Below are 72,089 nucleotides of genomic sequence, written 5' to 3' on the forward strand. Positions count from 1 at the left end.
GTCTCAGTTGCAATTTGTCAGGTTCAGCCATCAAAGCAACTTTTGGTACCACAGCCAGATTCAGAATGGTGTAAGAAAATATGTTGCTCTGTGTGTGGAGTCGTGCCAAATGCCTAGAATAAACAGGTTCTGACTTGCTGCTGCCATAGAAGGATTTAACTGCTGGTGACTTCTTGCATGACACAGCTATGAGATCTCATGTTTAAATGAACCATCAAGAGAACAGAGCTGGTGAAGGGAGTATGATAGGGATAAGAAGCTACTTTTTACATTGTATTGGCACCTGGCACCCCTAGTGTAAGCTATGTAGGCAAACACTGCACTGCACTTTGTTCCAAGACAGTCAGTCCATATCCTGATTGACAGAAATGAACAAATAAGGGGAAAAAAAAATATTTGGCTATAAAGAAATGAGCTGTAATCTTGCCTAACAGAAGTTGACTTGTATTGTATAGTGGCATTCTGTAGCCCACACAGCAAAAGTGGATCATGACAATTTTGCAGGAATTTTTTTGGTATGATGTTGTCTGCATGGACATGAAAATAGTAATCGGAGAGAAGGACAAATAGGCACCTAAAGGCAGGATACCTATGAAGGCATGATGTCTATAAAAGCTGACAGAGTAAGGCTAAGTCACAGTGGGCCTTTTAGAAGCGACTGCAGACTTGCACCCAGCAGTGAAAAATGGAGCGGCGGGAAGGGTATGGCTTGTGACAGTGAGGTAAGGGAGAGGGGGGACGACACAAAGGGAGGGTGATGTCTTGTGGTATATTCGGCATTGAGGTCCCACATGACAACCTGGCTCACACGTTTGGTGCTGCAGACAGAAGAATGGCCAGCTAGTATAGCATCAAAAAGTATAAAGTGGAGTTGATGTCTACAAGCTTTAATGAAGGGCAAAAGGGGAATCAGAAGTTTAAGAAGAGTTGAGAACTGGTGGTTTGGTGTTTGTGAGGAATATTTTCTATTTAAACTGACTGTCTTTGGAAAATGTGGAATTTGGAAATTCCATTTTAGGAAAGCAGAACTGAGTTCTTGCCGTGACAGTTTTAGTTAAAAATCTGCTTTTAACTGTCTATAAACATCAAGTCTAACAGATGTCTGTGAGCATCATATAAGCATCTATAAACATCATGCCTATATATGTCTATAAGCATCAAGTCAGGAGTTGAGAGCAATATAGGGCGAGCCCCAGAAACTCAAAGGACATTTGGATCAAGAGACATTTAAGCTGTCCAGAGCGTGAGTTAAATCCTGACGAGCTGCCTTGTGGGGCCTTCCTTACAAGGTCTGAGATGTGGCTGGGCATCAAATATGGAAAATATTCGTACTAAAGGATATAGAGCCCAGATCCACTACTGCCTTGCTTTTGAAGAGAAGATGTAAAAAAAAAAATAGCACAACTTGGACTGTTTCACTTCCTATTGCTAATGAACCTCTCTGCCGCAAAAATTCATCAGTTTGAGTCTCCAACACCCTGTTTAGGCTCTACTTCTGCCTGTTGCTGTTGGGTTTTCTTTTTTATTTTGTTTTAAAGCCAATAAATCGTTCGCAGTGGGGCGTGTTCGGCGGAAGGGTTGTTACACCGCCCAGCAACAGGACTTGTGTGCGGGGGGGGGGGGGGGGGGGGGGGCAGGCTCTGCCCGGTGCCGGTGTTTGGGCGCCACCCAGCGGCGCGGCGCGGCGCTGCAGCGGCTGCCGGGAGCCGCAGGGGAGCGGCCTCTGCCGCCGCTTCCCCTTCACGCTCGCTTTTGGGATGAAGTTAAGCAGCGCTGACGTTCACCGTGCCCACCTTTAAAGCCAACTGTAATTCTTCAAAGTAATTTTAATATTTTTTGCAGATTTCTTTTATCCGCGGTTGTGGATGTAGATAAAGTTTTTAATCTCCAATTTTGTGCTGATTCTTTATCACTTCCAAGTATAGTCAACTCTTGACTTCATTGGTTTAATAATTGTTAAGCAGTGGGTTGCATAGATAATGTGACAGGTACTCAGTGAAGGTTCTATAGTCTATAGTAGAGAAAAAGGTAGTAGTGATAATATTGAATAGAGAGCAAAAGTTGCTTCCTGATAGTAAGTTGACACATTCTGAAACATTTCAGACACAAGCTGACTTATGTGGAGCTCCCTTGAGCAGGACTGGGGAGAGATGCCCATAATCTATATCTAAATCCTCCCTTAGAAAGTTGAGAGCTAAGATGTCACCAAAAAAAAGACCCCTCTTGAAATAAAATTAATATAGACTTACCCATGATTAAATTAAACATGCCTTCTGGTTCATGAAGAACTATATCTTCACTAAATGAAGACAGAATGAAATACTACAGTGTTGAGCATGCAAAAGTAAAGGAGTCCAGATTTTACAAAATGGCCAAGAATACTAGGTGCTATTTTGTTTTTCAGTTTAGTCTGAAGTGTGAAACACACAGTTCTTAAAAAAAAAAATAGACTCCTGTCTTCATGCATGAGTCATTAACTGTAATAAGTACTTATTCCAATAGCTGCCTCACTCAAACTCTTACACTTTACTGTTAATTTTCACTTTAAGCTTTCTTAACGGCGTGCAAAAAATAAATTGCCTTCTGAAGCTGGTAATCCACAAAATGGTTCAAAAGACATGTGACTAGTTATGTGTCTAAAAAATAATGCATATTATAGGAAAACTGATGCTGGAAGAATTAAATAAGAATACTTTTTCAAATCTGAGTGGCCAGAAGAAAGACAGGGAAGAAAGGTAGCTACACATCCTGAAAGAACAAGAACGCCTTCCTGTGTCCTCCTTTCTTCCCCTTTCAGACCCGTTTTTGGGGGAGAAAGGGGAAGAAATCCCATTGCACAATTCAGAACTGTGGAATATGCACAGTTCCAGCAGGGGTGAAGAAGGGTGGTTTTGTTCCCATCTCCCTTTCTTTGCTTACTGTAGCATTCTGGGTTATTTTGGGGTTGGTTTTTTTTTGGTTGGTTGGTTGGTATCCCCCCCTAAAAAAAACCCAAACCAGCAAGTAGTCTGGAGTAAGAGTCTTCTGCTTAAATTGCTGATTTGACCTAAAAACTCAGGACCCTATTGGAAAGGATTTTGTTCTGGGGGTAGATCTGGCCAGTGCAAAGCAGATGGGCTGTAACAGAGAGAAGTGACTGGTCAGGTGGCAGGGACAAGGCTAGGTAGCCCTATTTTAAAGGCGGGGGGAGAGGGGGAATGTGTGTGGCAGGAATAAAGATCTGAGGTGCAGAGAAAGCAGATGACTTGTCCAGAGTTGCACAAGAAGTCTGTGGTAAAGGAGGGCTCGAGTCAAAGATAGGTACCTGGTCTAGCAAACAAGCTTCTCTTTTTTTTTTCTTTCCCTCTCTTCTCTAGAAAGGCTATTTTTAGCTCTGGCAACTCACTGAGACCTTAGCGAAGATTATTATTTATTTTGCATATGCAATTTCTTGAGATCATTGAGAAGTTGTGCACTTTTATTTCTTGGATGCACAATGGATTATTTTGCTTTTGTTTACATTTACTTTTGCTTGTCTTCAAGGTATAGCACTTCAGCACTTTTGTTTTTGCAAAAACACAAGACTGCAGCTTCTTCCTTTGTTCTCCCCACTGCAAGGAACATTTAATTTCAGTTTTTAGTGGCCGGGCTTCATTGCCGGAAATGACCGTAGTGATTGAAGTTCCTCATAGCCTGAACACAAAATTGACTTGTAGCTTGGTCCTCTAAGGAAACACTTCATAATCTATGGTGACTTTCTGCACTGGGAAACATGCAAAACCCTGGTGCACATGAAAACACAGGCTTGCAGTCTGAGCTGCCTCTTGAGGAGCAGAATTATGGAGCTACTGCAGCTCATGTGAGACAAGATCTATTCATGCCTGTGTCAAGCAGTGGTCCAGCAAAGAGAGATTACCTGATAGCTGCTGTGCTGTGCTATGCGAATTTAATAAATTTCATGGATTGGTTCATTGTACCAGGTGAGAGCCTATTTTCTCCTTCTAAGGAAACAGAAATTTAAGTTCTCAATAGCTCTACTTACTCTGTAGTTACAAATGTTTTCTAAAGTAAGGATGTGCTTTATGACTTTTTAATCTGTCTCACTTACCTGCTTTAGCCTGTTAGTCACACTCTTAGTAAAACTTCCAATTCCAAATCCTGAAAGACCAATAAATAATGTATTAGTTATTAATGGTTAGTAGAATGCTCATAAAAATCACATCTGTTAAATACTTAAGATTAATATTTTTAAATCTAAGTCTTTTGTAAACAGACTTTAGCATACAGAGCATCTAGTCTATTTTTATGTCTGGATTCTACAGAGATTTGACTAAGAAGCTTCCCTTTATTGTACACAGCAGTTTACCAGGCCTTCTTTGGATCTAGTAGATTAGATATGGCATTCCTTTATCTGAAGAATAGTGATGCCATTCCCCCCATTAAAAGTACAAAAATTATGTTATCTTTGTGCAAGTTTGTTTAGGGGAGGCTTAACTTCCTTGTGATCTGCTGGAAATTGTGTGATTTCTGCAATGAAGAGTGTAACATGATTGTGTAAAGAGAACGGAGACCCACTTCCTCAAGCATCACCTACTGAATTTATAACTTGTTTTTTGATAAAAAATATCCTTCTTCCAAAATGTGAATTTTTAAATTTAATTTTTTTATTTTTTTTTTTTTTTTTACCTAGCCATGAACAGCAAAGCCTTGCTTCTGGTAAACTGGTGGGAAATCTGTTTTTTCCTCCCATGTAAACTGTGGTTTGTGTAAATTCTTCTGTTTAGCATCACTCCTAAGCATCTACCATGCTTCCAGGGATCTGATTTCTAAATTAGGAGGAAACACTTGTTGTGAGCTTGCTATATTTTACTTCTGAGTGGCCTGGAAATTGTAAATGTTTTAAAACCTTGAAAAAACCCAAAGGATGGAATATTAAATTTGGAATTAACATCTAGTGACAGCACACAAACTAATTTTTTGTACTACTTACACCATTCAGAAATATAAGGCATTCAGTCAGTATCTTTAAAAATTGAGAGGCTAGTGGGTTTAGGAGTTGAAGCTTTTTTCTTTTGAATACTTCTTAACCACACATATAAGAGGGAAGGAAACAAGTAGGAGTGCATGCTGAATGATACTGCAAGACTGTTAGTGAAAAACTTCAATGTATGTGTTCTATTGTCAAGTAACTTTCCCTGGAGAAGGGCAGGGGACAGGAGAGGATGAAAATATCTTCAAGCAAGAACTGGGGTGCTAGGAGGGTATGCACTTGGAAGTATTAAGTGCAAGTAGTCATTTGGCTCATTCCAGGCTTTGAACTATTCTTTGGCTCCTGTACATGCTAAGAGCTTAAAATTTTCAAGAAGGCCTGTGAAGTAAATCTTGCCAACTCGTTAACGTGCTCAGTTTCTTGTGAGTGAGGTGCCTTCAGGGACATGTAGGAATTCAAGAGCAGAGGTGGGGATAGTGTCCAGGCCTTTGAAATATCAAACATCTACTTTAATTACAATATATAACTAAAACACTTTTCAGTTAACTCTGTGACCTCTTGGGCCATGGGGGAAATCTGTAAACTGCAGTTTATACCACAGCAATATACTGTTAATCTGCGAGAATTCAGCTGCATTGCGGAATTCTTGCCTCAGTACTTTTCAGTTTGGCTGTCCATATGTATGAAAATATTGTTAGAAATAAGTTAACAGGACAGTGAAGAAGGAGAGGCTTGAATACTTGTTTGAAAGTAAGTGGTGGCAGTTACAAATTTGTGGTTTCCGGGCAGTTTTGCTCACAGGCTTTGATGGAGTTTGCATCAGTCTTCATGCAGAAAACAAGCTCTTCCACTTAGTTGTCTGCTGGAATTGAGTCTTCAGTTTGTTAAAAATGGTGATCACGCAGACTTTTTCACTTCCAATCTGTTATCCTGTCCCAAGCTGTTCAGATCAATGCTTTGTAATCTGCCAATAAGTGGTCAGGCCAGTTATTTCAGTTATGTAGGGGATAACATTTTAATGGTGCTCAGTGTGAAAGTTAGTTTGAGATGAACTTGTGGTTCAGTTCAAGTCTTGTGTTAGCTGTGATTTGTTCTAAATGCTCTATTAATCCAAAACTGAAATTCCTGTAATACAGTACTTCTGTGTGTTGATAATTGGCTTCCAGAAAGAATAGATACAATTGATTGTCCTGTTCTAATGATGGAAAATGTTTGAATGAAGTCACTGGCTTAAACTTCTGAGACCATTAGGAAAACCGTAAATGCGAAGTATGTTCAAGAATCATTGAGAAACAGCTATAATGCCTCCGGTGCTGCTGTTCAGCTAGACCTTGATCTACACTGACCAAGTCATGTCAGTAAATAGTGAGGAGACCGATCATGCTGCAGCCACAGGGACTGCGGGAGAGCATGGATTTAGCTTTAAACTAGCTGGCTCAAGAATGCTTTTAAGTGGCTGCAGCAGCATGGTATATGGCATAACATGTAAAATACACGGTAGGAGCAGAATAGATGCCTCTTGCTAACCTCACCCTGAGCTCCATTCTGTAGCAGATCAGCTTCTGTGAACATAGGAGACAATTTACACAGAAATTGTTTTCTTAAGTGGTGGCTTCATCCTCTTAATAATATTTTGATTTTGACTATTTTGGCAAAACTAAAGCTGCATGAGAAGAAATTTCTTTTTTAATTGATATCTTTCAATGTCGGGGTAAAGGTATGCTTATTCAAAGCAGTATGTTCTGCTATTTTAAATCTTTTTTTTCAGCAATATAATGCAGAAATGCAAGATAGGTGAGATCTGCAGCCTTGGCATGATGTAGAAATGAAAATGACATTTGGTCTCGACAGTATTCATGCATCCATGAGGTGCCAGATCCATGGATCTTCCCTCAGTTTGTTGCTTGTGTGACTTTCTTCCACACTTTCTGACAACTCTTCCAACCTTTTTCCACAGCTCTTGAATGGTTAGAAATTGAGATGGATTTTCTATCAGCTGTTTATCACAAATAGAAATGATCACTTCCGGTGAAGTTTGTCTACCGTTGTCACCACTAAAAATGTTAATTTCTAAATCCAGAGTTATCTGTATCTCATCTGATCTCTGCAAAATTGTCATGGAAATATGAACAGAATTACACAATCAGAACCATGATCTGAATTACAGTAGTCTTTCCCTGGCTATGGGCTGATTTAGCCGCCATTGGCTAATGAAGACTGTAGTCATTTGCATCCTGAAAAATCCAACATGCACTAATGTGAATACTGTATATACTGAAAATATTAACAGTTATTCTTAACAGAAGGAATTTCAACTCATCTTAACATTTTAAGGTCTTTAAGAAAATTTTAGGATTAGCTGTATGAAAATAGCAATCTCCTGGCTGCAAAACTTTGCCACTGTTTTGTTCCACATTGTGTCCATTAAACTTTGAACTGTAAACTGTTTATATGCTTACATACTAACGGTGCAAAAGAAACAGAACACTTGTGGTTGAAATACCAGGTAAACTGACTCTCATAAGACCTGTGTAGTGGAAGATCATGAATTTTATCTAGTGATAAGAATTTTTAATTCTCTGTGTATCTGTGCTTGCAGCAGAGTAATGGTTTACATGTAAACTAGGAAGCTAAATGTGCTGCAGTTCTTGCAAGCCCTGTTCTTGAAATAAATCTTTGAGTTGGCAAATGAATAGAATTACAAGGAATGAGCAGGGTACTTTGCTGTCATTCAGTGTTTGACTCTCTTGCAGGGATCCTGTTAGATATACAGAAATACTTCAAGCTTAGCGATGGGGATTCAGGTCTACTGCAAACAGGTAATAAAATCTCTTAAGTTCACGTAGCTTACTTGGCCTTGCATGTATGTGGTCTGTTCCTAAAACACAGTCTAGTTACTTATTTCTTCTACTTCCTACTCATGTGTGGTATTGCTCACTTCCACTTGTGGGCAGGCCGACTATAATGCAAAACTGAAAGTCTTTGGTTCAGGGGAGACTGGAGTCCTTCAAAAATGCCACAGTATGTGAATCACAAAAGATGAAGGATTTTCCTGAGAAATGCAGAACTTGAGCAATTCGCACGTTTTATTTTTGTATAGGTTTTTTTGAATCTGCTTTTATCTTTTTGTAAATATCAGTCTACTTACTAGTTCTATGAACTCAGCCTGCCTGTAACCTCTGCCCTAAAAAATAACCTGAGTTTGTCTGAAGGGTGAGGAGTATGTACGATAAAAATAATTTGGCCAATATTGTCTTTGCTCCATCTTGAATTTCTAGTCTTCATCTTGTGTTACATGCTGGCTGCCCCCATCTTTGGATACCTCGGTGACCGGTACAATAGGAAAATCATCCTTGGAGCTGGTATTTTCTTCTGGTCTGGTGTAACATTAGGCAGTTCATTCATCAGTGACTTGGTATGTTGCTTTTTTAGAGGGTACTATGAAAATAATCTGTATACATCTTGCAGGAGTTGATAGAGTCCTTCTCTTATCACATTTGGAAAAGATATCAGTGAGCACTCACTCCCCAAGCCTGGTTTAAATGGACTTTGTGCAGGAATGCTTTATGGGATGGTGGTGTCTAGGCAATGGAGAAACCACATATTACTGTTGCAATTGATAGGATCATATTTTTGTCCCAAGTGCTTGTTGATTATGACCTTACAGTGTAGGAGCTTGTTTGGCAAGCTTGTGGTCTATCGACCCTATCCTGTAATTCCCCCTCGGTGTCACTCTAAGAAGTCACTACTGTGCAGAAAGTAAAAAGAACAGCAGTGGGATGCGAGGGAAGCAGGTGTGAGTGGAGGGAATACAGACATATGCAAAAGGCAGTTGAATTCTTATTTCCTCTGGTACTTTTGATCCACTGAAATGCACCTCTTTAATAGTAAGCTTGCTTTCTTGCATGGGCTTTTTTGGACTATAATATGTTTTTTGCCTGCAGTATTGCTGGATATTCTTTCTTTCACGAGGACTAGTTGGCATTGGCACGGCCAGTTATTCCACAATAGCACCCACCATCATTGCAGACCTGTTTGAGGAAGGAAAAAGGACCACAATGTTATCTATCTTCTATATCTTCATTCCAGTGGGAAGGTTGGTTTTCTTGCTAGTAATTGACCCGCCTTTTGAAATTGTCTGACCACGCCTGCAGTTCAATATACCCTGAGCCTTGATTAGACATATTTTGATGTATATCTGCATTGGCCTTTGCAAAACCATTTGTCACTTGCTTAGCAGGTTTAAGTAGAGCTGGTTAGGCTTATTTCTGTATTTACCTTGAAGAAAAATTGCTTTTCCCCCCAACATTTTTAAGGAGAATCTAAACTCTGAAAACTGGTAGGCTTTGAATAAGATATTTAACCAATTCTAAAAGAAATATGTGCATGGGGGGTAGGTAATTTATTTCTGGGTTTTGGAAGACAAAAGCTTTCAGATATTTGTTTACTTGACAAATTTTTCAAGAACCCTCCATTAAATGTCTCCCAAGGAAGAATTGGCACTTCCCTCTCCTCTTTCAGTTAAATTGACATTTTGTCTGAAGAAGAGGTGGAGAAGGGCTTCTTAAGTGGTTCAGAGGCATACTCTTTATTAGAGCAATCAGCCAAGGCTGAATCCAGAAGGCAGATTAAAAAAACTGAAGGAATTGCTGGAGGGCTTAATTTACATGGCTAGCGCAGAAAAGAATAAATAATAAACTGCTTTATGGGCTGTCTGATCTGGGTTTGCAGTGTCATTCTACAGAATATGTATTCCCAGGGGAATCTGGGACATTATTGCCACCATCTCAAGTCTGCTCTGAGGAGGTTAGACTCTCTGTTTAATACTGGCTGGCAAGTAGACTAGCATAGACCATGAGGGTTGTTGCTGTTTATCCATTTTGAAAACTATGACAGAATACTTCTCTGTGCTCTCCTTAGCTGGCAAGACATGTCATTTCAGCCAGCAAGAATTCATTGGTGCCTACTGATTATTTCTTTCTGTTGCTCACAGTGGTCTTGGTTATGTCCTAGCAGCCAGCATGACACGTGTCACAGGTGACTGGCACTGGGCATTCAGGGTGAGTTACTCACTTTCAGTCATGGGGCCGAGCCATTTGCTGTAAAATCAGAACCATCACTGGGGTTTGGATTACTTGTGTTCATTGTGTTAAAAGAGGTGAGCAGCGGAAGGACTTTCTACTGTTTGACTGGTCATGAACTTGGTGTTTAAGAGAACTCTTCAGGCAGGACAAGTGGAAGATTTATGCCTAGCTCTTGCAGAATGAAAGCAGGCATAGGTGAAATTGTACAGTGGCCAGGGCAGGTGCTGATGTTCCTCCTACCTGCAGAACTTTGAACAGTTGTCAGTGCACCAAGACCTCAAACAGAGGAAACTGAAGATAAAATGATTGTTATACTGATAGCACCAGTATAATTCTTCAGGAAAATACAGAGAGATTGTTTTCTGAAATGCTGTTGGGAACAACTTCTATTATTTGAGGGTTTCAAGAAAAAAAACCTCTTCTGTTCTGGTCACAACATCATGATGTCTCTCCATACTGAACACCTAGTGCTTTGGAAGACAGAGACAGAGCAAATGGGGGAAGGGGCCTGATGCGGCGGGAAGAGCACAATGAAGCCTTATATGATGGGGAGGGAGGATCTATTATCTTTCCTCCAAAGTCACCATAAATCACCAAAGTCAGTCATCTTCTTTACAAATATGACCTACAAACAGCAAGTCACATCTATTTCTGAACATATCTGCAATTCTCTGATATGTAATTCTAACACTGAATTTGAATTGCTGTGCAGTTTTCACTGTAAGACAAAAGGTATCCTTGATCTAACCAGCCTTCTGTCTACAGGTAACTCCTTGCATGGGAGGCCTAGCACTGGTTCTTCTGATTCTACTGGTCCCTCACAGGACCCAGAGAAGGACAGCAGCACACAGAGCACTGAGCATCTTCGGCACAATACGAGTAGCAGCTGAGAAACCAGGTGTACAGAGAACTGCCAGGACTACTTGGTGTCGAGATGTCATATCACTTGCCAAGAAGTAAGTGATTTTAGCAACAGAAGTTCCCTGAATTGAGGAACGACTATTCCATGATTAGAAATATGGCCATCAAATCCCACTCAGCTCCTTTGTATTGCATGCTGTATGCAAGATGATAGAAACAGCATTAATAAAAATCTTTCTTCCACTCTTTTACAGGAATGCTACACAAGAGATCAAAAATTTCTTTGTTTCTGCTATCCTCCCATTTTGAGGAGGGGGAAGGAGGCAAAGTTATGATGGCAGTGTGCTCCTATTTAAATGCAACTCTGCTTTCTAAGTTTCCCCTTCCCTCTTGCTTTAACATGTAGGGTAAGCTGAATTGGTAAAAGTGCATATTTTGCAGGTGTCACTTTATCTGTAATGCTTAGTGCCTGAGGAAGGTTGGATCAGCAAGTCTCAGGCAGTCTTTATATGGTATTTGTAAGCCCACTGTGCCTCTGATACAAGAGGTCAGAGTCTGTAGGACCCCAATATGGTGTATAAAGTTGTTGTACGTGTGTTTTGACCAGCTAACCTGTGGCTGGCAGATGACTTTTTCCTTTTAGCCACACAAAAATTAAAGTCAAGACCAGCTGACCTGCAGGACGAAGCAGAGTCCTGATTGCAGCCGGTTCCTCGCTCCCGTCCGCCTGCAGCCCGTGACAGCCCTTGCCGGGGCGGGGAGGAAGAGCCGGGCGCGGGCTGCCGACAGCAGGTGCCGCTGTGCACCTGCGCCAGAGCCGGCTCCGCGCTGCCGGCGCCTGCCGGCTGCTTCCCCGGGCCCCGCCAAGTGCTTTGAGTTTAGACTTGCTTTCCTGGGACCTCGTCTGTCTTCAGAGTGTGCTGCTTCTAGAGGATCCAGCGTTTTCTAATCGACAGTTAGATTTGCATCCTGTTTGCATCCAGAACAGCAAGTACCTTAGAGATCCAGTTTGTTGGATCACAATTTGTAGGAAGTACAGGCTGAAGTGAATAAAAAAATGAACTTTCCTGAATCAGAAATGAACCTTTTTGACATTTCAACAACTAGACTTTTGTCAAAGTTGCTTTCCTCCAAAGATGTTCCTTACAACCTCCAGCAATGTTGTAAAAATAGATTTTAATTTTCTTTTCCTTCAGCAATTGATTTCCAAAGCGTAAGGACTTACTGCCAAAAAACAGGTGGTTCCACTTTTAATCAAGTCCAAGAGCACTTTATCTTTAGAAGATGAAGAATTAGGTTCATACCTTAACAAATCCTCTAGTCTGGTGGTCACCAGCTCATTTGCAGCAATTTTATTTAGTCTTAAGATTTCATACCTCCCTATTGACCTCAAAGGGGGCTTTCTCCTAAACTATTAACTAGAAAGAGACCAGTAAAAAGTTAATTTTCTCCTAGAACAGGGCATGAAGAAGACAAGATTTGGACAGTTTTTAAAAAGTGCTTCTCCTTTTGTCTGAAAACTCACTGTGCAGACTGAAAGCCTATTTTTACTTACTCAGGTAGAGTTGAGGAGTACTTCAGCTGCTGCATCTTAACAGTTTGGAAGATCCAGATGTTACTCTCATTTATACTGGTTACACAAATGACTTAAAACCATCCTGAGGCTTTTATACTTGCACATAGAACACTTTCATTTAGCTACTAAGCCATCAAATTCTTGCCCACTCTCTGTTGTTGTAGTTCTGCTATCAAAAATTTCACAGCAACTGTTTTAGCAAAAGTTGGCAATGAAATCTGCAAGAGACCAGGACTGGGATTTAACATGAAATCAGTAGGTCATACTCTTCACTCTAATTAGTACTTTACTGTTGAAGTTCATAGATAATGCCTCATCAAAGTTCATATCTTTAAGGGAGTGCATTTTGATTATGACTGAATGGTTTTGTTATTGCTTGAAATCCTGGGTATTGCAGGTAGGCTTTCCCTTTTTCCTCACACCCCATTCTTTCTAATATCTCTCATTTCTTTCTTTTGACTTTCAGTGGGAGTTTTGTCTGGTCCTCGCTGGGTCTGACTGCCATGGCCTTCGTTACTGGAGCCCTGGGAATGTGGGTACCTCTGTTTCTTTACAGGGCTCAGGTTATCCAGGGCATTGTATCACCATGCCTCCAAGAACCATGCAATTCATCTAACAGGTGAGGTGTGCATGACTGTGGAAACATACTTAGAAACACTGCACAGTGCTAAATCACAGGTTGTTTCCAAAGGCAGAAGGTAGGGTGTGACTGTGAACACTTCTTGTGAAGACAATTGGGTGTGAATGTTAGACTTAATTGCTTCCAGGTATGCTGAGACACTCCCATTTGTTTGTTTGTTTATAATCACTCCGTTAACTGGAAAGATGCTGCCAGCCCTATTTAAGTAAGGCAGAAAGAAGCAGTAACAGGAACACTTGCAGGAAAAAAGGAGCAGTTTTAGCAAGGATACTTCAGTTGACAATCGACTGTGCACCCCAAGCTACTTAAATACCCATTTAAGCATGTTTAGATCCTGTGTTTTGGTAACTTTCCTGTTATCTTCTCATTAGTCTGGTTTTAAAACTCCTGCCATGTTGGCCAGGTCATTGATGAATTTGATCTAGTGTCATATCATTACCTCCAAACAGGATAATTCAGTCTTGTGAGTAACTGCCAGGAGAGCTCTGCTTACAGACGCTGTCCAGACCAATAAAGATTCGTGAATAAGTATTGAATGTTGGATAGGCAAGGGGAATTTACAACAGGAGAGGACTTTGAAGTAATCGTAATACAATTTTTTGGAGATCACTTTTCACCAGCCTGGAAGAGAATTTTTTTCCTTACAATGTGTTATCCAGAATAGAAAAATGTATTCGGTGTTCCTCTTGAGTCTTCTTGGCTGCCCTTGATAACAGTGAGCACTGGGACACTTCTCTTCTGTGTACTGACTCCCTACCAGTGGCCTCCGTACAAGTGTACCTTTCTTCTGGAGGTATCCCAGATCTGTTTTCAGTCTCTGCCTTCATGATGGATTCCTAAGAACTAACTGCTTACTACATTGTCTTTCCAGATAAAAACAATTAAAGGGAAAAGCAGGAATCATGCCTTGAGTGTGTCCTCTGGTAATGGGGCTCTTTTGCTTTTCTGCAATGGCATAATTGAGTCAACTCAAAAGTCGTTTCCAAGTTGTAGTGTAACCTGGTGGATTGAACAGTCATCCACAAGTACTTCAATGCAATTGTCCCTCCATGGATACCACCATTACTTAATGGCAAATAATGCTGAGGAAGGGAGTGAACTCAGGAGTCTGGCTCAGGGTAGGCGCAGAAGGGAAGCCGAACAGCTTAAACTGTTCAGCTGTATCTGTTAACAGATACAGTTTAAATACTTCTTTTATTAAGCTGAAGGTGTTAGCCTATGTTTTGTTTTCTAATCCACCTTCTGAATTATTATTCCACAGTAGTGTTGCTAGAGCAGACACGGTCTTCAGGGAAGTAAAATGGAGCACCTGATAGTTTAGCCTCATGTACTGCTTCTTACAGAATGCTTTAAAAATAACCTTGGCATAAGCTAGTGCCAGAAGCAGCATAAGGCTGGTTTTAGACTGTTATTCCAGGGGGATGTAAAGAAACATAATATAAACAACTATGTCAGACCTGTAGCTGATAGTGCTGGAAGAACTGAGCTGCACATTCCCAGACCTGCCCAGGGATACCTTAAGGACGTTTTCCCTTCTGGCTGTTCAGCAGTTGCAGGCTTTGTTTAAGGATCAGGGCTGTGTCACTTAGAGTCCCTGGAAACACAAATTCAAATGGCACAACAGCTGACTCAGGTCTCAGTCCTTTCAAGGTGGATAAATAGGCAGTATGAAGTTTTTATTTAGGTCTTTGTGCCGACACTTTCGAACAGATCAGACAGATAAGTGAGCATTCTCAGACTCTAAAAGATCCCATAGGAGTCTTTCCCAGGACTAGGCTTCCGTACTTTCCTACTCCCTGTCAATTGAACTGTGCTTGGATTTAGTTTTGGCTGTTCCCTTTTCTTCCAGCTGCAGGTTTATTTCAGCTGCTCTTTACAACACATGAATCTTCTAAACACAATTCCATGAATGCTTCCAACTAACATCACCTTGAAATTGCCTCTCCCGGACAAGTCTCTGAGACAGTTATTCTGCCTATATACATACAATATAGATTGTCACTATCAAGCTATAGTGAGTGATGGATCAGAATTCTGAAGAACTTACAGGGACAGTACAAATATGCTTGAAGTTTGTTCTCTTGTATAGCAATACTTTCTTTTTTTTTTTCCTTGTAGAATTATTGAGTTCTTGCTAATCAGCCAGAAAGAAATTAAAAAGTAGATGCACAGTAGTTTAAAGGAATAGATCATATCCTAGCTGGTTACTTTGCTTTGCAGTCAGAGAAAACTTGGGAAAATGTACAGAATTTACCATGTAGCACTCTGAAATATTTAGAAGCACTTGTGCTCAGAACACAGTGTTCCTGTCCCCATTTGCCTCAGGAGAATTATGATGCATTAAACAATCAGTGGCACCACTGGTCTTGTTGCAAGAGACTTGCTTTGTCATTAGGTCTCATTTGGGACAGAGAGAAAAGCATAAATGGAAGTCCCTTTGGAAGATGAATCTTCTAAGCTATTCAAATACATACTTTTAAAACATGAACTTGTCATTCCTGGAGAACGCATTTGCATTTGCAGACACACAAAGCTGAGTGGCATTTGAAATTCTGCATTCAGAAAATACTATATGGACCTCCCACTAGTTAGCTATTCAGTATTCTTTGAACTCTTTTGGGAAGTGGTAGATGTTTCATATAGTCAGAGAAGTGACTCATCTCAGCTGTGCTAACTAGAAGGTTATAATTTAAATGTATATAATTCCACGTGATAGGATCTCTTCCAAGACAGCAGATTGTGATACAGAGTTATTCCATCTGTGTTTTAGGGATGACTGAGCAGATTGGTTCACAGGGTAACCAAGATGACTGTGTCTCCTCTAAATCACTGCATGTCCAAGCCAGGTCATACTGAGAAGAGTCCTCCTTGAGCCTGGGTGCATAACACCTGCTCTGTAAATGGGAAAATATCTGCTCCACAGGATAGAGCCTCAGTTGCAGAGGCATAGCTTCAGTTGAGGCTTGGGATTAAATCCATTTAGAAGGAGTGGGACGGTTAGATCAAGCAGAATAAAATTCAAGTTCCCCATTAAAGATTCCTCTGAAACTAAAGGTATAAGCTAACACCAGGTTTTTTTCCACAGTATGGTCTTACTATGCTCAACTGAATCCTTTGCTTTGTCACCAGCCTAATATTTGGAGGCATCACCATTGGGACAGGAATCTTGGGTGTCATTGCTGGGGCAGAAGCTGCAAGAAGATTAAGGAAAATAAACAATAAAGCTGATCCTCTGATCTGTGCCACAAGCATGTTCATTTCTGCTCCGTGCCTCTACATAGCTCTGATGGTGGCCCAGACGAACATCCTTTCCACTTTTGTAAGTGCCAATCTGTCTATCATTAGCAAAATGTCTTCTGGGGTCCTGGGGAGAAAGGGAAGGAGGAGAAGGAGGCAAGGGGTGGCTTTTGCAGAATTCTCTGCAATCTGCTAGACCATTTAGAAGTTTCAATGACTTGTGACAAGGTGGCCTGCCAGCTAAGCACTGTGTATGTTGCTCTAATCCTGCCCGCAGCTGCAGTCTGTCCTGTGAAAGCTGCGTTGTGCCTTGGTGCAGTAAAAAGGGCAGGCAGTCAGAGCATTATAAATTGGGTCTCAGGACCCACAGACTCTGCCCACACTAAAGAAGAGAATAGTAAGCCTATGTAGTTAGCTGCATGAAGCTAGTGTTCCTTATCCAAAAATGTAGTTAAAGGAAGTCTCAATCTTGCGTTAATTTATAATGCTATGTGACTAATTTAGTATTCTTACTTATTTTTACTCTCCGAATACTTAAAGATTGGTGTACCTGTGACTGTACAGTACCCAAAATTCTTGCTAAGAATAATTTAGCCATCACCTTCAAAGCCCCAAATCACTAGCTGATCTTCAAAGTCAAGCTTTTGGCAATGCAAACTGAAGTATAAATCACTTAAATTCTGTTCTCAGTAAAGGGAAAAACAGAAGCTTACTGGGAATGATGAATAGTTCAAAAAAATCCCTGTGAGAAGGAATTGAATGTAAACCTTATTTTAACTATAATCTGGTAACAGCTAGGGAAAGACTCCAAGCTTTTTTCCTGTGACTCCATAGCCACAATTACCATGATTAACATAAATAAGAGGATCCAAGTAAAGTTAATTACAGTAATCCACAGTTCTCTGCAAAAGGGTACTTTTGCAGTTTTTTGCTTCTAAGAATAACACTTATTCAAAGAGGTTTTCCTTTTGACTCCTCAGGAATGTGTATTCCTGTGGAAAAACGCCTTTACACTAAAGGAAAAATATCGATTTGCATTTCTGAATGTGTGTACACAAAGCAAAATGTGAAATTGAAGATTATTTTTAGATTCAAGAGTGGAGATCCGAGCACCAAAAGAAGTAGACATTTTCTTTTTCTGCTTCTCAGGTTCCCACATAGTCCCGCTCTGAGTATGTTCTTCAGTTCTTTTTTTGTCATTAAAGGTGGAGAGCAACAGTTTCATTTGCCAGTCTGTGTTAGATGAGTGAATCAATATACCGGTTTTGAATTACCAAAATACACCTTTTATTAGGACTGACAAAACCAAATTTGTTTAAAATGTTTCGCTCCCTGCAAACAGCATACTGTTTTCAAGCAGTGTGTTATCTGGGAGGAAATTTTGAATCGGGATATGGATAACCGTGTTCCTTAAGTTTCTTCCCATGGCCAGACCTGTTGGTCTTTTAACCAGAGACTTTGCCATTTTGTCTTTTGTTTGATGTGCTTGACTCCAGTGTTCCAACATGTAATGTCAACAATGTTCAGTGCTAATAAATTGTATGTAATCTAAGCACCTGATTCTTCCAGTACTTTTACCACTGCAGCTGCTTAACTATTGCCTTCTCTGGCACCAGCGGTGCCTCTCCTTGCTTTCTAAACAAGATCTGACACTAGTCATACTGGTGTGAGAATTGGAGTGGCGTGCCAGCTGGTGCATTCTAATTTGAAGATCCCACTGAAACAAATCTTCCATTTGCATAGGACACTAGCAGGAAACTGGCTTTCTAGTCACTGTCTACTCAGGCACACTGACGTTAGCAAACCTGTCTCCATCGCTTCACAGTGCAGAAGCCACCGAAGCTAAAAAGCATATGTGCATCAGCGTGCAATTACAGTAGTTTCTGTATGGTGCTTTCCACTGTCTTGAGTGGATAATGAAAGGGAACAAGACAGGTTTAATCAGCTATGGCCAAAGCTGGAAGAAATGTTCAAAGCACAAGAATTCTCAAGTTAACATGGAAGTATGGCAAGACTTCCAGGGTGCTGTTGAGGTAGATGGACTGAAATGCCATGAGATTTCTCTCCTCTTTCTGGACACCCAGTTCTTGATTTCAAAGACTACCTTTGAAAAGGCAGAGAAAAATTACCTGTCCTTGTTATCTCAGAGAAAGCTCTGTCTAAATCTCTTCCTGTCTCCAAAACAAGAAAAAGACATGTGCTTTCTGCAGTGCAGCAGGTGCTTTGGAAACTCATGACTGAACACTGTGACTGGGAACCTTGGACAATATTTGGTGTTGTGGTAACTTAGATTTAAACAGACTTATCTTTGATGGTAATGCTGTATCAGGATGCAGTCTTGACCTGCAGCTTGCCTTTGAAGGAGGCATTCTGCAGCTCTTGTCTCTGATACACCTGCCTGGTGTGGTTCTTTCTGAAAAGACAGAAATTGTTGATCACATATGGTCCAGCCACACTGATTCTCTACTTTTTTGTTGAGGCATGTGACTGTTTAAAAGCAGAATGTGTGTTTGGCACTGACATTGATGACAATCCATTTCTCTTCATATTAGCTCTAGGTATGAATGTAAACAGTCATCTACAAAGCAAAATCCCCTTAAAATTTGGAACATTATTCTGGTAGTATCCTTTGGACACCAGCTTTAAGTGTTGTCTATTAAAAAAGTTGGGGATCCTGAAGAAGGTGACAGCAATAAAATACAATGTTTTACTCTTTTCTAGGTGTCACTCTTACACTTAGATTAGAATGGGCATGCCACAAACACAATTTTGCACAAATTTAATGGAAACCTTTTCTATATTAATTTAAAATAAGAATTGAGACAGTGTGAGGAATATTGATAGATGGTAGGAACAGAAGGATATACTTTAAATAGAGCATCGCTCTATTGTTTTCCTGCCATGCTCAGCCCTTCTCCCTGCCAACTACAGTACTTCCAGGATATCTCCACCTGTTTAGAAGACAAGAACATACAACTCTCTCCTCTTTATTGATTGCAGTTGTTTTGCAGTTGGATGGCTGAGTATGCCAGCTATTCAACCATATTGCATTTATTCTGCATGAGACACTATAAAATTTATACTGGTTTTAGACAGAATACCTTGATACAATCTGTAGAATTATTTATTACCTTCCAAAACTGTCTGGGTTAATTTTTTTCTGGTGACCCTACAACTGCAATCCACACAAGACCTTAGCAAAGAAAAGAAGGGCTAACAAAGTTGTGTCTCTAACGTCAACATAATTCTGTATGAAATAATTACTCTCCAGAGTATGAGGCCTTAGCCACTGAATATCACATTTTCTTATCATGGATAATTTTTCATTAATTCCTATTCTTTCAAACTCTGGGTTGAGAGCATAACTTATTTCCTAAAGATAACTTTTACTTGCTTTTCTTGCACTAGGCATGACACACTCTTGTTCTTAGGGGCTTGTAGAAACTAAATTGCTGAGAAAAAGTGTGAAGAGAAAGGAAAACTGGAAACAACACTTTAAAAGTGCTAAAAATCACAAGATTCCTATTAAGGGAGATAGACCAATCTCTCATTTGATGTATAAAGGCAGATAGTTACTATTCCATTGATGGTATCTAGGAACAGTTTGGAAGTCTTCAGAACCTTCTGCTCTAACTGTTGTATTTGCATCTTGTTATATCTGAAGTATCAGCCAGGATTTAAATAAATCTATCTGTTTTTTGTCTCCTTCCTGTTTCACTTTAACCTGCACTATCTCTTGCTAGCTATGGCACAACTGACAGAATTTACAGAAATTCATGCCATTACTGCTGTATAGCAGGATTCAACTGCACTTCTGCACTTGCCTGTAATTCCTCTGTGAGTACTGCTCTGACCACTTCATAGGCTGCAATTCTAAGTTAAGCAATAGAACGTTTAAAGTTTATCTGTGTGGAATCAGGGGGAAAAAAGAAAGGAAGGTCCTTGATGAATTTGGATCTTCCAAGAGAGTTCAGAGAGTATTAGCTTGAAATAAGACAATGAAGGGCTGATATTTTGTGGTGGTTGCAAGATTTGACGTTGTTAGTCCTTATTGCCAGGTGGCTTGGCAAAAAGTTGAACTGTGTAATATTTGTAACCCATGTTAACGAACACATTTCGTTTTGTGTTTGGCCCAAAGTTCTCTAATAAAAGGCCTGTCACTTGCTTTCCACCTAGGACTGGCATGCAGCATCGTTTCTGTAGTCTATAGACTATTATTGCAACAGTCATGGAATTGGAGAAGATTGCATTCTGTCTCTTGCAAGGGCAAGGTCTGCCAAGGTTGTATCAGTGGAAAGACTTTGATAGTGGGCTGCATAAATCCAAGAGCCAAGACACAGTCAAGGAATATGTGAAATGGGTGATAATTATTATACAACTTAAAGAAAAGTAATTATTTGTGGAGCAGTAGATTCAGCTGCAAATTAGAAAACCTATATAAAACATTTTGAAGTAAAAGATGTCTGGATAAAGGTTTATACTAAATATCTCTGTACTTCAAAGAACTTTTCTCCAGACTGGTTTGGAGAAGAAAACACGTGAACAGTACAGACAAGAAACACAGAGGAGGTGGGGGCATCATATGAACAGACAGATAGGTCTGTTTCTTCTTAGGAGAATGTAAGCTACCCGTCTGAGAACACCTGATTGTTTGCCACTGTGCCTTTCTTAGGACTGCGTTTACCTCAACCAGGTACAACATCTTGACCAAGGCCTTACCGAACAAGGTGCTGGCACCTGTTCTTACAATGGATTTTATTTCCTAGATGCCATCTGACATTGTGGCCTGTGTCACTAAATAGATTCTGCTTTCTAGAACTGCTACAGCTTAATAGTGTAGCTTTAATGCTTTCCTCAAGTACCAATTAGTCTGTACAGCCGGCTCAAATCTATGTCCAGGGCTGGCTGAAAGGATTAATCTTTTCTAAGACCACAGCTGTAAGAACTGTTGGGGGCCCTACCCCTTTTCCTGATGTCTGGGTCTCCATCTGTGATGAATTAGGGAATTCCCACAGGGCACCAAGGCTTTGAGGCTGCCTGTCTCTTGGAGTCCCTCTCATTTTGGAAGTTCTCTCTCTGAAGGAGCCTTTAAGAGTACTTACACTGGTACAGAGGTGTTCTACTGGTTTGATTTGGAAACGTGAGCAAAGGAAGATCTTTGAGCACTTTTTAAACCTGTGCTGAATATTTCTCTTCATGGAGTCTTCCTTTCCTCTTCTTGGGCTCAGCAGTTCATTACAGTTTATTTGGGAGGGTGGTATATGTTTCCTATTTTCACTCTTCTGCTGAGGATTTGTGACACAAAGCAACCCACATACCTTCCCTGGTTCCTTTCCCCACTTTTAAGATGAAGTTAGTGTTTGTAAGCATAGATAGAGATGTTTAATTTATAAGTAGATGGGTATGTACGACAACTCTTACATAGATAAGCATGGAGCCTGCCTCCATCTTCACAATAAAGAAGGTCAATGCAGTGTGTATAGTCACTGCTTTCTTCTTTTTTGCAGATTTTTATTGCATTTGGAGAAGTGTTTTTATCTGTAAACTGGGCTGTTGTGACAGACATACTGTTGGTAAGTGCTGTGAAACTATTTCCTTATTTGGAATTTTTCAGCTTTTCTCAACATAATATTGTTTATAAGCTTGCGTCTTGGTGGCCAGAAGGACCTCCGCCTTTTAAGAAGAGATGAATGAACTCTTACTAAGAATACCCTGCTAACATTAGGGATATAATCATGTGCCACAATGTACTGCTGTGCAAAGATGCCAGTAACAATATAGGTGTGGTGGTGCAGTAGCAACCTCATTGTAAGCCCAGAAAGGAGATGTACTGATTTGGACGAAACTCATGCAAGTGGAACTGTATTGTGCTGCTGGTACCCACAGTGGTTTGGATTTTCTGTACGGCTTTGTGTTGTTGGATGTCTGCCAGAAAATGGTCTGTACCAGAAAGAGGGTCACTTTCTGTCTATAATCAGAGATTTTCTATTTGTGCTCCAAAGGTTTGAAAAGATGATCCAAATGTGGGAAAGTCAATATTCTGTAAACTAAAGTTATTGAATCCATTACAGTTCATCATTCTGTGAACTGTTAGGAAGTTCTCTTATCCCAGCATACAGTGCAGATGAATTCCAGCACTTGCAAGTCAAATTCACAAGTGGTGCTACACTGCCAAAGCGTTAGGCAAGCGGCAATGCTTATGAGACTCTTGAGGATTCCAGGACTGACACCACAAGCCCAAAAAATAGCAGTGCATTATTTCATTTGAATTCTATCATCAGTAACTTTCTTTAGAAAGGAGTGATGTGAAAAGCACACATCTTGTGGCACAGTTAGCCTAGGTATCAATGAGCAGCCAGTTCTTTGCGTCATTGCAAAGACTTTTAGGGTTAGTCATTTTTTAATGTACTTGAGCTTTTACTCAGAGGAAAAATTTAGCAACCTTTGGTTTATGCTGTAGCTCCACAGTCACTAATCAGTGTCTGTGTAAAACATGGGACAGATATTGTTACTATCACTGAACTATGCAGATCATCACAGTCTTATGAAGTAGTTTATAAGACTTTTTTTTTTTTTTGAAATCCATAGTATGAACAAGCTGAATATAGTTTATCAGTCAAATAAGCAAGGAAATGGTCTACCTGGTTTGTATCTAGTAATCAGACTGCAGAAAGCTGATTTAAGTACAAAAACCAGAGATACTAAAATGATTGACGATCCTTTTGTTGTTACCCATGGGCATAAGACAAAGCATTTAAATTGGCACTATCCTTTTCTACAAAGAGCAGAGTACTGTATCACAAATGAGACCCAGACTCTCTACTTTGAAGAATCTTCCTCTGTGGGATCACTGTGTTGCAGAATGGTGGGTGTGACCATAACCCAAACATTTCAAGCAGGATGCTACCTGAGAGACAGAGAGTGTCGAGACAAGTGTGGCACAGGCAAAATGGTGATGCAGTTGGTACTGATAGAAGGCAAAGTAGGAAAATTGTGTAAAGCCATCAGAACAAGTGAGAGAAGGCACAAAGGTAAGGGCAAAGCAGAACAGAAATCTCTGACTGTTTCCCACCCTCAGGCTGATGATGGAAAACCAGTAGCTGAAGAGAGCCTAAGCAAGAGTCACATAAGCATCTTCCATTTTATGTAATAGCTTTTCATTCTAAGGGAGCTCAAGTCTATTTGCAGATTGCTACTGCAAACTCCACTGTCATAATGAATCTTTCACATAAGAACTACAGTGAATGCATTAATATGTAGCACAACATGCAGTAATGCACAATAACATGTCACAAGAGTTTAGGACAGTAAAGAAAACTTGCAGCCTGTGGCTCATGTGGAACACAGCTGCCTACAAGGCTGTCATCATTGCTTGCTACCACAGGATCTGAAAATTTACAGCTGAGGTTTCTGTCACTATGGACTTAGTCGCTCAGATATACAACTTGATTGGTATTCCTAACAGCTAACTAAAAACGAGTGGTAGAAAAGCTGAGCAGAGATAAAAGTATCTCTATTACAATCTTCCATGTAAAAGGATGTGAAAGGATATAGCCAAATGCTGAGCACTGTCTAGTGACAAAAGGGACTAGCTGTGAAGCACTATAGAACTCTCCTTCCACTGACTTGACCTTGCCTTGTTTGACATGAGCCTGTTTATCCTCACACTTCATAGCTTGAAGAATCTTTCTTTGCATTCTGATTGAGATGAAGGAATGAAACAACTTCTATTTCATGGTTCTTCAACGAAGCACTACTGATATTGACTATTGCGTTATGTTCTCAAGTTACTCTCATGGTACTGCTCTCTACATGTCAGTTTTCTGCACTCTGGAATTTTAATTTAAAAAAAAACAATTGCAGTCAGCATTAATGAATTGGTTCCCTGCTTAAAACCTCAGCCAGCAGCAAGAGGGTTTTGTTTCTTCTTTGACTCTCAAAGAATGGTCAGAAACAATTATTCTATAAGACAAGAGCTGTAGCCTTGAAGCAGTGAACAGGTGCAGAAAAACTATTACTGGTCCAAAATGAATTTTTTTATTAGCTTCTATTTCAGTTTATTTTGAAATCACTGGGTTTTTGCAACAGAACCAAGTACGATTACAATTAGCATTCTTTTTACATCAGTTGAGGCACCATTGAAGGGTTTTTTTAAAGTTTCTCAATTTACTTTTCTTTGAACTCCTACATCTGCATTTCAGTTCTCTCCTCTGTAATTGTTAAAGAGGAAGGGGACATCACTGAATTAGATACTGTTAATATATGATGGGGAAAGTAGGCAGGTGATTACCGTCAGCTCTTTCCTTCAGTTCCTTTCTGAACCCAAACTACAAAGTCCGCAAGGAGCTGTGCTTTCATTCAGTTCACTCACTCAGGTACCAGCTTGCTTAGGGAATGCTGCATCATATTGCAGCCTGCAGGAAGTCTGTTAGGAGCACCATTGCCATATCCTGGATCCATGTAAATCCAGAGGAGGAGGAAGTTCTTGTCTCCCAAGTGACTGATGCCCCTCATTTGTATTTATTTTAGAAACTTTTGGGTTTAGATACAAGCAATATTGCATCAATTGGCAACAAGTGGGAATGTGAAAAGTTTGGCAGAGCAGAGCTCTGTAGTGGAGTGTTCCCCTGAGAGCAGACATTCAGTGTATTACCATGAATGTGCTTTGGGTTGGATCTGTTGAATTCTACATGCTACTAATTGTTTTATCAGAAAAATGATGGAATTCGGTTGAATTTGTGGATGTCTGCTCATTCAGTGGCAATCTTATTTGGGAGTTGTGTTTCATCCTACTGAAAACCCATGGGTTCAGTGTATTACTGCTATTACATTGACTGAAGGGTGCCATAGATAACGACAGCAATTTATCTTTTTGCATTGTTTCCCATGTGAACTGGTAGGATTTCTGACAATGTGGCTGGATTTGCTAATGTATGTTCTTATTTTGCCATGAAAATGACTTTTCTTTCTTCCCACGTGGCACTATTAGCCAGACAGTGTAGCTAGGAATTCATTTATCCTGCGACCTGTGGAGCTGAAGACAAAGGGAGATGCTGACTGAATGATAAGGACTTTCGACCTTTGTAGCTAATACATCAAGATGCATTGCATGTAGCAACCTTTGTGCCTCTTATTCAGCTGTAAACATGAAGGTATCTACTGTACAACTACAGTCATAATATGCAAGTGGAGAAGTGCTGTAGCTGCCTTGCTTACAATACGCTGGCTTACTGGGAGGCTGTACATGAAGTGTCCCTTATGAAATATGTTCGCCATCTGTGAGGTAATGGGACTCTGTCTTTTAGGTTTTTGGCAGCTAATAGCGTAGGAGATGCTGGAACTGGAAGCTAATATGCAGTTTGGGAAGGCTACCAACATGTCCCCATCTTTGTTTGGAAGTGCCCTGGGAGGTATAGGAGCATTTACTAGCCTGTCTGTTCCATCTGCTTTTTTAGCTGACAGCTCTGTCACGTAGTCTGCAGGATGATCTCTAAAACCTCCAGAAACAGCACGACAGGGTTTGCAACTATGTATGTTTGGGGCACCCTGCTTATCTGTCAAGGCATCTGGAGTGGGGTGTCCTAGGAAATGACAGCGTGTAGGATGTCATCTGCATCGTTGATATGGCATAACTGGGCAGTCACTGTGGACAGGCAGGATGCTATGGCTATTTCAAAGTCCCTGGGTGTGGGAGTGTTTGGTTTCTTCTTTTCCTAGTGAATCCTGCAGTGCCTTGAGCTCTTGCATATGGTTTCCATTATGCAGAAGAACCTGAATAATAGCACAGGCAGAGTTTGTATGAGCCTCGTAACTATAGAAAATGCCCTATCCTTCTCTTCCATGTTTCTTGTTACAGCTTTGTTCCATGTGTCTCTTGTAGTTACAGATGTGAGATATCAAATAAATGTCGTAAGGAAGTGGTGCAGGACACTGAGAGAGCGAAAGTGCATTTATCTTTTCTCATGCCTGCAATGCCCACAATACCTTAAGTGCATAACAATATTTGATTTGTATTTCTCAAACAGCCTGTCATTATCACTAAAAGAAAAGAAAACTGAGTCTAGGACAGATGACATAATATCCTTGCAGAGCCAAGAACTGACGGTGTCCAGTCTAGTACAGTCTGTCATAGCAAGGTCTACTTCCCAAGCGCAGAGTTTTCTACTGTAGTTTCTTTATCTCTCTTGCCGTACGAGAGCCTGTTCCCAAAGTGCAGATGCCTAGCTGGTACTGCAGGCAGGTTCTGAAAGAAAACAAAACTTGGGTAGACTGCATGCCCTCAGTCTAGGCCAAAGTGCGCCATGACCAGAGTGAGGAGGAGCTGTTGGACTGTTCCTTCATCCCATGGAGGACAAAGATTTCAGCTTCCAGATCAGCCAATCTCACATGACTCTCTTCTTACACTAGCAGGGTCTGGATGCAGTGTGATGGCAACATGACATTAAAGTGGTTTACTGTAACTCTGAAGAGGTCTCCAAGACACCCCTGTTTTAATATTTCTTATTGTTGAAGCACTCTATCTAAATATTCCTAATGAAAAATAAATGTTCCATCCATGGTTAGAAATATCTAGTTTGGAGAGACTAGGAATGGAAAGGAACACAAGCTAGCTGCATGTGTACAAAGTAAGGAAGGAGGTTGTGTCTTTTGGTAAAACTGCATTGTATAGAGTACTCTTACTGGATGCAAAGATGCTGTTTTAAGATGTCGAGTGATTTGTGTATCCAAATTTGTGGACATTTCTGGCTAAGAGGGGCACTGCCAATGTGGACTGGTTCTTCACTGAAACTGGTTGCAGTATGGGGTAAGGAGGACCAAAAGGCTCCTGCTGAATGGAGTGAGTTATATGAGCTCTTGAGAAACTCCCTCTCTGAACATAGGAAATTTGGCTGTAGAAAAAAGGACATCACTGCTCCTTGCTGTGTTTCTGGCATTCCAGCAAGGTGTAAGGCATGTTACTGCTTAGAAAACCCTGGCTATGAGAAGGGTTTACTGGGCAGAGATAAGAGGACAGATAGCCAAGTTGGCTATAATTTTTGCTAATTGTGTTGGGGGAAATCTGTCTATTTTCTTTCTCATTTTAGATCAAATGCTCTGTTAAATCTAAATGGGATTCATAGCCTCACTTCCTAAGGAAACAAGACTTACTACAGTCAGTGTCTGCTTTCCCTTTAAGTTTTGAAACCACGGATTTCAACCAAGTTTGATAAACAGTTAGACGCCTCAGGAAGACCCAAGTTCTTGCAAGCCTTGTGAAAATAGGTGACCTTGCTGAGAAAAAGTATCCAAATTGGCACCGCCCAGAAGAGCTGCATTTTAGGGAAAGGCTCTGCAGCACCTGCATCTTGTTAAACATGAGAAAAAACGGTAGAAATAGGTTTGTGAAAGAGACATACAGCACAAAAACCATAGCAATGGAAAAAACTTGGCATGATACTTAAACTACAAGATGTGAATCGTGCACTATTCTATGAATGGGTTTTTATAAAAATAACATTTTTTAGGTGTTTTGATTCTGTATGTGCTCCAGTCTTCATACCAAGAATGTATCTCATGCTAGCTCCTGCAGATGGGGGGCTGCAAGAGGGAAAGGAATGCAGTGCTACAGCATCCGCTGTCAATCCATCCCTGAATGCAAACCATTACATTAATATAGCTTACTGTCCTTCCTGTTTCTGCATCTGTGCTATGGATTTGTAGTTTCAGTATAGTTAAAATGCTGTAACTTACTGGCATGTATAGGTCCTGACTGCATGTGGCACTGAAGTATTTTTTGCTCTTATTCTCACAAGAGTAATTAACCTTGGTGTCTTGGACAATGTTGCTTCCTTACCCGCCTGTTTTAATGGCCATTAATGGAGTTCCACCCACCCTGAAGATGTGACAATGATGTTGCTATTGTGATATAGCTTATATCTCTTAGTGGTAGGTAAATATTTTTTTATCTAATATTCTGAGGCCTCTTTAAACACAAAGAATTATAATAAAACTCTAAGTTAAATGTGAGAGCAGGATCTTTTTTTTCCTTCTAAACCCAGCTTGTCATGCATATTAGTGTTTCTTTGAAGGCAGCTATGGAGCCACAATAGCTTATATACCTTGAGTTTGACTCTTGGTAAAACACCAGTCACCATATTAATTAGTGTTTGGGACACCCTAATTGATGTTCAGATCGGTTTCCAAAAATACCAAGTTAGGGTATAGAGGAGCGGGATAATATTAAGCATTTTGTCTCTGATATAAACAAGTGGTTGGAAAACAAAGGTATGAAGGTTTGAAATTGCTTCTGTCTCATTCTGACTGTGAATGCTTTTTTGCATAAATGTATTATGGAAAGAGAGACACACAAATTTTATAGAATCCTACTGTACTTCTTCAGGCACAGTTGATCTTTAGTAGCACAGACATAAAGCCATTATTACCCCAAAATGACTATATTTCATTTTAAAAAATAGTTCTAATCTATGTGAAGCTTTGCTGTGTTCTGGATGTGCGCCACATCTTGTTCTTCAACTTGTTATTTAAACTGTGCGCACTCAAAAGCATAATCATTTTGAGGTATTGTTACTAGGCTAGCTATATCTCAGGTACTATCCAGTTACATGCAGCAAACTTCTGCCATCAGAGCTATCGGCCAAGCACCGTCAGCCACCTTCTGGTCTGCCAGGTTGGGCCCCCTCCCTCTGTCTTCACATCGTCTGCAAGGTCTCAGCTGATATCCTGTATGGCATGGCAGCTACTTCAGGTTCCAGGTACCGCAGTTCCCCCTGCCCCGCAGTCCAGCCTGTGCCTGCTGACACAGCGTCGTAAGAGATTTTTCTCAGAGGCTGTCAGTGCTGAATCTCCTTATTAGTAAATCAGTACAACTGGTCGGGTTACTGGTTGGAGATTTCTACTAGTTGCATGGCCCAGTGAATCTGTACAAGCTGCTGTGAGCCCATGAATAGAGGCAAGGGAGTCATGTTTTTCCTACTTTATTGTCATTTCGCCTTGTGTGTTGCTTTCTTGAATGTTTTTTTCCTCAACAAAACATCCAGTATACTCTTTTGCTCAGAATAACTTCTCTGTCTCCAACCTTGTAAACAGTGTTTGAATGAGAGATATATAAAAATGAATATATTCATCTTTCTAGGATGTTATATGAGTAGTTGGCCATTCGTGAGATTCACTCTGTTAATATTCGTTCTCTTGTGGGTTGTGTTTTGTTTCAGTATGTTGTGACACCAAGACGGCAGTCAACAGCTATTGCCCTGCAGATTTTGGTGAGCCATTTGCTGGGAGATGCAGGCAGCCCATATCTCATTGGGACTGTAAGTGAATTCTCTGCTTATTGAGCTTTCCTTAGGGTAAAACTTTTAGAAACTGAAAGACAGACACTCACAGATTCTAGGCACTTCCTGGTCCAAATTAGAAGTTACTCAAATTGGTGGCCTTTATACTAGGATACAGAAAGACATTTTTCTAAACATTTTTATGTGCATGCAACTTCTGGTCCTGTGACACTGCAGGTGTGTAGAATATAATCCTATACCTGTAGGTGTGAGTAGTTCCATGCAGTGAGTAGAGATTTATTTTGATTTTAAATATGCAAACTCATAAATTTTAGAAAGCATACATTTTTTTCAAAGACAGTGTCATAGGTGTTGGATTTAAGCACTTTCTGCTAAGTTTGGGAGGAGTTTCATGGCAATTAATCAAAAACCATTTTATATCTTGAAACCTAAAGCTCTTAGTTCAAATCTTAAGGTTTGAAATCTTTCAATTAGTCAGTGGTCTCTTGAAAATCAGAACAAGAGTGACTGCAATGGTTGCCTTTTGATACTACTTGGCATTCAAAGCTCTAGTCTCAAATTACCTTAACCTTGGATTCCCATATTGCTTGAGACCTGATTTGTCTACCCTTCCTACATTTACTTGATCTTAGGTGCTTCTGGACAAAACAGCCTAGTACTGTTTTCTCCTTTCAGTTCATTTATTTTAGTTCCAGTCGATGGTATCTGTCAGTGTTGTTTCCTTCCTTCATTATTTTTGATTTAAGACACAGTAATTCTGCACACAGTAGCTAACCGATCACCCACTTTGATTTTTCTGCTTTACTGGACATGGGAGAGAGAGTGGCGGTGGTGGTGTTGGTTTAAGGTTTTGTTTATATGGAATTTTATTTCAAGAAGTTCACCTCAGGAATATCTGTTCTTTCTTTGTCACATGTTAACAGTGTTAGGGTTAGACAGGGCCAGACAGAAATGCCTGAGTGAGCTGCGCCTGCAGGCACAGCCAGACAGGAGATCCCCCTTGTCCTCAACCGGGTGAAAGCCGGAATCTCAACTGTGTAATCTGTCTGGCACAGAGGACAGCCCTCTCTCACTGAGAGATTCTTCCTGCTGGCTCTCTTTTTTTGGCAAACGAAGAGACAATTTTGTTCATTGGTGTGTATTATGAAACTCTTGCCCTCACACCGATTTGGCTGTATGCATGGGGGAACATAATAACCGACATCCCTGTGTCATGAAAAATGGCTGAAATTATATGCAAAAATGGGAGGTGTCTTAAAAGCTGAAATATGTCTTGTGCATTCTCCCTTTGACTCTATTTTATTGATTTATGCTTCCTGCCTGAAAGATAAAAATGTTTGTATCTCTTGCCCACTGTTCTTTGCCATCTTTGAGGCACAGGCAGAATTGAGGCTTCCTGCTGAATGTGCTGCTGCATCCTCCTAGTAACTGTGTGCAGAATACTTCTTATGCAGTACCTTGCATGCAGTTGCCTTAAATAGCACTTAATCGAAAAGGGTGAAGACAAAAAAAGCTTATCCAGATGAGATTAACCTCAGGTAACCTTGCAACTTTTGCAAAGAACAGAGACAATAAATCCAGAAATAAAACTGCAGTATGCCCAAGTGGGTCCTATGCAATGAGCACAACATTGTCTTCTGGAATGCTTCTGTGAACCAATATACCAATGCTGCCCACGTCCACTGTTGATTAACCACTGAATCTTCTGCATTCATGTCTTGCTATTGTTTACTAACCTGCTTCAGGTAACCCTTTAGCTTAAAAACTGGCTGGAGAGTCAGGGAACAGTCTTTTTCAGAGTCTGTTTTTCTTACCTTGGCACTCCAGAGATTTTCTTACTAAGCATTTTAAAATTAAATGCATTAGGTTTGTATTTGGCCATTATGCTTGCTGTAGTCCCTAGGTGCCCATTTAGAGTTGATCTTGCTCTTATCTGCCTAAACTGTCATAAATAATCATACTGAACCCAGCAAAGGTTGAAGAGTCTCATATTTGTGTATTTCAAGTCACGTAGCATATTCTAACCATCAAGAACAAATGTGGGAATAAAAATGACTGCATTCAACATTCATCTTTTTGTTTATGCTAACGAGATTTTACGTTCCTGGGTTAAGTATTGAATCTTATTGAGTTTCTTGAAATCAGCTTTTCTTTCTGTCTACAAAAATAAAATTCATGTGTTTCATTTATAGCTTTTACAACCTCATCCTCCAGCCAGTGCAGAAAGCAGCTGCCTCGTATCTTCTTCTTCCCAGTTCCTCAAAATGCCTTTTGGCTCCAAAGCAGACTCCACTCTTGTCTCTCAAATTAATTTCCAGCTCTTCCTTTTTTAATGAGTGGTGCTGCTTGTGCCTGTATTGATGTTAATCCCCTGTTTCTGTCCATTTGATGCTGTTCAGGGATGGATAAAGTTATCGAATAACATAAAGAAATTGTAAAGGTCATTGCCAAATGTCTGTCCTGTGCCAGCTATGTGGAGATGGGCTAGAAAATGGTAAAATGAGTTAATGTTTACCAAACGTTATAAACATTGGTTGCAGTATTTCCTACTCTTGTGACTGGAGGCACTGAAAGTATGAAAGGACATGAGATTCCTTGACCAAGTGGAAGCTGGACAGCAGTGAAGTACAGGTGTATTGGCTACTGGGTTTGACAAACTTTGGTAGCAGGCTTTTCATCCCTATCTGCCTAGTTTTATTCTTTTCAAGGACCACACTGTAAACAGTCTGCTTAAACGAAGAGACAATGATGATGTTATCCCAGATTAACGACAGCCTTGTTCACTCCCTAGATCTCCAGTGCTATCCAGGCCAAGAATGCTCACTCATTCCAGTGGAGTTTCTGGAGCATGCAGTACAGCTTCATCGTGTGTGCTTTTGTTGGTGTTTTTGGAGGAGGTTGTTTCCTTCTGACATCTTTCTACATTGAGGAAGATCGTAAGGAAGCAGAGAGGCGTTGAGGTTTCTATATGTCTTTATAACTTTTAAACCTGTATCTGATTGCTTTCCTGTTTGTACACTAGCCATGATATTGGCTCTGTAAAGTTAAAACAGAAATGTCTGCATTATGTTAATACTGTGTTAGTTTCTACAAAAAAATAAAGGCAAAATCCCAGCAAAGTCTCAGATTAAACAAACCTCCTATATTGAGCGAAACAGACTGCAGAACACACAAGGATCAGGGAAGTGCTATTAGTGGCACCTTCAAAATGCTGCAGTCTATGGAAGTAACAAAATAGCTTTACTGTAATGCACCATTACAGACTTCATGGAAGGTGCAGTTCTTCTACTCTGGTCTTTCTGAGCCCAGCAGAATGTAATAGTTATCCCTCTTCCCTGAAAGAAGTCATATTCAAAGTGTAAAAGACTTAAAGAAAACCTGTTGAACTGGACAGAACACTGTCCTCAATCACCTAGATTTTTACAACTTCCTTATGCTCTGAGTTGGTTTTCTAGGTACCAGAAATGAACACTGCCTTTCAAATGAAGATGAACTCTGGAGCAAGATTTGCAAAGAAGAAAAGAACGTCCTCCCCTTTTTCTTTCCTTTTTGCTTAATGAGATACAGCTAGAGAAGAGGCCACATAACAATTCCTCCATATGGCAGAAAATCCTGCGTACTGACTTTTTCGGATGATTTTGACTGTGAGTCAAAAATTGCTACTGCATTGGCATATGGCAACCCTCCCCCATCTGCAAAACAGGCACGAGTAATCTATGGAGCTGGGCAGCTCCAGAAGGTAGTGTATAGAGTTGTCAGAGGCCCGACTGCTAACCTGAACAAGACAGTAACATTTAAGGCAGAATGTCTCATGGAGATTAGGAAGGGAGGCCTATGAATTCTCAGCAGAATAAGATTTGCCTGTAGAATTTGGAAAATATAGATAGTACAAAAAGTGTTTTCAGTCATCTGAAATGACCAAGAGAAGCAGAAACTATCAAAGTCAGTGTCAGATTCAAGAGTGGAGAGTTGTCATCATTTTATATGTAATAATGTTAATGGCCTCTTTCTAGTCGTTTGAGGCTCTTCACTGTATCCTCAGGTCTTGGCTAAGTATCTCCTCTCATGAGTGAACAGTAGTAGCTGTAAAACCACTTAAATACAGTGATGCATTTGAGCTCTTATCTCTGAAGTGCATAAGACTTTGGATGTGGTATCTGTTGTCATAATATCATGCCAGGTGCCAAACAGGACATGATTAGTGTGGCCGACTTCCATTGTTTGAGGTGGTGTCGTTCCCAGCAGCATCTTAAAGCCAAAGCCCGAGGAAGGTATTAGCAAGTGAATTGTGAAGTATTCTGAATCTTGCCTGATTCTCCTAGTAAATCATAAAGCCCAATATTCCTGTAACGACTGTCAATATCTAATGTCCTTATAAATAGCATAATTCAGTAACTGCAGGTTTTTGTTTCTGCCTCTCTCTCCCTCATTTTTAAAAATCTGTTCTGAAACCTGACTTAAACCTAGGTAGTGAGATTTGTCCAGAGCATATACCATTATGGGAAATAATAGAGAAACTTTTTTTGTTATACTCAGTAAGAGTGTAATAATTGTCTTTAAAATAAAAGTTGGTATTCTGAAAGACTGAGCAACTTTTTCTGGTTGTAAAAACTAGCCAAAGCCATTATACCACTTTTTGGAGATTCATGTGGTGCCAGAGAACCAATGTCCAACAAGGGATTTTTACTATTGGATATGGACGCATCAGCTTGTAGAGGTCCTAAGTGCTTGTCTTAACACTTTTCAGGCTATTTTTTAAGCTGCCTGGTAGCAATGTTTGGACTGAAACCTCTTGCTTATATTCGGCAGACCTGCTGAAATTTGTGGCATTTGTCTTCCAGCTAGAGGAAGAACAATTCACTTTGCACCAATGCCTCATTGTAGGATGAATTTGGGAGGTCTAAAAACATTCTGTAAGGCCTTCTCAACTCACTGCATACTTGAGGTTGAACTTGGAAGAGCCTGAGATTCATCTCACCTGTGCTGTTTGATGATATCCACATGGCTCTAGCAAACAGCTACTTTGTTGAAAAGTTGAATTGTGAGATGAGGTGAAATTCACCAATGCAATATATTGTACAGCAGTACCTTCGCTAGATATCATTCACTGTTACATCACTTTATGTCCGGAAACTGATGGAAGAGTTCCGTGACAAGTGCACATCAGTATTTGAGGCCATAAAATTATTTTGATTTTGTTTAATTCTGTGATTTTTGCTGGTGACAACAGTGCCAGATGCTGAAAGGAACAGGAAAGCCCAACTGATTAACAAGTGGCTCAGAGGCTGGTGCCGTCATTGGAATTTTGGTTTTTTTGATCATGGGGAGGTTTACATGGCACTGGGCCTGCTGGCAACAGATGGCGTTCAGCTATCTCCAAAGGGGAAAAGGATTCTCACGCGTAAGTTTGCGGGACTCATCAAGAGGGCTTTAAACTGCATTCAAAGAGGGGAGGGGATATAACCAGGCTCGCTAGAGAGGAGCCCGAGGGTGGCATGGCAACTTTGGGAGTGAAATCGATAGCCCAGCTCAAGTGCATCTACACCAACGCACACAGCATGAGCAACAAACAGAAGGAGCTGGAAGCCATTGTGCAGCAGGATAGCTATGACTTAGCTGCCATCACAGAAACATGGTGGGATGACTCTCATGACTGGAGTGCTACACTGGATGGCTCAAAGCTCTTCAGAAGGGATAGGCATGGAAGGAGAGGTGGTGGGGTGGCTCTGTATGTTAGGGAGTGTTTTGACTGTATAGAGCTCAACAGTGGTGATGACAAGCTCAAGTGCTTATGGATAAGGATGAGGGGGAAGGCCAGCAAGGCAGATGTCCTGCTGGCAGTCTGTTATAGACCACCCAACCACGATGAAGTAGATGAAGCATTCTATAAGCGGCTGGCAGAAGTCTCACAATTGCTAGCCCTTGTTCTCGTGGGGGACTTCAACTTGCCAGACATCAGCTGGAAATACAACACAGCAGAGAGGAAACAGTCTCGGAGGTTCCTGGAGTGTGTGGATGATAACTTCTTGATGCAGCTGGTAGGTGAGCCTACTGGGGAGGTGCCTCACTTGACCTGCTATTTACAATCAGAGAAGGACTTGTGGGAGATGTTGTGGTTGGTGGCCGTCTTGGACTTAGCGACCATGATATGATAGAGTTTTTGATTCTTGGCAAAGTAAGGAGGAGAGCCAGCAAAACGGCTACTGTGGACTTCCGGAGGGCAGACTTTGGCCTGTTCAGGACACTTGTTGGGAAAGTCCCATGGGAGACAGTCCTGAAGGGCAAAGGAGTCTGGGAAGGCTGGGCGTTCTTCAAGAAGGAAATCTTAAAGGTGCAGGAGTGGGCTGTCCCCATGTGCCCTAAGACAAACTGGCAGGAAAGACGACCGGCCTGGCTGAACAGGGAGCTTTTGCTGGGACTCAGGGAAAAAAGGAGAGTTTATCACCTTTGGAAGAAGGGGCAGGCAACTCAAGAAGCGTACAGGGATCTCATTAGGTCATGCAGAGAGGAAATTAGAAAGGCAAAAGCCCAGCTAGAGCTCAATCTGGATGCTGTTGTAGGAGATAATAGAAAATGTTTCTACAAATACATTAACAACAAAAAGAGAGCCAAGGAGAATCTCCATCCTTTGTTGGATGCAGGGGGGAACATTGCCACCAAGGATAAGGAAGAGGCTGAGGTACTTAATGCCTTCTTTGCCTCAGTCTTTAACAGCCAGACCAGCTATCCCCAGGGTATTCAGCCCCCTGAGCTGGAAGACAGGGACGGGGAGCAGAATGGAGCCCCCATAATCCAGGAGGAAGCAGTTAATGACCTGCTACACCACCTGGATGCTCACAAGTCTATGGGGCTGGAGAGAACTGAGGGAGCTGGCGGAGGAGCTTACCAAGCCACTCTCCATCATCTATCAGCAGTCCTGGTTAACAGGGGAGGTCCCAGATGACTGGAGGCTTGCCAATGTGATGCCCATCTACAAGAAGAGCTAGAAGGAGGATCTGGGGAACTACAGGCTTGTCAGCCTGACCTTGGTGCCGGGGAAGATTACGGAGCGGTTCATATTGAGTGCGCTCAACAGGCATGTGCAGGTCAGCCAGGGGATCGGACCCAGCCAGCATGGGTTCATGAAAGGCAAGTCCTGCTTGACCAACCTGATCTCCTTCTATGACCTGGTGACCCACCTAGTGGATGAAGGAAAGGCTGTGGATATCATCTACCTGGACTTCAGTAAAGCCTTTGACACCGTCTCACACAGCATTCTCCTATCATGGATTGGATGGGAGTACTCTTTGCTGGGTAAAAAAACTGGCTGGATGGCCAAGCCCAGAGAGTTGTGGTGAAAGGAGCTAAGTCCAGTTGGCGACCAGTCACAAGCGGTGTTCCCCAGGGCTCTGTTTTGGGGCCAGTCTTCTTTAACATCTTTATCAATGATCTGGATGGGGGGATTGAGTGCGCCCTCAGTAAGTTTGTAGATGACACTGAGTTGGGTGGGAGTGTTGATCTGCTCGAGGGTAGGATGGCCCTGCAGAGGGATTTGGACAGGCTGGATGGATGGGCCAAGGCCAACTGTATGAGGTTCAACAAGGCCAAGTGCCAGGTCCTGCAGTTGGGTCACAACAACCCCACTCAATGCTGCAGGCTTGGGGAAGAGTGGCTGGAAAGCTGCCTGGCCAAAAAGGACCTGGGGATGCTGGTTGACAGCCAGCTGAACATGAGCCAGCAGTGTGCCCAGATGGCCAAGAAGGCCACCAGCATCCTGGCTTGTATCAGGAATAGTGTGGCCAGCAGGAGCAGGGCAGGGATCGTCCCCCTGTACTCAGCACTGGTGAGGCCGCACCTGGAACGCTGTATCCAGTTTTGGGCCCCTCACTACAGGAAGGACATTGGGGTGCTGGAGCGTGTCCAGAGAAGGGCAACGAAGCTGCTGAAGGGTCTAGAGAGCAAGTCTTATGAGGAGTGGCTGAGGGAACTGGGGTTGTTTAGCCTGAAGAAAAGGAGGCTGAGGGGAGACCTTATCGCTCTCTACAACTATCTGAAAGGAGGTTGCAGCGAGGTGGGTGTTGGTCTCTTCTCCCATGTAGTTAGCGATAGGACGAGAGGAAATGGTCTCAAGCTGCATCAGGGTAGGTTTAGACTGGATATTAGGAAATATTTCTTCACAGAAAGGGTAGTCAAGCATTGGAACAGGCTACCCAGAGAGGTGGTGGAGTCACCATCCCTGGAAGTGTTCAAAAAATGGGTAGATGTGGCACTTTGGGATGTGGTTTAGTGGGCATGGTGGTGTTGGGTTGATGGTTGGACTGATGATCTTGGAGATCCTTTCCAACCTTAATGATTCCTAGTCTTTATTTTCATTAAAAAATAATCCAGCCACCAAGCCAGGAAACATGAAATTATTACTCTACCCTTAATTGGTTTAGTGGTGGACTTGGTAGTGTTAGGTTAATGGTTAGACTGGATGATCTTAAAGGTCTTTTCCAACCTAAATGATTCTATGATTCTATGATTCCTTAGTGTTTTATCAAAATTTCTCAGAAGCTGCATATAAGCCTACCGCCATAAAGATTTGCATTGTGCTTCGAGTCTCTTGTACACAATATATAGACATGTATGTTACATACAGCCTAATTCTGAAATCGTCTGGGGATATTGGTATTAGATAATGATTTGGTTTTGGTAAAGAATTCATTTTATAAGGTGTCCTGATGCTATGAAAGGTGTTGAGCTTGGATTTACAGAGCTCTAAGGATCAGTAATAGAATCACAAGATTCTACCTCTGTTGCCAAACTCTAGAGACAAAGTTTGAGACTGCTAAAATCATTGACAGCTGCAAACTGGATGTCCCCAACACCACAGCTGATTCTTCAAAACTCAGGCAGACAGGCCAAGATCTTGAGAAGAATTTTTCCCATTATTCAGCTATGGTAGGTTTTAAGCAGCTTGATAGTACTTCTCTATTGGTATGTTCATGATTTGCCCTGTAAACAGATGATCTATTTATCACTTTTGTTAAGTCAGCATTAAATTCTTCTTAAAAAAAAATCAGAAACTGTATCTGGAATACTGCGGAGGCACGCATTTGACATATGAGCAAGAGATGCCAAATGCTGTTCTGTAGATGGTACATGAAGTCCGTGACAAACTCATTCCTACTCCTACTCTTATCTCCTTTGTGAAAGTCAGTGCCTAGAAATTAGCAGGATGACGCTGACTCGTTCAATTCCATCTTTTCAAATGCTTCTCTCTTTTCTTTGTAATGCAAGGGGAGAGGACTTTTATTTTTGTTAAACTTTTTTCTGCATTTTAGTAAGACTAACGTCCAAGCCAAGAGACAGGATGCTCTGAGCTGTGCCTGGGCCTCCCTGGAGCTGCACTGTCCTCTGTCTTGCTGAGAACTGCTGACTTAGAGGTCTTGCAAAGGTGCAGTGCCAGTGTGAAGCAGCCATGGGAGGCTCTGCCTCCAAAGCAGAGAAACTGTTTCCATCATCTGTTTGGCCCTGTGCCTTAAATAAAGATAAAACTTCTTCACTAGGATATGTAAAAGGAATAGAATTTCTTAAAATTTTCTGCATGTCTTGAATTTGCTTCTTAGCAGGTGGCACCAAATTTTGCACTGAGGGGTTAACACACCAGTTTCTTAGTGCTGGAGGAAGCTGTTGTGCATTGTCGCTATTTAAGACATTACACTTTTTGTATGCCATCAAAAACCTTTATTAGAGAAAGTCAAGGAGTCCTGTCACACAGCCAGCGAAGGTACAAAAGTTGTCTTTAGACACAAATTGAAATACCAGTTGTTTTCTATGGTTTCAACTGAGTAGAAGTAAGAAAAAACTGGAGGGCTTAAAGAAGTTATTACATTTGCTGCTCTATCTAGATTGGAAAGAGCGGCTGCTGAAAGCTGCTGGTTATTGAGATAGTTTGTTCTGCAGCATTCCACCTGCTTGGAATCTGTGTGCCTTGCATCAAGTGAATGACAATTGAACAAGTTGACAAAACCTGTATTTTCTGTAACTGTTTGTATATTCTCCTCCTACCTTTAACATTTCTTCTTTGCTCTTTCCAACCAAAATAGTGGGTAGGAGGCACTTTGGAACAGCTCCAAAAGGTGAGATTTTATAAGTCCATCCAGGTAACGATTTTGATCTTTTCCTCCCCTTCCCTCATTCCCCAAAGCAGGGACAGGTGATTGGTACTGACCTTTAGTGGTGTTTATGTGGATATTTTTTTAAAGACATTTTAGAACTCTGCTTGGCATAAAAATTGCCTTCAGAGTTGTGATTATTTCTAGCCTCTGCTAAACGCCTGTTAAAGGCATCAAGTGGGCAGGACATGTCTAAGATACAACAGTACCATGGTGTATAACTGCTTCTCCAGAGCAATTCCTTCCACCAGTGATGTTGTGTGAGATTGCTATCAGCAGAATTTTAATTGTCAAAGGCGTTTTATGTAACTTTTTCTCTCCCTCCCCCTTTCCTTACCAAGCAAGTAGCCCTGTGCACTGCTCCTGAAAGGGGTTTCATAGCACATAAGAAATCTTTCTGTACTGTGGCTGAAGGTGTGCAGATGGCAGACCACAGCTTTCCAGGCTACAGATTTATACGTTCTGTCTAGGCTGCTGCCTCCTAAGAAGCTCTTGTGGTTTTTGCGTCTTTGCCCTAATCACTTATGCAGCTGAATTGTCTTTTGCAAAATATTTTGCAGAACAGCTGTGATCCTTTATAATGCCACTGATGAAGCCATGGGTGTCAAAAGCATCATTTAGCTTCAAACAAAAGGCTCAGGGTTGCTGCTGTCATTCTGAGGGACCTGTGCTGCAACTGGATGGGTTATGACAGTACCAACCCTGATGGCTGTTTCACTGACTCATTCCTAACTTCCACTGAAGACTTTATCACCTTCATAGGTGGCCTGTGTCAGTACTCCATCAATGAAAACCTGGCAGTTTCCCCTCTACTATTCTACTGCAGAATAATTGGCTGTATTAATTCCCTTGTACTCCCTCCATTGTCTAGTGACTAGAGAGTCACCTACCGCCTTTATCATTAGGTATATATGTCCTCTTAGTTTAGAATCTGTAAAATAATTAACTGACTCCTGTTTGGAAAGTAAGCTAAAAGAAGTAGACACTGTCCACCTGACAACAGCATAATATGAGTACAGAAAGGTTAGATCAGCCAAATTTATGTTGTAGCTGACATGAGGTTTTTTCTTAGCAGTAGATCCATCATCTCTGCTTTTTTGCCTTCCCCTCCTCACATTAAACTGCAGATGCAGTGTCTGTTGAAATAAACTCTGAAACAACTAAGAAACCTAAAAATCCTCCATTATCCCAAAACCTTTACGGCAAAAGTTTTCTTCAGAGATCCTTCTGCTGTTTTGCAAGCATTGTTCACTCTTCAGGCCTCCTTTGAGTACTGGGTTCTCCTACCCTGCCCGCAATACTGCTAGTTACTGCTGCCTGTGAGGGTGCCTGGGACCTGGAGAGAAGTCACCTCCTCCCCTGAGACAGGACAAAAAAAAGGCATGAACAATGTCTGTGGGTCCCTGCCAAATTGTGCTGGCATTCAAGTAGCTGGAACTGGCTGTATTCCATTACAAAAGAGCCACTGGGTTCATCTCAGTTCTATAAATTGTCTTCAAGGTAATCCAATGAAGACTTGGAAAGGTTCTTAGAAAGCTTTTTGTTTATAAGGGAAACAAGGTTGATGTGAAAAGACTCTTGATCCTAATGCTGTATAGCTGAACAAAATTGCATTGATCTCGCTTTGGTAACTTAATGTTTTCATAACTGTTTTGTTATTAGTATGTAAATTGACTACATATCCTGTAGTAATAAAATAGCTGTAATTTTGAGAGACTAATGTAAGTGCTGTCAAATCCCATTGTAGAAAGGTCCTTTTTAAAGGCACTGTTAAATGTGTACAGATTTGGAACGTGACTGAACCCTGGTAGGCCTAAACCTGCCAATGGAGTTAGAGCAGGGCTCGAGAAATGTGCACTGTCTCCGTAAAATCAGGATTCTATACAATGAACAAATCTGACCTGTGTAGGACTTGGCTCACATTGTGGTACTAAGATCTGACTTAATCTGCTCATATACTGTGGTGTTTTTTTCCTACAGTTAATATTTTTCTATATTATTATGAAAAATGCTTTTAAATGGCATTGAAAGGTAAATTCATGCATTTAGGTATGCAGGTATAATTTTCTTTTCAGTATTTAATGTGTTGGGCAGTAGGCTTGAAACTGATGTAAAAAGGATGAAGGTAACCATTTTTGAACGTACTGACTTCAAGCTAGCTATTTAATTCCGCCATAACGTACCCTAGTAAGTGGCCTGACTTTTTTCTTTCTTCATTCCTTTTTTTCAAAGAGCCTTGCATCCCTCTGTTCCTAATGAAGGTGGTCTGAGCAGCTGTGTGTTCAACACTCAAGAAAATCAGGCCATTTACTTAAAGACTTAATTATGGGTTTAGGAGCCTAATCTTAGGATTTTTGAAATCTTGGTTGTAGGCTTTTTTTTTCAGGAATATCTCTATCCTGCTAAATGAAAACATCACTTAAAGAAATGCAGGTCTGTGAGTACTTCTTAATCTTCAGTCTGGTAGATATTGCAACTGTTAACTTCTTCATAGCTTTTTGCTTTTATAGTTTACATTTTCAGTGAACAAACTTGTTCTTTGTGTGTACTGAAAACCCACCGCAGAGGAGATTTCATTGGAACTGGTATGTCAGAGCTGGGAGCAGACAGAGCTGTAGTAAAAGAGGACATGAACTGAAAAAGGACACCTGAGTTCTTGCTGGGAATATTTCCTCAGTAAAACCAGGTGAAAAGATGTTACTTCAACCCATTCAGGTAACGCTGTGGAATCATCCAGAAGTGGAATAAAATGTGGATCACAGGATAAAGGAACAGACTCCCCATTTCTGATTTTTAAGAGCATTGCAGGAAGACAGCCTTGTGGTATGATGTAAGAGAGGTATGTGGGTATGAGCACAGAGGTGAAGAGGAGAGGTGGTTGATGAAAAATGCTGGTTAAGCAATCCATTTCTTTTTATACTGAACATATTAGGCTGAGTTTTGTATTAGGAATGACTAGAGATGGTTCACCTAGAGGATGGTTAATGGCAGCTAGATAGTGTTTAAGCAATATCTTAGCCTAGAAAATTATGTTCATGATCTGACTTTTACCAGAAAAGCCTCTGCAAGCCAGCAGTCTCTCTTAGTCGTCCTTCCAATTAATCTGGGTAACCTAGGAAAATTCAATAGGAATTGTATGGTAAGCTCCTGAGCAAGGGAATTATTTTTCTTTGGCCCTTTGTTTGCCTGGAAGTCATGGAAGACAGAGCTGCTTGCCTGATCTGTAAAGTGAGGAGGCATAGCTCCTAAAGAAAACGGCAGTTCTATTTTTAGAATTGGTTTAACTGGGCATCAGATATGCATATCTCCAACCTATTAACCTGGTCACACTGTGTGGTCGATCCTCCTCTAATAGCATGTGATTAAATGTGGTTCATCATCATCTCCGCTAAGCACATGCAAGTGGGAGAATGTTGATAGTGAAGCAGATGCAGTTATTTTCATACCAGCTGCTTTCTCCTGTAAATTTAGTTTGTATTGTTAAACACTGTCATGTAGTCTTAGGGGGTCTGTGTCTCCTGAGTTAGTGTGATGACTAATGTTCTTTGCTGCTCTTTACCAGAGGCTCAAAGTGCTACCGGAAAGGGTGAGACTGACAGAAACAACAGGACCAGAGCATGGACATCGGTGGCTTGGAAGGAAGCCAGTTATCTGTGTCTTGGGGAGAAGAAAATTTTCATGCTTACTGGGGTTGCCTGGACTTGCCAACTTTATTATGGAACTTCTATCTTTTTTTAAGGGCAAGGTATGGGAGGAAAGGGGAAAGATTTGAATTTGCTGATGTTCCATAAAAACCAAACGTTTAACCAAAAAAGAACAGCTTGTTTAAGTGAAGAGAGAGAGATCTAGTAGGGAGCTTGTAACTGCCTGGAGAAGAGGTGTGAACACAGGATGGGTCTGCTTCAACAAGCGATTGGCTTTTTTGTGATCCCCAACAGTTCCAGACCAGACTCACTACAAGTAAGTACATTTTGCTTCTTGAGTGTTGCAAACATGCCTTAAAACCAAGCTGAGCTGCCTGCTTTAAGGTGCTTGTTTTTCTTTCTGATGTGAGAAACATCTGCCCTCCAATGATGCCATGGAGGTGCAAGAAAAGGATCCAAATGCCTCCTTCTCCTCATAGACTTTATTTCTAATGGCCCTGGAAAGCCAGTGGTGAGTCATTTGTTCTGAGGCAGCATTCAACGGGAGGGCTATAATATCTGATTTCCAACGAGTACCCGCACATGTCAAACAAGTTGTACATGCTGAAGGCAATGGAGATTGCCAGAGAGACAGACAGTTTCAGCTGTTTGTATTTTCTTCCCAGTCAGGCTTTGCTCCTTCCTATCCTCCACTAGCCAAAGGCTATGGCAAGGGATAATGAGGGGTAATGTTATTCTTTATCTTCAGGCTTCTTTCCAGTCTGAGATGCCTCGCTCTTCTGATGTCAGCGGAGGAAAGGTAAAGGTGCTTGACAAGAGAACACAGCAGACAGGTATCTCAGCCTACTATAAGAATGTATCTTTGCTTTTCGTCTCTCTTAGGCCTTGGAGTCATGGCTACGGGAAACGTATCACGGTGGCCAGGGAGTGCTGAGAGCCCAAAATGAAGCTGTCACCCGTGTGAAGGTGTGACCTACCAGTAGACAAGGCTGGACAAGAGCTGGCACTTAGCAGGGACGCTAGTCAGATGGAGAGAGGGCTGGCAGGCATGCAGAGAAAGCAGTGGAGTAGGGAGGCAGGAAGCAGCTGGCAGTGTAGGAAGAAGTGAGCAGAAATGGGAACGAACAGGAGGAGCAGTAGGGAATGAGAAATGTCCTTGTTTGTGCACTGGTATCCAGCATCCCATTCAGCAGCAATGACATTAGGATTTCAAAGAAATGTCCAAATAAATTTGTTCCTTTAAGGGATTTATTTTAATTCTTTTTTAAAATAGGAGATATAAGTGCATTTTCTCCTCTAGCCCACTGCCTTTAGCATCACCTCATGAGCTCTTTAATTCTTCATTACAAATCTTCGGTGTGAAGTCGTCTCAGCAGATCCAATCAGGTATATTTCATTGCTCAACAGTAGAGAGGAAATGAATTTTTTTTTATGAGGGGAAGGCACAGTGAATAGGTTGATTCTCCTCCCCAATACCATCTGCAATCAGTTTTATGCTGCAAGTGAAGTCAATGTTTTCCTGGGTCAGAGGTGGGTAATTATTCATAGCACTTTCATTTCCAGCAGTAGTCATCATATCTCTGCCAATCATCATTCTAACTATTTGGTGTTTGGTTTACTTTGCATTGCTGTTAGGTTTGCAAGTCTAGCTGCTATCCAAACTTGTACTGTTTGTTGCTTCTCCTGGGCTAGTGCCAGCAGTTCTCTTCGCTTCTGAAGAGACCGACAAGAGGACTTTGGCACCACTATTGTAGTTTTCTCCCATCTTATGAGACCATGTCTGTTTAAAAAAGAATGAAATGGGAAAGAGGGAAGAATATAATACACAGTTCACTTGTAACCAGCCAAAAAACCCCCAACTGAGTAGTATTTCACTGAGATGGATCAGTGTCATCTCTGGGATTTTTAATGGCAATAGAACCCCAAAGCCCAGAGAAGTGCATTAGGCAAGGTACAGCTAGGATTTGAACTTGACTGTCTTAACTCTTCTGCTGGTATGTTCCCTGCTAGTGCTTAGTGCTTCCCTCTGATGAGCGTCCAGAGCTCATATGGTTGCAGCAACCACAGATGGGTTTACAGTGTCCTTTAGGCTTGTCCCTTGCGGTTTTGCCCTTGGATTTACAGCAGTATTCCTAATGTAGATTAGAAGAGTAACTGAGTGTTACTGCCCATTCGCTGCAGCAAATTGACTGCTGCATTGGTAGGGATGGAAACCCAAAGAAACTATGATCCGGCCTTGCATTTTCACGTAACAATAAAGTACTCTTTGCACAGATCTGCTTAGAAAGATTTTAAGAGGGCTCCAAAGTAGATGCTAATAATTAAAACGCTAATTAAAAATGTTCCCTATGGTATTCACTGATAGTGTTGCCAGAGCAGGTGAGATTTCAATTATCTTGCTATTCCTTTTAGAACTAGAAAAACGTGCTGCAATGAGTTAAGATGGAGTACTTAAGCCATGGTTATTTCATAGCATTTAAGTGCTGACTTTTCTCCAGATTTCTTCTTTTTTTTTTTTTCATATTTAAAAAAAAAAAAAAAAAGTTTGCTTTGACAATTCTGAATGTACAAACCAGCCACCTAGGGAACCTGAAGCCTATCAGCCTCACAGGGGAGTGAGCGAAGCCACACGTCTTCCACACAGGTTGCTTCATGAGACCACCTCACCGTATTTACTTGCTGCCTTTGCTCAGAGTGGAGCTGGGGAGAAGACTGTTCTGAAAGGCTTCGAAATAAGAGCCACCAGAGCCGGGGGTGTGGGTCAGCAAAGGGCCCACAGAGAGTGCCATCTCCAAGATCAGACCTTCACAGAGACTAAAGTAAAGCTTTCAAACGATCAGTTCTTACAGCCTAAACCAGCAGAAAACAGGTGAGTGTTCTCAGGAGGGCTCACTGCTCTGCAGTTTTAATTGGCAGGAATTTAAACATGCTTAGTGCCGTAACTTAAAAGTAGGAAATGGCACACAAAGCCAGGACTATAACAAAAAGAAAGCTGAAGATGTGAAAATCAAAGGAGAGATAATAGGATTAGATAGTAGGGAGCCACAAAAAGGAGAAAAGGGGCTACCAAATGGCTGATTAAAAGATGTCCTCTAGTTAGGTCGAAAGCTATTGGCTTTCACATAGGAATACCAGGACAAAGACTTGATGGCCTCTGTCTCTTGAGTGTAGTGACCTCTGTAACTAGGGGATGTGGAAGTTTCGCCAATTATTTGTTGACCAGATCCTGTATCATGAAGGGTGTGAAAGGGAATTCTGTCTAGCATGCTGTGTAAATTTAAATTTTAGAAAAATGAATTTTCTGTAGCCAAGATGAATCCTGCTTTCAGCCTTCCTCTTAGAGGGTATCTTTAGTGCCAGATGAAGTATTTGCTGAATCAGCATCTTTTAATGGTGTAGTGTGCAACAGGTGGTGGTGGAAGCTAATGATGGTGTATAGAACAAGCATTCAGGGAGGATTTGACAGCTGAGGAAGGAATGTAAGAGTGGAAGAAAGTGAACATATGCTAAACCAGAGTGTCTGAAGCTAATGTGATGCAAAACAACTCAGGCTAATGAAGCTTTTCATGAAATAAGTTTCTGCTAAACTCTACCTGCACTGCCTCTTCCTTAGATCAAAGTAATTTGTATTCCTCTGATATTTATATGTAACAGTGAAGAATGTTATAATTGCTATCCAAACATTGTTTTACTTCACACCTTGCGATAATCCTGGGCTGCATTTGTCTTGTAAAAAGTATGATGTCTGTGACACTCCTTTTTAAAGTTGTGTAGTAAGTTTGGAGACAATTTATAAAATCAGGGCGTTGTTTAGTAAGTGTTACTGGTTGCATTGTAATTTTACAGGTACATAAAACACTGCAGTCTGATGCTTAGCATATATATACACACACAAAATACAGTACTAAGAAGATAGTTGGACTTGAGCCAGGGGAATAGCTGTAGCAGCATGATACATCTGTACCCCCTCACCCAAATGCCAAAATTATTCAAAGAGGTAGTTCCTGAATGGTTGTGACCACTTGCTCTGAAGAGGAGACAAATAAAACAAGAGTGAAAAGGCTGCATTTATGCAGTGCCTTATAGAAAAAGATTCGCCAAAACTTTGCTGCTCTATCTCAACCAAGATGACGTGTTTTACAGGCTTCACCCACGCACCTTCATAGTAAAAGAGCAAGGAATCACAGAAGGATGAAATCACAGAAGGCTATGAAGTTAAAATCAAAGCTGTTTATTCTGTCCTTGCACAATTGGCTTGTGGAACTCTGTTGTCCAAAACTATCATAAGACTTCTTGAAGCCAAGCATTTCCCACCACCAAAACAAAACCAGAAGAGAAGACCACTGGATACCTTCCTATGTACCAGCAGTACTGGGAGTTAATGACAAAGAAACATTTCCAAAGGCTTTTGGTGGGCAACAAGAAAAAAAAAATCCATGAGATGAACAACAGTTGCTTTAAAGTTTCTTAGGGAACTGTTTTATTACAAGATTAGACAGTAGTTTTAAACTCTATACAGTGTTTCTTGCATTTTTTCTTGAAGTAACCCAGGCTGGTCCTGATGGAGGCAAGATCTTAGTTTTTTGCTGGTCTGATTGGATAAAATTACTCGTGTGTCTCCCCTGACTGAAGATGCTGCCGAAATTACAGTGAACGCAAGATTTTTTTCTTAATATCTGCAAAAAATGCTGACACACAGCAATGATGTACAGTTTGAGACTAACATTGAAATGTTTTATATTGTCATGGTCTGGTCAGACAAGGTGCAAGATCTAACCTTAAAGGAATCTGACACATGAGGAAAATACAGATTTAACCACTGGAAAACTCATTGCACAATCCCTAGGAGCTGCCTAAACAAATGCTGAGTTTCCCAAAATATTTCGCATCTTCAGCTGAGATTGTTACACTTTTGGCCAGCGTTCCTACAGGATGGATATACTGTGCAGAGTAGTTTGGAAAATCTGGTCACTTATGAATTGCAGGGGAAGGTGGGGGGAACTGAGTCTTGACTGTTGCTTCCAAACAGTTGGAGCTCGAGACACGCATACACTTACTTGAGTTTTACATGGTGCTCAGAAGGGCCATCTGTCCTTCTGTGACAGCAGAAGGGATGTAGGGAACACAGAAAAGTGTCTATTGGCCAGACACAGCTCCTGCTTCTGAAAAATATCATCTAGGGAAAATCAGCTTTAGAAGTGTTTTTGTAGAACTTCAGTGGCACCAAGCCCATTTTCTGGATTACAGGATAAAACACACATTAAAGGACACATGTGTTGATTACTTTAAAAAATAAATATAGTGACCTGGAGTAGGAAGGGAATTACCTAAGTGGAAAGACGAAGTACGAATGAAGATTCATTTCCATAGGTGGCTGGAATGTGTCTCAGTCTGTCAAGAATAAACAATCATGCATGCAAGGAGACTTGCCAAACCCAGCAGAGGGTGTTCACTGAATGCACTGGTTTAAGAAATAAAAGTCTTGATCTGCTCTGTGGTGATACGACTTGTACCGATAAGAGGCAAAGGAAAAATATATCCACCTGCTTTTAAAGAGAAGACACTAAACTGGCTATAAGGGAGTGAAATAGCTACACACTCCTAGCAAGCTAAGGGTGGTGTTATTTTAACATCACTCTGTGAGTCAGTCTGTCTCTCTCTCTCTCCCCCCAGGGTAGGAATTACTCACCGGTGTGATAAAGTCCTGGTTTAATTCCTGGCCTAGCACCGCTGGAGTGGCAACTCTAACTTCTCTGTCGCTGAGAAGCTCCTGCTGAGAGACAAACTCGGGGTAGCAGTGCATTTATTACAATAGTTCTCCTTAAAACAGTCATTCACAGTGCTGCTAGACAATGCAGTTAAATATGTGATTTAATTACATTTCACCTCCAAAAAGTTCCATGAAAATTCATAATGTTACATTATGTTTGTACAGCAGAAGCCCAAAGAGCGACGTTAAACTGCTGTTACCAACATCCACACCCTAACCATTTCAGAATCCTTATCTCTGACTTAGTAGGGGAGTAGCAGGAATGGGTATTCAACAGTGGTCTCTTTGCAGGAAAACTGCTGAAACCAGACGTGTAGCTTTTAATACATGAATTACATATTTTACATACTTGTGAACTATATCTTGGGCTATGTACTTTGCCCCTATTTAATGTCCCTTCATCAATCAGTTTATGTTGCACTTGCATTACTCCTATTTTAAAACTTTATCAAAACCACAATCTTGTCAAATATTAACTTTGCTAATGTTTTATAAAGGTACATGGTGCTTGGACATCCTTATTTTCTAGTTTACAAATGCTCTAAATGTTACAGGTGACTTTAATTGTGCTGATTACTCCTTTAATAGCAACCATGTGTTCTCTCTCATTTTAAATTAGACCACTGCAAGCTTACTTCAGCCTTGTCCCAAGTACATGTGGTCTTCTAAGTCTTGTACGAACTCATAGTTTTTTAGTTAGGCTTCTCAGTTATTTTCTGTTTGTGTGTCTCCCTGAGCAGTAAACGTTTTATTGTAAATGACAAAGACTTTAATGCAGCTAATGCTGCTTTGTTTAGGAAGCGTTTCTGGTTTGTCATGCTCGGGATATCACTAATTAGAGTGTCCAGCAACAGGTATGTGTTGGGATGCTCAAGGCTGGTTTCAGATATAGAGTACGAAGAGTTTTCTTTTTGTGTCCGTAGAGAAATAGCAAGTCAAACAGCTTCAAGCTTTCAGCCAGTTGTCTGAGAGTGAAGGTGTAAGAAGGATTATGGAACAAGGAACAGTTCTGGGAGGTAAGAAAAATAAAGCATCCTCCAGGGAATGTATCTCTCTAGCTGCAGGAAGACTGCTGACAATAGAAGGGAATCTTAGTGAGGATGTGGGTAGGTTTTTGTTTGTTAGCTATGCTTTGAATGAGTTGTTGGCCTGTGACTACTTCATCTTGAATACAAAAACTGAAGATAAAACATACAACTGTCTGTCATGTGTTTAGGAGGTGACCTTACTGGTGTTTATGCAAGAGTAGTGCACTGGTTCATGCAACCTCTGTAGCCCCAGGAGTATTATTGGTTTCTGACCCCCATCAAACTGGATGCTCTCTCTGTCATTGCTTGCAGGGGCCTCAGAGGATCCTTCCTTTAGATAGAAGGGCTTGGAGTCAAACATCACTGCTACTCGCAGTTATGTTCTCTTTATGCCTAGTGTAAAAGTAATACCTAATGAGTAGTACAACAAAGAGGAAAATTAACACGCACCTTTGATGGACACGCAATCAGTTTGCCGTTTGTCAACAAAAAGAGTAAACTCTGTGCAGAGCATTTTTTGTTGCTTGCTTACTTTAACTGAAAACATCCCCCCTGCAAACATGCTGTCTGAATGTGCCTTGTCACCCACCGCCTTTGGTTTTGCCAAGCACCTCGAGTGCCTGCTGTGCTGAGCCGTTCATCTGGAACGGGTGTCAAACCACAGCCGCTGCACTGCGCAAGGGCTGCCTGCTCCGTCATACCTGTCCCTGCGCTGTCACCGGTTATCTGACCTTTGGGAGCGGGCTGCTCCAGGCCTCTTTCTAGTGCTGGCACGCACAGAGGTTTGAGCATGTATTCCTGATAGACCGAGCCGAATGTTGTTGACTGAGAAGACTAGTCCTAATATCATATGAGAAATGGCAGTATCGGTGCTGAACCAAGAGACCTAAAAATGTAGAAACCAAGTGTGGAGAGATAGCAACCGTGTGTGTATATGTGCATACTGCATTTGTGGTCTACAGTGTGTCCTTTGTAAGACTTAATCATGAAAACGTTATTGGATCGCTTATTCTTTGCTGATGCCAGATTGTTTCTTATAGTCTTTTTTCCTTAAATGTCATGTCTGCTTATAGCTTTTAATTATCTTAGTTAAGTGTGTCTGTAGTTTTAGTAAACAGCCTTGTGGATTTCGCCATGAATTTATTCTTTTCCTGATACTCATCATTCTCGTATTTTAGTGTTGTCATACAACTCCTATGTGTTAGCCCAAATATTTCCCCATATACCTTTCAAAACCTTCTAGTTCTCCCTTGATAACCAATCCCTCTAGTCCTTTTAATTATATTTACAGTTTGCGTATTTAGTTTGTCTATGCTGCTATAGAACTGTCAGATTTTTCAGTGGCAATCTTCCTTGGACTACAGCTATCAAAACAGCCTGCCAGTTTCCCATCTGCTAGGGAGCTTTCCTGTCATATGCAGATCACTGTCAATAGGCTGTGTTCAAGAATTAGGGTATTGCCTGAAATCCTTGTTTGGTTGACAAGCTCATTTTCTGTAACATCTTGTTTAACTTGTGCTCTAAGTGACATTGTCTAAATGAGAATACATTGCGCAACTGAAAGCATTGCACAACACATAGTACAGCCTTTGTTTAACTCTGTTTCCTCCCCAAAGTACTTTTCTAATAATTGAAGGGCTGGCTGTGGTGGTTTGTGGATCTCTTCTCATGGAGATATTCCCCCCTGCCCTGTGATTTACCAGGGACTTGCTCTGAGCATAATTTTCTGTAATGAAGCACAAAGACATCAAAATGCTTTTGCTTATGAGTGACGGCAAGGTCCTTGAAGGTCAAGTAATGAACCCAATAACATAAAAAGAAAATAGGACGTTTCCCAGCTCCACAAGCTCTGGGTGCCCTGTGCAGCTGGGTGAAAAGGCTGGAGAAGCTATACAAACAGCTTGTAGGTACTTTCCCCTTGTGGAGCCTAATGACACGGCTGGTGTATGTACTGCTTTCTGCTGACTCCATTGAGATTAACTGGCAGAGCAGGTTGAAGAAAAGATGAAATAGCTGTGGCATGACAGCTAATTTAGTTTTGTGTATGTCTCACTATGTAAGCTATCACTGTAAGACTCTTTTTTAATAATGAATAATAATAGTTAACTGGAAATTACACTGTTTTCTACTTCTTCTTGAAAGAAGACTTGAAGCCAGCTTTTCCACAATAATTCACCCATATGCCCCCTGATGCACGCTGCTCTATATGTGCTGCCATTTAATAACAGGAGGGAAGATGATGATGCTGGCTGGCTGGGGAAATGCACTAGAATCCAGGATTCCTGGATGCTTTTTTTTTTTTTTTTTTTTTTTTTTAGATAAGCTACCAAGTTTATTGTGGTTTTTCTTGCATACTGGAGAAAGATAATGCTTCCTGTTCAGAAGCATTACACCTGCCTAGAGTTTGCAAAGAGGTCTGATATGCTGCTTTAGTAGAAAGGACTTCAGCTGTGGAGTCTCTTGGAGTTTATGTAAGGCAGATCCTCTCCAGATAGAATTACCAGAAACGGATTTCCATTTTTGGTTCTGCCATGGACAGCCCATGTGAATATTCTACACATTGTTCAGTGTATTGAACGGAAAGATCATTTCGTGCCTAACAAGAGGCCTCAGCACCATCGCTAGACCTTGTTGCCTCTCCACTGCCATCTTTAATCTTCGTGTAAGTTAGCTGGTTGCAACAAACCCAAGCTTCTCCTAAAATTTATGTCAGGTAAATGCTGAAAAGTGAATTTTAACAATTGTGTGGATTTGGGTGGGGGTGTGTGTGTAAGACTGAAAACCACTGCTATTATTAGGTAGGGTAGTAGAGCTGTTTCCCTAGCAGGTAGGCGATGTAAAGCCATTAGACTCTGTTACAAACTTTGTCACTACACCAATGCTCATCTCCTTTGTGTCTCTAGCAATAATCTCTGCAGTGAATGCCATCAGGATGAAGGAAAAGATTTGCCTTAGCATTCATGTAGCTTTTGCAACTTCAAAGCCTCTAATCATGCAGTGTTGAGGCAGGTTGCTAGTCCTCTGAATCCTGCAGGGATAAAGCTAAGGTGTTTCTGTAGCAGATAAAGGTGCCTGAGGCAGATGCAAGTAGGTCCATTCCCCAGTCATGTTTTTAATTGCTTTGCCCTGGATCCAGCTTAATTTTGACTCTTATCATAGTGCCATAAATTAAGTATTGGAGATTTGATAATGCCCTATGGGTCACATTTGAATTGGTTTCAAAACCAGGGCAAAACAAGGGTGCCTTCTGTTAAGCTGATGGCTCTTGACTGAAGGCTTTGATGGCATACTAATTCAGGTTGGGGTGAAGGGTGCTGGTACCTGTCTTGCTAAGTTCACACCATGCAAAACATGTTCTGATTGAGCTGTCAATGTGTAGACTGCTTCTTACTCATCAGACTTTTCTTTGAACTCCATAAACACTTTGAAACAAGCTGTGTGAGAACAGCACAGAGCAATCTCAGATGAGTCTGGGCACACTCTAACTGCTGGATGTGCAAAGAGTTATGGCCACAGTGAAAGTGCTCTCCGAGGTGTGTTGTTTATTCAACTTTCTCTATTACTTGCTAAAAATTCACTGCTGCTGTCAAACCCATGGCCAGCGAAGGGAGTTGGAATATCTTGTAGTGATCCCCAGCATGCAGGAAGATAACTGATGGCCTGTCTGTTGGTGAAGTATAAGCTATTCTGGGAAGCAGAGAAGTAGCACTGTCTTGTTTATAGGAGTGCACCTAGTACCTGGTGCTGAGGGATATCTAACACAAGTTGGTGCCTCAGGGTACCACTAGTGAAAGGGTAATAGCAGTCAGTTAAAAACTGGAACAGTTAGTTCTGCAGTCTTCCTCTAACATTAGACTGATGTCTCAAAAGAGAAAATAAAAATTAAATTTGCATTCCAGACTTTGGTTAAAAAGTGAAGAAAGTGTTCCATGTCATGCATAAGCTTTTGTTGGTAAACAGTGCAAATGAGAATTGGATTAGTCTCTTGATTTAACTTTGTTGGAATCGCACAATCTCTCTAAAAAGATTGCAGTGCAGCTTCCTCTTTCTTTAATTGACTTGTTCTCTCTGCAGCAGCTTCTCTTTACACAGTACATCAGTAGTGCTGCTGCAGGATTGAACCAATTGCAATGCTTTGTTAAATAAAGGTTTTTCTCATCAAGGAATGAGATCACATGAAAGAGAACTGATTTCTATCCTGAGCTCTCGTGTAATACTTGTTACTGCTTATTGACAAAATGTTGGAGACTACTCCATGAGGCTGCTTCTGAAACAGTCCAAACAATTCCATTGTCTGACATCAGATTTAAATGTTATTTCCTGGGCAATGTCTGAATAATTAAAAAAAAAAAAAAAAAGATTTTGGGAATCTTCAATGATATTCAAAAGCTCTGCTCAGGAAGGGAAGGTCTGATATTCTAGAGCACAGTTCAGCACATCATTCTTGTGGATTTGTCTTTTGGATGTAACCAAAACTTTTTTCTTTACCTTTTTTGTTTGTTTAAGTTTCTGAGATTAACTCATGGGGGAAAGCTAGTCTCAACTGCTGCCTAAAGTGGATCTAGGGTCAACTCTATGGTCAGGAAGAGAAATAGCACTAGTTTGAACCAGGATTTTCTGTCTACTACCGTGGCTAGTAGCTAAGTGGTCACTTTGGGTGGAGGCTGCTTTGTTGGCATTGAAAAGCCTTTGGTTTATTTCAGGTTAGGATGGAAACAAACATGCAAATCTTGACACTTGAGAAGCTTTTGGATTCGGAGAAGAATTTGGATTCCTATGTAGTTAGTGTTGCTGGGTCCCTGCTTAGAGGCAAATGCTACTGACTGTTGGAGTGGTCTTATTATTTAAGTAGAATAAAAAGAGTTAAAAACAGGTGTATACAGAACAACCAGCACAAGATTTAATACATTACCCCTGTACCACCAGAAGGAGGTATCCAAACAGTTAACAAGAGACTTTCTCCTTTGTGGAATGTGTGTGCTGTTAAGTGTTTGTACCTGCTCTTCTACTCTAACGGAGAAGAAATTCCTACCTGTCTGATACAGCATTTACTGCGTCATGAGTTTACTGTACCTCCAGTTCATGCTGATTGCATAGAAGGAATCCTTCTGTGCACAAGTGGCTTGAATACTGCCTGTCCAGGCACACTCATGTCACTTTTAATACAGTTAATAATAATAATAGCAATTTAGGAGAGAGCGCTCTTCAAAATATGTCTACCCCTCTAGTTATGGTTTGGAGAAAAAAAACATACCTTTTTCTAGGGCTGTATTATCTAATAACTATCTACTGCAGGTTTTCTTCTGTTAAGCATCGGGACTTCAGTAGTTTATAGGTCTGACCTATTTTGCTATTTACAAGCTTTCTGATATCTTCTCCCTGCATTTTCACAGGAAGATGTAAGAGGTATGTTATCAAGAGTGTAGCAGTTGCATTTGGCATCAGTGTTATGAAGATGTCTTTTCCATTACCCTAAATATGTGCCAGGTATTTTCAACGGTGTGGGATATGGAATATTGAGCACTCTGGAAAATGACCTTTAAAGGATCTCTAACTGCAAACCCTCTGTGATGGTTTTAAAGGGTGGTATATTTTTCCTTATCACCCTTGGAAAATTTGAGACCTTTAGAAGTATTAACAATCTAGAGTTGCTGTTAATTTGTCATGCTAACAGTGATGATTGACTAGTTTCACAGAAGAGCTGGGCTAAGTAACACTTCCTCTTGCACATAGCAGGTATTTTCTTTGATCTTTATGACTTAATATCTTTACCAATGATCTGGATGAGGGCATCGAGTGCATTCTCGTAAGTTTGCAGATGACACTGAGTTGGGTGGGAGTGTTGATCTGCTCGAGGGTAGGAAGGCCCTGCAGAGGGATCTGGACAGGCTGGACCGATGGGCTGTGGCCAACTGTATGAGGTTCAACAAGGCCAAGTGCCGGGTCCTGCGCTTGGGTCACAACAACCCCATGCAACGCTACAGGCTTGGGGAAGAGTGGCTGGAAAGCTGCCTGGCCGAAAAGGACCTGGGGGTGTTGGTTGACAGCCAGCTGAACATGAGCCAGCAGTGTGCCCAGGTGGCCAAGAAGGCCACCAGCATCCTGGCTTGTATCAGGAATAGTGTGGCCAGCAGGAGCAGGGCAGGGATCGTCCCCCTGTACTCAGCGCTGGTGAGGCCACACCTGGAATACTGTGTCCAGTTTTGGGCCCGTCAGTACAAGAAGGACATTGGGGTGCTGGAGCGTGTCCAGAGAAGGGCAATGAAGCTGCTGAAGGGTCTAGAGAGCAAGTCTTATGAGGAGCGGCTGAGGGAACTGGGATTGTTTAGCCTAGAGAAGAGAAGGCTGAGGGGAGACCTTATTGTTCTCAACAGCTACCTAAAAGGATGTTGTAGTGAGGTGGGTGTTGGTCTCTTCTGCCAAGTAACAAGTGATACGACTAGAGGAAATGGGCTCAAGCTGCGTCAGGGTAGGTTTAGACTGGATATTAGGAAATATTTCTTCATGGAAGGGGTAGTCAAGAATTGGAACAGGCTGCCCAGGGAAGTGGTTGAGTCACCATCCCTGGAGGTACTTAAAAAATGTGTAGACGTGGTGCTTAGGGACATGGCTTAGTGGTGGACTTGGCAGTGCTAAGTTGGACTCAATCTTAAAGGTCTATTTCCAACCTAAATGATTCTATGAATCTATGACTTCCCATGTGCTGGAACATCTAGATACTCCTGAGCTTTTCTCCCATTACTGTTAAACTTCTGCCTTCCTATGAATCTGTGTTTGTGAGCCTCAGGGTTTGCATGAGACATTGATATTGAATGTCAGGACACTTCTCTAGCCAAGCTCCTCTCTTTGGGTGCTTCTTGCTCCCCAGCAGATGGTACTTGTTGGCCTGCACTGTTGGACTTAGGCCTTTACCAAGCGCTTGTGCTCATTGCATGCAGGTTGCTTTCCAAGGGAGTAAGACAGAGTGCTGTCCTGAAGAGAATGGAATAAAATATAAATGAAGCAGACGGCACAGCAGGAAGCAGACTGAAAGCTCAAGATGTACCAGTGTGCTTTGGAGGGCTGCCTGCTGCCTAATGAATAGCCAATCTAGTCATAGGAGTGAGGGCCGCTCTCCCCTTCTCCAGAGCACTGAGTATTTACATATTCTTCAAACACATTTAAAGAACAAAGTTAGATGGAAATACCTCCTGTTCCCTTCTGACATGTGCTTATCTGAGCTTGCCTCTGCTCTCTTCTCTGTGGGAAAGGCTGCACTGCCAGGATTGCACCACACTGATGTAAACTTGCATTATATCACGCTGTCAGCCAGCAAACAAAACCAATCTGTGTTGTATGCCTCTATCATGCATCTTGCTTTGCAAATAGGGGAAAGATGTGGCCTGGTACAAGTTATATATACTCTCACCTCTACTGCGATACCATATTTGCCTAAAGTGTTTAACAACTGAGAACATGAAGTTTAGTGCTTCATTCATCATTAATAACACCTGAGGGGTTTGGAGGTGTTTTGGCAATGGAATGATGTATTGTCACATACAGGATACTGTGTTAGATCCAGTCTGGATTGCTAGACAAATGTGTGCCTGTGCTAAGGTTGTGAAATAAAGCTGCTTTTGTTATGGAAGAGAGAAGCAACTACCTTGAGAGTGCAAATCCTTCTAGTACCTGACAGTGTTCAACCACTAGCAGTAGCTGGCATGCTTAGTCAGCAGCCATGGTGGAGTCCAAAGATTGAGAAGGTCATGGGAAGTGCAGGGAAGTCTTATTTATCTGGACAGGCATGCACCCAAAACTAGTACTGCTTCTTCCTGCTCTGCAGTTCCAGTGTGGAAGGAAAACAGATTGGAGACATCAGATGCCCTTCATTGGCATCAAATTTGTTGGATAAAATACCATGCTGAATGGAAAACTGTTTTGCAAATATGCTGTTTTCTGCTACTCCAACTGCCATAGAAATTAAAAATTTTTAAACTAATTTTAAATGGTTTTCCACTGTTGATGGACTGCGTTTGACACTCCACAAGCCTCAGTTGTATTGGTAAATTCTAGTTTTAAGTAGTCCTGTTACCAGTATCAGTGCCTGTTGTTCCCTGCTTGCAGACCAAGGCAGTTCATACTCCAAAATGGACATGCTTGTGCAGCGCTGTTAGGAGGAGACAAAAAACTCCTCTAAGTGGTACCAAATGCTGACTGAGCAAGTTCATAGTGCTTAAGTGCTGCTTAAATGTGTGGAGAAAACAAGCAACCTACTCTGTTCCTCCTGCTACTCCCTGCCCTACCCCCCAAAAAAACCCCCAAACCAACCAGCCTACAAACTGTGCATTGCTGCTTTGTATGTACTTGCATATTCTTGACCGCCAGACCCATGTGTGCCTCAGAATCCTAATCAAGCTGCCTCCAAAACCAGAGGTAGGAACAAACATTTTGCTGTGTTGGAAAATGTAATTTAGAGTTACATTTCATAAGGTTATCGTTCCCAGTTTCATCATCCAGAGACAGACCTTCTACTTTACTAGGATGAAATTGCTAACCTCTTGGCAGAGATTTGAGTAATTCTGGCAGCAGAGGGCACAGATACTAATAGATGCATGGATCACAATTGCATAGGTCTTATTTCCTTTGTAAGTCAGGCAAAAAGAACCTTTTCCCAGTTTCTGAAAAGGAAATATGTGTTGGTGTTGAATTCTTAATAGCACTATGCTAAGTGGATTTAAAAAAATAGTTTTTCAGTGACTTTATTTCACCATTATTCCAGTGAACATTTTTAGCCACCACAATCTGGTGAGGTTCTGCCTTCCCTGTTACAACAAAGGGTTGCAGACAAAATGTGTCAGACAAGTTTATTCATGCTAATGACAGCCATCCGTCTTTTCTTACCAGCAAAGTGCTCTCTTTGCACAGTTTTAATTTAAATTCGTAAAAAAAGCCTTTCTCTCCTCAGTAATGTCAAAGGCCTCTCCAACTCTATTTTTATTTTGTCCTCATCTTTCATTGTCTAGTAGCATAGGTGCATCTCTTTCCTTTTTGCTTTAGTGAGTGTCCTGGTTTTGGCTGGGATAGAGTTAATTTTCTTCCTAGTAGCTGGCATAGTGCTGTGTTTTGGATTTAGTATGAGAATAATGCTGATAACACGCTGATGTTTTTAGTTGTTGCTAAATACTGCTTATGCTAGTCAAGGACTTTTCAGCTTCCCATGCTCTGCCAGGTACACAAGAAACTGGGAGGGGGCACAGCCAGAATAGTTGATCCAAACTGCCCAAAGGGCTATTCCATACCATATGGCGTCATGTTCAGTATAGAAACTGGGGGGGGGTTGGCCGAGAGGCAGTGATTGCTGCTTGGGGACTGGCTGGGCATCGTTTGGCAGGTGGTGAGTGGTTGCGTAGATAGAGTCATAGAATTGTTTTAGGTTGGAAAAGAGCTTTAAGATCATCCAGTCTAACCATTAACATAACACTACCAAGTCCACCACTAAACCAATTAAGGGTAGAGTAATAATTTCATGTTTTCTGGCTTGGTGGCTGGATTATTTTTTAATGAAAATAAAGACTAGGAATCATTAAGGTTGGAAAGGATCTCCAAGATCATCAGTCCAACCATCAACCCAACACCACCATGCCCACTAAACCACATCCCAAAGTGCCACATCTACCCGTTTTTTGAACATTTCCAAGGATGGTGACTCCACCACCTCTCTAGGCAGCCTGTTCCAATGCTTGACTACCCTTTCTGTGAAGAAATTTTTCCTAATATCCAGTCTAAACCTACCCTGACGCAGCTTGAGGCCATTTCCTGTCATCCTATCGCTAACTACTTTGGAGAAGAGACCAAAACCCACCTCGCTGCAACCTCCTTTCAGATAGTTGTAGAGAGCAATAAGGTCTCCCCTCAGCCTCCTTTTCTTCAGGCTAAACAGCCGCTCCTCATAAGACTTGTTCTCTAGACCCTTCACCAGCTTCGTTGCCCTTCTCTGGACACACTCCAGCAACTCAATGTCCTTCTTGTCCTTGCATCACTTGGTTTTCCTGGGTTTTGTTTCTTTTTCTCTCTCTCATTGTTCTCCTTTTCATTAGAAATCAATATTATTATTTCAATTAGTAAACTGTTCTTATCTCAAACCATGAATATTCTTTTGCTCTTCTGATTCTCTCCCCCATCCCATTGTGGTGGGAGGGTGAGCAAGTGGCTCTGTGGGGCTTTGTTGCTGACTGGGGCTAAACCACAACAGTGAGTTTTGATGATTTTAACCTATGAATGGCAAGGGTAATAGAAACTTGATTTTCCATTGCAAAACATATCCCATTACTTCATCACTTTTTCCATTCAGATAGCAAAACATATTTCTTATACATGTGGTCTCATCCGCCTGTGTGGTAGAACAGCTTTGCACTTTTAAAATTTCTTCAGTTTCTATTTTTTTCTGATTTCACCATTTTTATTGATTAGTTTAGTTAAGATTTGAAGCCTTGGCAAATCTGGCTTGCAAAGTAGGTTTTGGTGGAGACTAAGAAAGCAGTTTAGAAATCTAAACTCTAGTCTCATTTTGGCACTGATTTAACTGAGTGAGTGACATTCAAATTCACCTTCTGTCTTTGCTTCCCACAGGCTTACCAGATGGGGGTTGGGATGGTGAACGCGTTGAGAGGCAGATCCTCTGCAGCACTGGGAGCAGTACAAAAGCTTGCAAGTGTCTGAGATGTGGAGAATCTAAATGTGTGGAGAGTGTTGTTTGTTATCTCAACAGATGACTCTTGCCTGTTGCATTGCTTGTGTGGTTGCTCAGTCATTAAGCATAACCTAAAAGCAATTCTTCTCATGGGGAGACATAGAAGGCTCCTGCTGTGATTGTTCTGAAGGGAAAGATCTCTTCCTTCTGCTTATGGTATCAGCATTCCCAAATGCTTCACTGACATGCAGAGAGTGAAGGGAAAATATCAGTATTTTTGAAGATTGGCTTTGTGATTATGATTCTGATGAGCTGCTCCTAGGCCACAGATAAGTTGGCACTACAGCAATCAGGTGCTTGCAATCAACAACAGCAGCAGCGAGAATGTGTGAATCAGACTATTGCTTAAGGTGTCCATCCAACCAGCTGTAGGAGCTGCTTGACCAGCTGCTTACAACTTTTTCCTCCTGTGCATAAGGGTGCCCCTGCAAGGGTGCAGTCTCTTTCCCATTCAGCCATCAGGTGAGCTAAGAGGTGATTTCAGCCCAAAGGGGCTGGCACACTAGGGGCATGGCAAGTGCCAAAATGCTGGTATTGTGAAGGCTGGTATCCGCCCACTTTGCAGGAGAAATAATTAAATCATTTCACAGTCTCCCACTGAGTTCTCACAAGTCTCCTTCTGCCCAGAAAGAAGTGTATTTTCCTACAGTTCATGGGGAATTGATCCTGGAGCAGCTCAGAGTGGTGTCAAGAGGAAGGCTGTGGGTTGTGCCTCAGCTGTACATGGATGAGCGAACACGATGCTCCAGAAGGCACAGTAACGTGGTGATTCGCTCCCTTGAGCGGGGATCTTCTGGGTCAGTGCTGCAGTGCAAAGCTACTTGGAGTCAGGGGAGAGCAGCACAATGAAGCAATGTCCCTGCTGCCTTGTCACTGTCCATCTCTTGGAAAAAAAATTACCAAACCCTTGAGAGAATGTCTTCTCTCATTGCTTACAGAAGTTGGGCTCTTCCTCATTAGTGAAGCGTTCACAGCTGGCACCTACACAAAAAAAATGCAGTTGTATGCTATACAATAGCTTTAGTTTAATGTCCACTGCAGTGATCAGACAGAGCTCTTCAGTTTCCTCTTTGCCACTTACCAGCTTAATTATATCCCAATAAAGACTATGTTGGAAGGACAGTTGCTGTGGGGAAAAAAATCTGGGCAGTAACGACAATTAGATGTGTTCAAACACAGGAAGCTTTACCCATTCTCTATCATCCCTCTTGCGTACAGGCTTCCTAATCCTGTTGTGCTGACCAGAAGATTTAAGACAGACTAAACCAGGAATTGCAAGGGGCTTCTAGGATATAGAGTGTTGATCCTAGGCAGTCCTTGATAGCTTAAAAAATATCAGACATGATTACTAAGGATGTGTCCATACTACAATGTGTTTTAAACGCAGGGGACAGTTGCAATAAGAAACATGGCTGTGTGCTGTGTTCAGCGCTGAATGCCTGACCAGCTATGCTGCCTTTCAAATTTACCAAGGAAAGGGTGAAGGTTTGGTTAAAAAGGGCAAAAGAAAAAAGGACAGCACTTTTAAAATACCAAAGCATTTTCCTTTAAGACTTTCAGTTGAAAAACTGACTTTTAATTAGAAAATGTAAAATTTTAAATGGAAAAAAATCCATCTTAATTTTTTTTAAGTGTTACATATTACAAAAATATTTCATTTGGGCTAGAGGGATGCTCTTTGGTCAAAAGCTAAGGGCTTTTTTATTGTGCATCTAGAAAAACTTGTCTGCTTGTTTACTCCAGAGCAAATCTGTTTCTCCCCACCCTGAAATTTCTCTCTCCTACCCCCCAAATGTGTATGTACGTGCAATGCCACTATTGAAGCAAAAAATAAATTCTTTATTTGCTCATCTCTGGGTCCACAGGACCTAAAGAAGTTGATCAGTTGTCATGTCATGCTGATACGTGGAATTGATCCTGTTGCCAGGGCAGCGTTGTGAAACAATGTTTTGTGGATGACTTGCCAACCACCCTTCTCTACCTGCTCCCACATTCATTTTGAAACGAACTACCAAGTCAGTTGTGCCTAAAGACAGTGGCTGCCAAAACAACTCTACTTCTCTCTGAAGCTTTCCTTTTCTTTTTTCTGATACTGTGTGGATAGACAGTCAGAGCTCAAATAGTTTCCCTTTCATTTACTATTGCATAATTTGAGGATACTATCACCTTTCTGAATATTGCTGCCTTATGGAAGCTTCAGTGGTGGAATTACAGGGCTTGTTACTTACCAAGACCTTAGGAGTCCTGCATTTTTTTTCACCTTAAAGTAGTTTTACTAATTGTTCTTGTCCTGGATTGTTGCCATTGTTTGGGTGGACTTGCTTTTCTGCTATAATTTCTGCACTTATTTGGAGGAGGAAGTGTTGCCAAAGGAGTCAGGTTAACCCTGATATGAACCCTTAAACCTTTATTTCACAGGTTGCTGTGTTTGGAATGTGCTATTGTGCTGAATTAAAATAAAGCTATTGTGGTTGGGGGAAACGAATGGCGAGTGCTCAGCCCAGATTCCAAAGAGTCTCTATGGCCTTGCCTAGACTGACTCAAAGCGCCCATGCCTGTGCTAGATTGCTAAAATGCATTAGCAGAGGTAGAGCATACTTTAATGCATGTGTTAAAATGCACTTTTCTTTTTCTATGCTAAGGTCAATAGTCTAGCTACCACCCCATACATTCCTAGTCTAGACAAGCAAATGTCCATAGATTTATGTGCCAGAGGCAATGCGTGAACCTTGAAAGGCTGGTGTATATGAGTGTTCCTTCACCTCAAAAAGGAGAATTTTAGTCCAAAACTAAGTGTAGAAATCCTAGCAGAGGCAAAACCTTGGTAAACTTGACTGCAGCTAGCATCAGTGAGAGGAGGTGGGGGGATTATGTTTGGCTTTAACTGATTATGCTGAGCTCTGATCAGCCTGGGCCTTTTCTCCAACACAAATTGGCACAGAAATATAAAAGGTACCTCCTTGCTCTGAAGACAATGCTAAGCAGTAGTCTCCATGAGTTGTCTAGACTACCCTAAAAGATGTATTTAAAGCCCATTAGCTAAAATGGATTAATTACCATATTAAAAAGGTGAAGCAGGCAGGATGATTTGTATTCTGTGGCTGTAGCCTGAGAAAGCTGGAGTGCTTTCTGGCGCTGGGGAATCTCAGGGCTCTACTTCTGTGCTGGAATGGCCAACAGTTCTGTGCAGAGACTAAAGGAGTCCAGCGTCTTGACTTCACCCAAATCTTGGAGAAATCAGAGGATACAGAACCAGAGTGTGCATGGAGCTCTTTCTTCTGAGCATCAGTTAATAAAGAAAATAGCTTTGTTCATTCTCTACCATTGCAGGTTGTTAGGTCAACTGGCATTTTATGGCTTTAATGGCTTGTGAGCTTGCTTAATATGTCAGAATCAGTGGAACAGACTGTGTTTAAAATTCAAATAATCCATTTTCATATGAAATCTGTGTGGGATTTGAGCAGTGTCCAAATTAATGCATGGCACATTTGAATACTGACTAATTAGACTTAACAAATCAGTAAGAATTGGGCACTGGTGAGAACTAAACCTATTAAAGAAACAGAACAGCAGTTCATTTAAAAAAAAATACATAGCAAAAAAGCCCTGACACTTTATGTAGTGTTCTCCATTCACAGAGATTTTGAAATGCTGATTAAAAATGCAGTGACCTCTGGGATAAACCTTGGCTGTGATATGTAGAACAGCAAGGTAAAGTTTGAGCGAGTAAACAACAGAATTAAAGTCCTGACTGATAAAGCGCAAAGCTTAAATCCATCATTGCTGAAGGATTTGTTTTCCAGACAGTAGCAAGAGAAATGAAATAATTACTTTAATAACAGTGAGACTGTGCTATTGATGTTTTGAAGTGACCCAATGCATCCTTCCAGGGCAAAGTGAATATTTGATTCCATGCTATACTAGGTTGTTTCAAACGTATGCACGATGTGGTCCAAGCAGTTCCTGGTGTATTTTCTCGGTGGTTTTGCAATGCTTAAATGCTCTTCTAATAGGAAGTGCCCTGGGACTCAGGTTAAACTCTTACAGGGAGAGACCAATGGAAAAAGACTTCAATAAAGCTTCGTTTTCTGATATTAAACAATGTGGTTTTGACAGCTTCTGTCAGAAAGATGTCTTGTACGCTGGATAGGATGCGTCTGAGGCTGACTTACTCAAACTTTCTTACCAGCAGTCCTGCAGGAGGGGTTCTCTCTTTGGAATTGTGCTGCTCCAAATTGTGAAAAGGAAGTTCTATGTCTCCATGTTTCCAGGTGAAATGTTTCAGTGGTTTTCTTGCTGTGTCCCATGTGTCTAGCATTTGAGCAAGAGGAGGATACCTGAATTGTACTAGGGCACAGGGAACTGGGTGTGTGACTTTGGCTGGAAAACAAAGATCTGTGGTTTGGCCATATGTGAGATGAGTTGCAATGCATATGTGCAGAAGCACTTGAAGATCTGAAGGAGGAAAGAATACATTAATGGTAACTATTTTCATAAGGATGCTAAGCTGAGCTACTGCTGTGTTTCCTTGTACTATAATCCCTGGAGGTTACAGGATTGAAGAGGTTGCAATGGGACAATACCCTGCAGAGCAATAGGAGCTGAAGTGCTTTCATTCTGCATAGTTTTCAAAATGCATCCCATTGACTCCAGCAATGCCTTTCACTGGGAATCTCTTGCTCAGGAGGTCTGACTGCTGCCAGGTTTTGGTAAGACAGTGAAGTTGCCTTGTTTTGTACCAGCGTGCTGACTTGCAAAGTTTGTGAGCAGCCAAGTCATTCCCTTCCAGCTGCTTCTCATCTGCCATGTGTAAATACTTTGCCACCATGAGCCATACTGAGCATTTGAGAATACCTGCATTATGCCTAGCATTGCAATTTGAAGTGATTTTTTTTTTCTGTAGAAATTAACTCCCTCTTGTTGTATTTATTTGTAACTTGGTCCTTCCTGCCACCTAATAGGATCCCATCATTAAATACATCATTCATCTGACTGGCTAAATGTCATGACACATAAGCATTTCAGACTTTTATTGACTGAGCATTGCTGTACTGTGAACCATGTCTAAAGAGCAATCATCTGAGTCCTGACCAAGGCCTCCGTCTTCCTTGTGACGAGGAAGTTATGTGACTTCAAACAAAGCATTAGAATGAGATGTGAGTAAAACTTGTGATAGGGGCATTTCTTTGAATTATGCTTTCTGCTTTTTGTCTGATTACTGTTGCTCTTAATTTTGGCATCCCTGGTGAATGCCAGGTGGATGCAAGACAGGAGACTATTGGGTGTATCACATTTAAAGTGAAACAATCCCAATAGAGATACAGGGGAGTTCTGCTAAAGGATATCTGGGATTTCTCTACACATAAAGTTGCAGTACTCTTCACTAGTCTTGTGAGGGTGCAGCTGTGCATGTGTAACAGGTAATGATCTGTAGTGATGCGAATGGGAATACAGTCCATTCTGTAACTCCACCCAAAGTATGATTTCTCCAAGAGGTTGTTCTGCCCTGGTGACAGATGTGGATGTTCTTTCTATACTCCCTGCTGGAGCAGCTTATGAAGCATAAGAACAGATGCAAGTGATAGGATCCAAATGAAAGGCCAGAACTTTCACCAGAACGCTTCCATCTGTGAGGTAACCCTAAGGGGTAAACAGACTTGCTCAGCTCTTCTGCGAAAGACATGAATTTTGCCCCAGTGAAACTGAGAACTGTGGCAGATTTGTCTCACCTAGACGCTGTTCTGGTTATCTCGTGAGGAAATCTGGTTTTACCTATATAGATCTACTGTTTTTCCTTAACGCATGTTAATTTTTTTGCCACCCTGATTTCCCTAGGTAAGCTAGATGATGTAAAGAAGCATTTTATTTCATATCAAAGTAGGCTGCCTTTCAGCTTCTGTATGGTCAGGTGAGCTGCATATGTGCATTGCAAGGCCCTTTTCTCCTGGAATGTAACATCAGAGACATCACAGGATTTCACACTAAAGGACCTCAGGTGTTCTTGGAACTGAAGGTTTTTTTTATGGTAGGCATAAGGAATGTGTAGTAAGAAGACATAAAATTTCAGTTAGATTTCTGTTCTTGAATATTTCCCAGAAGGCTAAACACAACATATTATCAATCTGAACTGTAATTGTAAAGTCAGTAATTGCCTTTAAGGGGTCAACACATTTAAGCAGCATTTGCAGTAAGTGTTTTCATAAATACAACATATTACAAACCAGTGTTCTTCTAACAACTTGTCTTATTACCAGTATGCAGAGGCATTGCTTCTCTGTCAAACTAAGGAGGCTCATCCAGACATGCTTTCATTTGCTCTTATATAATGAGCCTATTTCAAGAGGATAATTGTGTCGATTTTGCCTGCCTCCTTGCACAGAACTGAAAATTGGAGCAGTGAGTTTTGGAACACAGACCTGGAAAATAAATGTCTCTATTGTATTTAACTTTGTTGTGTACCTGGCACTACAGATGAGATGCTATGTGATATGCAAATTGGAATTTCCAGTTTTGCCTTGGGTAAATTTGTCTCAAAAGCACGTCAATTACATGTTGCGACCCCAGATGCCTTAATGAAAATAAGATACTTCAGGATAGGCAGGGCAAAACAGTTGGAGCATAAAAAATATGGCTTTATGAATTCAAATTATGTAAGAGAAGCAGGACAGCTAACAGTCAAGGTCATGAAGATGCAATGTAGGAATTTAATATATTATGTATGTAAATAGCTTGTAATGGTTTTGTTTGTAGTGGTTTGTATGCAAATCAGAATGTAATAGGAACAGTAAAAACTTGCTCATTTATAGAACTTGGATTTAGAAATGCAGAAAATAATCTGTGAACTAAAGCAGGTGCAGTACTACATCATCCCTCAACTTGCATCTCTCCACAAATTCACTGCCCTGTGAAGGGGAACGTTGGAGGACCTTTGTGTGACCTCTTTGACAGTCAAACACACGCTTAGTGTGGTTTCCACTCCTGCCATTAGTTGCTTTGAAGTTGTAGCTTCCTATGGAGGATGCCTTCATCACTGATGGCACAAGATTGATTTTGAGTGAACAAACACCGTGTGTTATTGACTGGTTTCCCTAGCCCTATGGGGTATCTCTCATTTGACAAAGAGAGTGACTTTGCACACAGTTTCCAGGCTTCCTTTTTATAGAGACATTCAGTCCATGCTTTTCCTTATACCAAAAAGTCAAGGGATTATTCCTTTGCAGTGAGGTACTTCAGTTATATGCACCCAGTCTAGTCAGAGCCTGGATTTTAGTCTGCCTTATCCTGGTGGGTATTTTTTCATAGCTGCAGCTCCAAAAACTTGGATGTTATACAGTGGTTTTCTAAGTGATCCTAGATAGTTGTTTATGCGCTAAAGTATCAGAATGGCTTTTCTCCAGAAACTGAGGCATAATGTATATGTTTTTCTGCCACCTCCAGGTCAAATCTTTGACTTAAATGCATAAATTAACGGGCCATTGATTGGTATCTTTGGTTATGACTGTAAAACTGTTCCAGTATATGGTTCTGAATAAGAGAAAAATGGAAGTGCTCAACTCTTTACACATTCTCAGTATAGGCTGCCACTTTCAAATTTGGATGGCTAAAGCCAGACACTTAAAGAGGTGAGCTTTGTGGGGATGCTGAACTCCTACTGTTCTGTGATCAGTGGGAAGTGAACAAAATGGCCTAATGTAAGTGTGTAAGTCCTATCATCCTTCCCTTCTAGACAGGCATACTCCAGTTCTTAGATAAGAAGCACCTGACAAAGCTAATATACCCCATCACCTCTGACCTGAGAGAAGTATCCAGGCTCCCTCAAATCTTGTCCTGGTACTGTGCAGCAATCTAGTAATTACTGCACAATGCTAGCAAGTAGTGAAGTAGTGCTGATTTTTCTTCACTTAAATTTTGGTGTGGAGTTTTGTTGGTTTTGGGGGTTTGGGGGTTTTTTTGCCTTATGCCTTAGACATGAGCAGAACTAACATTTTAGGACCAGTTCAAAAAGATTCTGAGTTTTGGTCTGGTGTAGTCATTTTGCAATTGAGATCTGTGAATGTATGTGAAAACTGAAAACATGGGGAGGGGAAGCATGGCAGTAAAATATCATTTAGCTTTTTCCCAAAATGGCCAAGCCAATTATGCTATATAAAAGGCAAATGTGGAATCCTTTGCCCTGTAAATAAAGATGCCATTGGGGATATTATGTGCAGGGGGGTGGTTCCTCAGACAGACTTGCAGAGCTGTCCAGGCTGAGGTAAAAGGTGCCAGGTTTGCTGCCCCGGAGGCAGAGCAGGGATCATGCTGTGGTTTAATCATCCTGAGTCCTTTGCTACAGATGGAGGTAAGCAATGCTGGGTCTCTTCCTAGTGCAGGCTATTTCCAGATCTGCACTAGTTTAGGAGTTACCGGTGAGCTCTGTGAGGTGGAAAAGCAGATCAACAGACACAGGCTTTCCCTATACTCTGTGGGCTGGGAGCAACAGCTCCCCATCATGCTTTACCTTGCAAAAGGTGTTACAATACCAGTAGCTCCTGCACAGGACAAAGGCTTTGCCTCCCAGCTGCTTTCTCCCTTGCAGACATATGCAGGGGAGCTATATCTGAACCGTATGCAAGGATGTGGATTGCCCTACAGGAAGGGCAAAGAGCTCTTGGGAGTGTTTCACTGTGTTTGCTCAACCATGTCATGCAATTTTTAGTGCACAATGCTGTACATGCTTGATTATCTTTCCCTTTTTTTTTTAATTTATTTTATTTTGACTGCTATGGTAAAGCTTGTGGGTGTGCCTTTTTTCTCTTTTCCCCTGTTGGTTTTTGTTCTAGAAGTATGTAAAGCAGACCCCTCACTTCACTGAGTTTTCAACACAATATGATCATTCAGTATCGTGTAATCATGACAGTGCAGGACTGTGATCCACACACAATGATGTTTCTGTGTGTATTCGAGACTTGAGAGTATTTCATAAAGACGTGCAAACAACAGCAGGCACAAATATTTTTAATAAAGAATTGTTCACATACAGGAATGTAATTTGCTATATCTGCACAATATTAGTTGCAAATGGATTTATATTTCTATCCATGTATGTAGTGAGTCAAAGCATATTTGTGGTATACACATAGGATTATGGTAAAAATTTGGATAAAATGTACAACTCTTAATATTAAATAGATATTACATCTCTAGGAAAATGAGACACACACCTTCCTGGAGACACTCCTGCTTAGTTTCCACTCAGCCTTGCTTCCTGTTACAAGGAGCTTACTCAGGGTACACCTGGGGCTACTTAATTTCCCAGTTTGTTCAGTTGCACAGTAAATCTAAGCTATTTTCTTGTGACTTGTTCCATGGTAATCTACTTCCTGCTGCTACAATGGCTAATAGACCCTGGATAAAATCCTCTCAGTGGCTTCAGAAATTAGCCTCATAGCTCAGACTTGAGCTCAGAAGAGGACTCAACTGGGCAGCAGACATTCTAGCTGATGGTGAGCTTTCATCTAAATCTCCACTAAAAGCCAACTTGAGTCAGTACTGATGAACAGTAGGCAGTTTTTCATTTATATAATGCGGATTGTGGCTCTCAGTTCAGATGTTTAGGGCCAGTAGTGCAAAGAAATAAAATACCCTTCCAACTGGTCTAAAAGGGGGTGGGGGAGTCTTCAAAACACTTGGCATCAGCATCTATGAAAATCATTGGTAACATTGATTCCAATGGCAAGAGGATTTCTTAAGCTAACATGAAACTCTTTTGCTGTCCTTGCCCAGGTGCTGTTCAGTCATGGTACACGTCTGTCTGTACAGTTCAGAGTACAAGGCCTTGAACAGTTCCTGCAGGCTGAATGTACTATTTATTTCCCAGTCTTAAAGCTGCAGGAGTAGTAGTGCCCCTATGCTGTCAGCATGGCATTTGCCATGGGTGATTTAGTCACTGAAATTGAAGGCTTATACATCTGGCTAGGAAACGTTTTGGGTTGGACTCTGGGTTGCCTTACACCCCTTGCAGTGTCTTTGACAGCACAGCATGATGCTGTCAAATCATTTAAGTTGGAAAAGACCTTTAAGATCATAAAGTCCAACTGTTAACCTAACACTGCCAAGTCCACCACTAAACCATATCCTGAAGCACGTCTACATGTCTTTTAAATACCTCCAGGGATCGTGACTCAACCACTTCCCTGGGCAGCCAAATTGGTGAGTTTGGCTGCAGGTTTGGCATATGCCCAGAAGTTGAGCCAAGGTGGCAGTTTGGGTGTTTTTACCCTAACTTTGATTTAGCTACAATGAATAGCAGCTGAAAGGAATTTATTTGTATCATAAAGACAGTACAGAATTTGTCTTCATGTTTTAAAGCATGGCAGCCAGACTTGCCAGGTCTTTCTAATTTAGTGTGCCTGATAATAAAGACAGTTCAGCCTCATCTGCAGAGAAATCAAAGCAAGAGATTCTTCTCTTTGCAATTTATTTAGCAGGAGCGTTGAACAAAGTGAGGAGGCATACCGGTCTAGAAATATTCAAGCTATTGTCAGTGCAGCAAGTGATAACTGTGATGTGAAGGGGCAATGATCTACTTTGGAGATAAATGTACTTCATGCAAATGTAATACTTGCACAGCCTGAGTGTACAAGAGCCATGCAAAGCTCATTTACTATAAACAGGAGTTGCTTCGCATAAACCTTTGAGTTGTCAAATGTTCTTGCAGATTTCTTTTCCCCTGAGGTGCTGGGATGTAAGGATGAAGGGGGTGAGAGGTATTTGTTCTTTGTGTGCTTTGGAGCTGGGCAACCTGCACAGCTTACGTTACTGGCTCAACGAGTAGTGGCATGGAGTCTTTGCTCCTTTGGGGGTGTGGGGGGACAAGGCAGTCGATAGCTTCCTGTTACACATTGAACAGCATGCTTGGTCTGGATTACAGGTGGAAATGAGCGTGGGATGCATGAGCACAACACTGTGTGGCCAAAGCGGTTGGATGTGTGGCCAGCATTCCTCATTAAACACGTGGAGCTGGGTTCAGCACTTCAGTACACAGTGCAATGCTCTGTGTATGGGTTCTTCAGCCATCTCTGCCTAGGCATAACCTGGACACTCTTGTTGTTAACTAACTGGTTTGGCAGTTGTGCTGA

At 41.3% G+C, this 72,089-nt stretch overlaps 1 protein-coding gene across 1 annotated transcript; it reads left to right on the forward strand.

Moving 5' to 3' along the window:
- The first annotated feature begins 3,751 nt into the window (after window positions 1-3,751).
- Window positions 3,752-32,618, forward strand: LOC104029101 (protein spinster homolog 3-like). The gene is made up of 11 exons (XM_075720124.1): window positions 3,752-3,959; window positions 7,723-7,788; window positions 8,248-8,384; window positions 8,914-9,065; window positions 9,963-10,029; window positions 10,819-11,009; window positions 12,957-13,109; window positions 16,260-16,449; window positions 21,875-21,940; window positions 29,579-29,677; window positions 32,451-32,618. The coding sequence occupies exons 1-11, from the start codon at window positions 3,752-3,754 to the stop codon at window positions 32,616-32,618; spliced, it is 1,497 nt and encodes a 498-aa protein (XP_075576239.1).
- Window positions 32,619-72,089: the final 39,471 nt, after the last annotated feature.

The sequence above is a fragment of the Pelecanus crispus genome, chromosome 12 (assembly GCF_030463565.1).
Source record: "Pelecanus crispus isolate bPelCri1 chromosome 12, bPelCri1.pri, whole genome shotgun sequence".
Classification (NCBI taxonomy): domain Eukaryota; kingdom Metazoa; phylum Chordata; class Aves; order Pelecaniformes; family Pelecanidae; genus Pelecanus; species Pelecanus crispus.

Bases quoted from the DNA above. Each gene is read 5' to 3' on its own strand.
- LOC104029101 (XM_075720124.1), top strand. From the start codon at position 3,752: ATGCAAAACCCTGGTGCACATGAAAACACAGGCTTGCAGTCTGAGCTG. The intron at 16,450-21,874 runs GTAAGTGCCAAT...TCTTTTTTGCAG, and splicing joins CGAACATCCTTTCCACTTTT to ATTTTTATTGCATTTGGAGA. The intron at 21,941-29,578 runs GTAAGTGCTGTG...GTTTTGTTTCAG, and splicing joins TTGTGACAGACATACTGTTG to TATGTTGTGACACCAAGACG.